A 60,948-nucleotide genomic window follows, 5' to 3' on the forward strand; every position below is an offset into this window, starting at 1 on the left:
ATTCACTTCCAGCATGAATTCAAGAATCCAAACCTTAGAGGTCGGTGCAGCTCCGTCTACCAGCTCATCTCTCCCGGCCGCTGTGTTTACATCCCGGGACGCTTCCTTGACTGTGGGACCATCAACGCAGACCGATGACATCATTCCTATACAAATAACATTTGATTGATGGATTAAAAAAGAAACAAGATCCGACAAGTCTTTTGCATGATCAACTTTAATTTAACTAAACACAAACACACTAATAGTTTCTGTTGTTTACCCTGCTGTCGTTATTTGAAACACCGTCTGTTCTCAGACGCACCATTGGGAGGCAGAAAATAATTGTTGGTGTTCCCTCTCTTAAAGTATTACAATAAAATGTGACTGTTTTCATAATGTTTCAATGTTATAAATATATATTTATTATTTATAAATAAATATATTATATAAACGGTATTTGCAGGAGCACACTTCCCAGATATCCAGACAGTGCTGCATGTGTGACGTCCACGGTTGGCTCCGGTTGTTACTCTTGATTTTCCTGGCTGATGGTCGCTTTCCTTTTCAGACTGTTTGCTTCATCTGAGCGTCGAGTTTGTTTCTGTTTCTTTGGATTTTCACTTCTTTTTGAAGTTGTATCTGTAGTCATCCATCTTTTCTTTGTTTGTTCAGCCATAGTAGATTACTGTTTACTCGCAACACTTGCAGAGAGCGGAAAAGCAGCCGCTTAGCTCCGCCTACCCTCTCTGGCAGACCAACCACTGCTGGCTGATGGAAAACACGTCACTAACTGGGCGCCGCACACTCTGTAATACTACAAATGCAAGTGGGCCTCATTACCTCATGCAGCGATAGATCGTGACTTTCGTGAGGGCTTTTTTGCAAACAATTCTTTTACATAACCAATCAATCGTGTAAAGTAAACTTCTGTTTAGCTGCTTCACTTTCAGGGTCCTGGTATCGATCATGCTGGCTTGCTGTCACACTGTCATGGCTTACGCTTGAATGGAACTAAAGTCAACAACAACAGCGTAGAGATAAAAAAGACGTTTAAGATGTTTAAAGTAGGGATGAGTATTGTAAGATTTTAACGGTATTGCTTCTCTTATCGACACTGCTTAACGAGCCCGTACTTTAACGGTATTCTTATTGGTTCTTCAAAAGAAATTAAGAGCAGATTGCTTTATTTTCTGAAATGTTAAATAAACAATTATTCACAGCAAAAGAAACAACAATGTTTCTGTGCCAACCTCTGGCCCTACAGCTTTATAAAACTTCTACAATCAGAAAAGCATAGTGAACTAGCTCATTCAATAGCTTATAAATTAGCTACGAGTGTGAATTGTTTAGCTTCAGTAAGATAGCATTTATTAACCCTTCGCACCTCCCCCAACTCTCTTCTGGCTCTAGAAATCCAACATGGCGGCTACTAACACGCCAAACTGGAGGCTTCAGAAAGTCAATAAACGAATAGGTAACGTCAGGCTGGCTACGTCGATCATTTATAGAGTCTACACGCCGAAACACAAGCACAGCTTGACACTTTTCAGATGTCTCTCGCTTATATGAAAACTGCACTGATGTAATGTCTTTGTATTTGAGGCCAATCTCAAAATAAAATTCAATGAACCTCTACCACGGGTGCGTGCTCTCCATTGTTGCGGTTGAACTGACCCGGAAGTAAACATTGACCTCAAAGCATACTGCTGTACGAGGTGGAGGGCTCCATCACGCCTGTTTCTGCCATGAGGACGTCCATTTGTAAATACGAGGGCTCGTTCACACCTGCCAGCTGTTGTGGCTGCAGCACACCTGTGTCACACAAACAAACAAGATTATCACTCCGTCTCCGTAAACCTGCATGAAATAATATTTCATACAATACTGAATCATCTTCTTTTTTACACATATGCTTGTAAAATCAATGTTGTTGTTTTTTTAACAGTCTGTGATCTAAGAAAGTCAAACACGATCCAGTGTTCTCACAAGTCATCATATTTTACATTTAAACTTGTGATTCATATAAATATCTCCGTACCTTGGGCCCTAGTTGGACCGCTTCTCCTGTCCCTTTTTCTCAACAACAAACACATTTTTTATTCTGTTAACATGACTGTGTTTCATTAAGAGCTGTTCTAATACTGATATCTACGGTGGACAACATGGACAATGGCGCTTCAATAGCCCAAACGGTTTCTATTACAAGAAATCTGCAAATTCCAAAACACATGCATTAGTCCAAAACAAATGCAACGATGGAAACGCGCTGCAAATGAAAAAAATTGCTGCAAAAAGCTGAAACAAATGCATTAACATCAAACGTGCTGCAAATACAGAAACGATGCAAACTCAAAAACAAACAAGGCGTAAGTTTAGACAGATCCACGGTAAAAGTAACAGTCACAAAACTTAAAAGAAAAACACAGTGGCTCGTGTCTTGTTGTTTTACAGGATAAATTAAAGGGAATTAAAATGAGAAAGAGTCATCTGTGATCGGACAGAAACGCGGCGCTGTCCCCGCCCTGCAGGTGCTGACTGAGCTCAGATTTTGTGCCAGTAGGACCTTTCAGTACAGACAGAGGGAGACATGATAAATGCACATCAGACAACGGGATGCTTGATTATTTGTGTTCCCTCATTTCACATGTATCTTTCTTTACTTGTTTTGTTGTCCATATCTTCTGTCGATCATGAAAGAAGTAAGTGAGTGGAGCATGTGGTGCTTGGTAACAGTCACAGCTTTTCGATGGTTCACGTGGACGCGCATCAAGAGACCGGGCACAGCTACGACCGATGTCAGTTAACTGCACTCGGTATAAATTCCAGTCAAGAAGTGGGTCATAGCTAAGTTGGACGTATAAGATAAGACCTATTCTATACGTCCAGCTGGTGCACTCGGCTCCTGAACTGTAGACGGGAGTCCTTGTTTACAGTGACAGACAGAGTGAACGGCATAACAGGAAACTTAAAATAACCGATCTTCTCGTCACTACGGTCCGCTGTAATCTCTCCAAGGAAAAACCAACAACTCCTGACTCCTATTTACTGTCCAATGATTAAATAAATGTTTGATCAACACTGAACAGTGCTAAAAATATATCAATACAATAACACTAGCATTTAAATCACCGAAAAGCAGGAGCTCAGACTTCTTGCAGGGCCAGAAAGTTCCATAAATCCCACAGAGAGATTATTTGTCCAAACTTTGAATGAAAAAATCCCCAAAAGGCTCCAACAACACAAACAGGTTCAGTGTCTGTGTGTCTGTGTTGACGTCTACCAGACAGCCAGCAGGATCCATCTGTCAATCGAGTGAGCTGGCCACTATGATTTATGATTTAAGGCTTAATATAATTCAGCCCCCGTACAGTTACCTTGAACAGTAAAATCAGCTATTTATTACAAAACCATCTTTTGTACCAGGCTGTAAACTTGTTTATTTCTGTTGTAAAAATGGGCATTTTCCCACCTGCTGTAATGTTATTTCTTGGTTTCTGGAGTCTCAAGTGGCCACTTGAGGAACTGCAGTTTTTTGCACTTCCAGAGGCTGCCGCTTGGCTTAAAGTGACGCATCATTAGGGGCTTTGCGTCTTTGAGTGATTAGGTGTCAACTCTAACAGTCAACAGTTCTTGTGCTCCCTTGTCTTGAAGGTTCCTGAGGATCGTTGCTGCAGACCACCTGCTGCTGTGGACCTGCTCGACTGCAACACCTACTAACATCAGCCTTCCCCATAGTATCATTATTGTTGCTGCTAATGCTAATAGTAGACCTGTTGACTTCAACTGTTACAATTACGATTACCTCAGCCTTTATCATTACTCTGCTTCTCTCGCTAATTTATTTATTTATTTATTTATTTAGCCAATCTTCACCCTAGTCTACCACTATTATTGGCATTGTAACCATAAGTATGTGTCTGTTGTTGTTCATGTAACAAGGACATATGTTGTTGTGGTAACAAGAACATATGTTGTTGTTGCTCTCTTTGCCTGTCTCTATCCTGCATCTCCTTCTATCCCATGTTCGGCCCATCCAGTCGAGGCAGATGGCTGTTCAACATGAGTCTGGTTCTGCTCGAGGTTTCTGCCTGTTAAAAGGAAGTTTTTCTGCCAATGTGCCGAATTGCTAAGTGCTACTCATGGTGGATTGATGTTGGGCCTCTCTTTAAATAACTTAACAAAGAGTCGGTCTAGACCTGCTCTTTCTGTAAAGTGTCTCGAGATAACCCTGGTTATGATTTGGCGCTATACAAATAAAATTTGATTTGATTGATTGATTGAACTCAGCTAATTCAGTCACTGAACTTAACCTCTGGGCCGTGTTTGTGCTGTTGGAGCCTTCTGGAGATTTTTTCATGTAAATATCAGACAAATGAGCTGTGCCCTTTATTGTACTAACAGACCGCCCAACAAGTCTGACACACAGTTTTTTCACTATTTATATGTTAGCACGAAGTAGCAGCTGTCTGTGTCTGTGCTCACCATACCTGGCTTGTTAGCTTGTTCAGTGTTTGTCATACATTGATTTATTTGTGGCGGCCCGCCGTCAGGACTGTTGTTGGCTTTTCCTGGAGTAGACGGTGCGCTGAGGTGATGCGACCCTTTTTTTAAAGCTAACAGGTGAGCAAACTTCAGTCTAATAAATAACCAACTCTGGTCAACTACCACAAAAAAAAACTAATAGTTAACTAGCTCGTTCGATATCAAATAAATTAGCCATGAGTGTGAATTGTTTAGCTTTGGTAACCTAGCATTTGCTAACCCCTCTCTCCTCTCCAACTCCGCCCTCTTGCCCAAATTTGGACACTTCTGGCTCCAGAAAACCAACATGGCGGCTACTAACATGCTAAACTCAAGGCTTAAAAAAATTACTAAACAAATAGTTGATGTCATGGTGACTACATCAATAATTTATTAAGTCCACACACCAAAATATAAGCACAGAAAAATTACCCAAAAAAATGCACACTTCCACATAAATGGGCGTATATTTGCTGTGAAAACTCCCACACTACACACTCACCTTCACCCCCAGGAAGGCATTCACAGCCGTGCTGCCTGCTTGCCAGATATCGGCAGGTACGGTCGGCCTCTGCTCCCTCATGTAGAGCATGAAGGCGTTTGGCGGCTTCTGCAAGTACGGCCTGTCATCATTGTTCGTGCTATGACGTTTTCTCTTTCTATGGGGAATAACAGAGTGAGGGCTCATGTTAGATCTCAGTCAAACTTTGAGGAATAATGTAGTTTTAAAAGAAAAAAATGTGAGTAGAACTTAACTTGACTTGGAGGTCTTGACAGACACAGCAGCAGGGACAGGCTGAACGATATATATCCTTTTGGGTATCTCTTACAAAACTTCTCCATTACTACACAGATAACGAGAGACAGATACAACATGTTAGATAATAGAGTGTGTGTTTGTGTGTGTTTATGTTTGTTACTCACTACACTGCGATAGGTCTCCAGAGAGCCTCAACGGTTCCCCGATATTCTGCAAACACACACAGAAAGGGTGGATAGAGGAGCTGCAATGGCGAAATCTGTTCACCAGATGTCAGCATTTCTACTGAGCTGCTGTCAAACATCTGGAGAATCTGCAGCATATACTGGACCAATATTTAAGCTCTATCTCTTGCATGTTTTGGTTTCTAGTGCTTATGTAGCTGATAAGCATGTTCTCCATGAGCGTGTGCATGACAACACATTTTCACATCACATCACTACAATTTTTTTATTTGTTGTTTTTATTGTAAAGTCAGAATGTGTGTGTTTGTCTTGTTATATTATCGATGTTTAGTTTAATAAATTAATGTTTGTCAGGGTTTGCGGTAAAACCAAAAAAGGTGAGGACCCAGATGCAGACTTAGATACTTAGGTTTAATAAACAAAAGGCAAAAATGCAAAAACAAAATCTAAAATCCAACAAAAGACAAAAAAGGAAAATCAAAAGGCAGAGCAAAAAACTTACAACAAAACCAGGAACAGGTAATCCAAGGGACACGAGGGGTCAGGGGAAGCACAAGGAATATCCAGGGAATAAACACAAGGAACCAAGTGCAGGTCAGGGACATAGCCTAAACTCCAGAGAAGGACGACAATGAACAGGCAACGAGACAGGGGAGCACAAAGACTACATAAACTTAGGAGGTGAGGCTAATCAGACACAGGTGAGACAATCAAGGGGCAGGTGAAAACAATCAGGGCAGGGCACAAAATCAAACAGGCAGGAAAACACACAAAGGCAGGAAGTAAAACAAGACAAAACATACATAGGGCAAGAACTACAAAATAAAACAGGAAACACTAAAAAGGAGGCTGAAAGATGGCTGCTGTAGGCTCACAGACGGCTGCTGTAGGCCACAGACGGCTGCAGGAGGCTGACTGACAGTTGCAGGAGGTTGACAGACAACTGGTGTAGGCTCACAGACGGCTGCTGTAGGCTCACAGACAGCTGCTGTAGGTTCAGAGATGGCTGCTGTAGGCTCACAGACAGCTGCTGTAGGCTCAGAGACGGCTGCTGTAGGTTTAAAGATGGCTGCTGTAGGCTCACAGACGGCTGCAGGAGGCTGACTAACGGCTGCTTCTGCTGCTGTCGGGAAGTTCAGCCACTGAGAGGGGGAAAACTGTGGAGAGAAACATGCTACACACACATAGGCACAAAATACACACATGCACAAACAGGACTCCATGGACATGCACTATTGGAAAGATGTCAGAGTGAGGGGGCTGCACATAGACATGCGCCCTAGCAGTTGGGGTATTCAATGCCTTGCTCAAGGACACCTCTCCAGCTACAAGCCCCAATTCCACGGTCCGTACCGGGACTTGAACCGGCCACCCTCCAGTTCCCAAGCCAAGTCCCTCCAGACTGAACTATACCCATCTGAACAACAATAACATAAGTGAAAAACACCACATAAGTCATCCCGGCTTCTTGCAACTGTTGAATAAAGGAAAAAGCCAGAGGAGGGTTTGAAATGTTCTTCCTGATACTAACAGTAATTTATATCCTAGGCTCTGTTTTCACTTTGTTTTTCATTGTTTCCTCTGTGTGCTCAGATGCTATGATTTAACCCTGAGTCCATTTCTTTTCATTTCTTTAGTCACTGAGTTTCAAAACTGTCTTTGCACAAAAAACACAAAAAAAAGTTTAAAGGTTTCAAATGCAACTTTTATGTTGCACTTGAGCACCAGCATTAAAGCAAAACAAACACTCTGTTTGGCCACGCCTCCCTTAACCTACAACCTGCTGCTTTTTCCACCCGGCCTATTCTGCTGTACCGTTTCAGAGACATTTCTAAGTGTTATGTTCTACTATATAGCAGCAACTGAACATAATTATAACAAACAAGCAAACAGTGGAATTTGGTTTGTAGACCTGTAGCAAGGAGAATGCATGTTACAGCTCAAGCTGCAACAGACTGCAGCCAGCACTGTACTGCTCCAAGCTAACGTTAACACACTTTAGTTTACTATGCATGTTGCCCCCGCTAGCAGGGTTAATTACACAGAATGACCGTTATTTGATAATGCTAACATTAAGCAAGCAAACGTGACATTCAAATAAACAGTGAGTTAGCTGTCGTCCCTAATGTTACTCTAGGATGCATACATGAACTCGCATGAAACGGGAACGCGGGGTCGTCCCATCCATGTAAACATAGAGCTGAGAACAACACACACAGAGGGAGTTTGACTTCACTGTTTTTAGTAGGTTTAGTAGATTGCTTTTGTTGCCACAGCAGTTGCATTAAAAATAGGAAGACTGAAAATAAAATGTGCTTCATCAAACTGTCGTTTACATTTTTATTGAATAATATTTTATTCAATAAAAATGTTCAATTGTTGGAAAAAGTGCAGAGTGACAGCTGGACGCTGTGAGCTGCTTGTGCCACAACAGATATTTATTAAATCTTTCAGCACCACCTGCAGGTGAAACTTTAAAATGCATCAAGCTGATTTTAGTTACTGTGGAATTTAAAGAGTTGTATATTAGTAGTACGGTGTTTTCCTAATGGCCACAAGGCAGGGCTGTTGGCTCCATGCTTGAATATGTCCTGCACATGCTCATGGAGAACACGTTTACCAATTTTCATTTCTTAAACTCAATAGAAAATGTAATGTCATGTTTTGGTGTTACTACAGCGCCCTCTGTAGGTACAAATGTGTGTAATAACTCAATATCACTGGAAAAAAAAGCACTTTGACTTAATAACGCATGCATTCCTGCATTGTTGGCAAATGAAACTTTAAACCTGATATATCACACCAAAAGTCCCTCCTGCAGTTATCCAAAGTACCACTAGTGGTGCTAATGTCTCCATTTTGATGTGGAGTTGATCAGAGCTTCGTTATAATAGGTTTGGCTGAGCCCTGGAGTATTTTTAGATTTCTAATTAGGCTGCAGCATTCCTAGATTTGGGAATCCACCAGTGACAAGTATCTGCATAAATCTAGGTATTGATCTACTTAAAGTTTCTTACCTTTCCCTGTCTGAACTTGTCCGCCTGGTAGTCCAGGTGTTCTGTCTCCTTGAGGTCCTCGACACACACAGTTTCATGCGTATAGGTGGATTAAGGACTCACAGGGATCAGCTCATCAAACAGCTCGATCGCTTCTTCCAGAGGAGAAAACTCATCGCCCGGATTCTGCACCGGCCAAGGCGGGAAGTTAACCACATGCATTTAGGGGTAATCAGGAGGTGGAGGAGGTAAAATGTCAGCAAACAACTCATCCATGGTCTCCTGGAGAGTGAAAACAAGCTCTCCCCAATCCTGCCCCTTAAGGACTTTGTCGTAGTCTGCACTGAGGTCCATGAGGGAGGCAGAGAAGATGTCTGACATCAAGTTTCTGCGTCTGAACCATAGACTGTATAAAAAGATGGACGACATGACAGCTCCCTCAAAGTGAAGCCAAACCCTCTCTATCGCCCCCTGCTGACTTGCTGCAGTATAGGTCATAAAGCCCGCCTCCTCCATGTTAACAGATGGGAAATGAGTCAAACTATAAAATCAAAATACACATCAAATACATTTTTCTCAAACATGGTTTCTGTCATTATCGTTAGTTCTTATCATGCTGATTTATGTCCAAGTGTTCATTTTTCTGACAATTTTATTTTTAATGAGTTATTTGATGCTGTAAAAATGATGATTGACAGCTCTGTTGACAAATACGGCTCCTGCAGCCGATCAGTTCTAGATTAGCAGAGTGGAGGACGAACGGTGAGAGGAAACGTAACAAAAGCAATCAATACAGTCATTGAAGTTTCCATATCTGTGAACGTTAACCTCAGACCAACACAAGAAGCTGTTCTGCTTCTAAACACGCCGGCGAGCGGGATCCTTGCTGTTTTTTCGGTAAGTAAAGTGTGCGTTTTGGTTAGCGGAACTGGCTACGGCGGCTCCACCTACCGATCTCTACTGCGCAGACTCTGGCTCCAAATGACGTCACCATCGCAAGATGGCAGCACCTAACACGGGGGCTATTTTGGCAACACTTTCGTACAATGGGAGCAGATGGAGCCGCGTCATCCATCTTTATATACAGTCATTGGTCTGACCAGAAGAAAGACTGGTTACAGGACTCTTACACAGATATCGATAAAAAGCTGCTTTTGAGACACTTTTAAAGGGAGAAAAAACAATGCAACACTGAGCTAACTAGAACTGCAACTCACTCTTGATTTAGTTTTATATAATCAATATTAAATGAAGCCACAGTTTGGGTAAAGGAAGTTTAAACGTCATTTTTTAAGTGACTGTACCCTGAAGTACCAGTAAATACAAAACGATCATGTTAGACATGATACGAGACACTTTTATTGTCCCTGTGGGTAAATTTAACCTAAAGGAGCTGTTTGCTTTATTTGATGTTTTTAAATTGTTTTATTAACCCTCTGTCTTTAAAGCATCAAAAAGTGAAAATCCTCCAGAATGTGCTCTTAAAACAATAATATATTTAAATTTCAATCATAGAAAACAAAGTAAACTGTAGATTTTAGTTCAGTACAATTTGAAGTCAGGCAATAGATTGACTTGTCTAATGTAGTATTTCTACATTATGGTACAGCTATGTGTACAAACATGTAAGTTAAAGATGTTAATACCTGTGCTGCACATTTATTTAAAGGGTGTACTAAATGTTTGCTACAATTTCTGGGCAACTTCCTTTTTCTGCAATTTTCTGAAAATTTCACAATATTTCAGAGGTAAAATGTGCACTTGTTGTACTTCTCTAAAAGATATTTAACAGCTCTAGATGCATGGTATTTTGCAAACATGACTTTAACTTTAAAACATGAACCTCTCAAAATTGCAAGTAAGCTCCCGCAAACTGTCCAACTTGCAGAAAATCTATTAGTTTGCTTGCAAGGTTTGGGTGCTTAACCTTCATCAGGCAAACAAAGGTCGAGCATCGAAACGTTGCAAGCAAATAAATGGATTTTCTGCAAGTTGGACAGCGTCAAAACTGCAGTTTACTTCCAGATTTTCCCTCTCCTACGCACCTGTCCTATGAAACAGATGTGCAAAGTTTTTCTCTACTTTAAAACATGAATCTGTAAAATATGATGCATCGTTACAGATATAACTTGTATTAGTGTAGTGTGTTTATTCGCTGTACTTTAGCACATTTCAGCTGTTCTTAACCCTCTGTTGCATGAATTAATACTTAAACATGATAAAAATGTTTTAATGTGTTTTTATCACTTAAAATGACTTTAAAAAATAATACTTTTTAAATATTTTTATAGGGAGGTAGTTAGTAAATTGTTGCCATATGGAAACAATGCGCAATCATGGAAAGTACCATAAAATCTTATTTTTCTCTAAAAACATCCCTTTATTGAAAGCAAGACTAAACAAATCCAACTTATACTTAGTGAAATGTATAACTCAATATTCACACACTTAAATTAATATAATTTTAATTGTTATTTGGAATGTATGGTAATAATAACATCGTAATAAGATAGTTACACACACCTGTAATAAGACACGGGGACCTCATTTTTTTGATCAAAAACAAATTGACTTCCTATTGAATTCATTTAATCATTCTCATTCAATATCATTCATTTCATTTAGTCATCATCAACATGTGCAATGAACTGCTCCATTTCTGCAACAGTAACATTGAGGGGTCTAGTGACGTCGCACTGTAACGCACAGAGATTAGTTTGCCTGACGACATCTTCTCTTACTTCTCTGTGGAAAAGGCGGCGAAAGTACTTTACTGGTTCTGATACTCCAGTTGACTCTGGTAGAGATTCTTTCCATTGTGGCACTGGTGGAACTGTTTTCTTTGTTTGCCACTTCAGGTTTTTCACCTTATGGAACTCTGGTACAGCATGCCTCACTGGTCCACCTGGTGAAATTTAACATAAGGACTCTCATTGTAAATAACTATGAAGGTGCTATATATGAAACATATTATTTTTTGTTTAGGTTCATTATTTACTTTAAAAAATCTTACTTTCTACCTACAACATGGAAGGGTAACATATTCATTTTGCAGTAACCTATTCTCCTTCCTAAAGTCAACTCAAAGTCAACTCCTTACGTACAGAAACTCACTCATTTGCATGCACACACACATAGAAGAATCTGGCTTGCATGTTCTATGGATGAAAGCAGCATGTAAACTGGCTGTACAGTCAAAAATAGCACAAAATGCTGCCTACAATTCCAATTACCGTACTGTCTGGACTATATATCAGTTTTTGCCACCTGTAAAGCATCTACAATATATTATCTTCTCGGAAGAAAACGCTGTTAGAAGTTACAGTTACAAAATGTCTGAAATTACAAAATATAAATAAAAAATAAAGTTTTTTCCCTTTTGAATGTAATCAAAAGTTGTAAACATAGTCTCAGAGTGGCCTAGTGCTATGTAAGCCAATTGCAGTACAATAGGTTGAATGCACACAGATCACTTCCATATTCGCATACAGTTGCCATATGGCAACAAATTAATTTTGCCATTTTACAATAAACATATCACATCTAAACTGGATTTAATTATAAAAATGAAAAGTTAACTTACCCCAGATAGTATTTCACTTTTTTTTCTTGAAGGAATTTTGTGAAAATATTGAACAATCAGTCAACTTTGGGAGCCCTCAGATCATGATCTTGTCAGTGCCAAATGTCCATGGTAAAAGGGGCTGCAAACAGGATTTCCTAGTCATGTGACATCATTAAGTATTTGTCCTGCATGTATTATACTTGCTGTGCTTATTAGAATAATTTCTGCATACTTTTACTGTAATGAAGCATCTCCATGATATCTTTTTATCCTTTAACACATCTCAGAGGGAAAATTGTTCTTTGACTCCACTACATTTATCTGACAGCTCAGTTGTTACACAAGATTTTAGATTAAAAAAATATTTTTGGACACACATATTCACCATTAACTAGTCACTAGTTAACATGCATATTAGTTCTTTATTAGTCATTATGAAGCACATATTATTGCCTTATTCTGCATGAATTTTCTACCTTTAAAGGCCATTGCTGCTCATTCAAAGAAAGTCAGGAAGTTGTTGCTCATGAATTAGGATCTTAAAACTATTTTTTCAGTGTGAGACTATAAAATTGTAAGACAGCAGTAGTAAAGCATATTTATGTTGAATTCATGTCAACATTATTATTATAATGAACTATACAGAGCCAATATGATTCTAATGTACAAAAACTATAATACATAATAATACATCTGAATCTAAAGAACTATATACTTATGTACATTTTTGTCTGACCGCCGGGGTCAGCCCTGCACATGGGTCTGTATGTGACTGACTGAGTGACTGACTGACTGAGTGACGGTACTTTCAGAGACGTAGAGAGAGAGAGTTGCGACATCGCAGTGGCGGATCATGGAGCATATTGAACCTCCACAGACGCGACTCTCCGTCTATACGGCTCTGGATACTTTGATCGGGGAGTCCTCCTCTGCTGTCCTCACCTACCTCCGCAGCACACACCTGCTTTCAAACACATTGTCATCAGCCTCATAAGGACAGTCCTTGTAACACATTGCCCACAAAAGCGCACAGTGACCTGATGCGGTCAGCCTTATACTAGGTTATGACCTAGTCTTGTTTACTGAAATACATCAGACTTCGATTTGATAGATGCACAAACTACACGGATGGTTTCAATGCTACACATGATGTGTAGCACAGCCTTTTTACACATTTCCTTTTATTTGTTTGATGGGGAAAACTTGAAGAGGCCAAAGAAACAATATTTCAGTTCCCTTTATTATTGAAGAGGCATTTGTTCGTTATTATTTAAGAGGCATTTGCTCATAGTTTTTTATCAAAAAGGCATTCTTTTTTTGTATTTTTATGTAGTTGTACCTGTCCTCTGGCTTCGTCCTGATGAGCCGAGAACTGGGGATCAGTACCGCCACAATAGTTCTTTATTAATCATAGTAGGAGAATTTTCCCTCCCACTAATATCATACGCTGTAAAAAAAAAATTGGAGTAAAAGTATAAAGTAGCATAAAATATAAAACACTCTGTAGGAGTCAGGAGTCAGGATGTTGCTTATCTATAAAAAATGCATTTATTACTGCAACTCATACTGGCAGGCCTCCCTGCATGCACATTCAAACCTCTGCAGATGATCCAGAACATAGTAGCGCAACTGGTCTTCAGTCAACCCAAAACAGCACGTCACTCCACTGCTCATATCCCTCCACTGGCTCCCAGTCGCCGCTCGCATCTAATTCAAACCCTGTTGCTCGCTTACAAACAGCAACAAAAATGTCTCCTGCCTACCTGAACGCCCTCATCCAGGTCTACACTCCCTCCCGCCCACTACACTCTGCCAATGAAAGGCGCCTGGTACTCCATCACCACAGGGCCCTAAGTCTCTAACTAGACTCTGCTCCTCAGTCGTCCACCGGTGGTTGAACGAGCTACCAAACTCCATTCGGTCCGCAGAGTCCCTTTCACCTTTAAGAAGAAGCCAAAGACCCAGCTCTTTATGAACACCTCTGCACATGATATTGATGCTACTGATGATGATGACATCGAGGATGTAGTTTATGCTGACTAGGATTTTCATGATGATGATGACTAAACTGATCTTGTTGATGTTGCTGATGATGATTATTATTTATTTAAAAAAAGAAAACGCCCTGTGCACTTCCTGTCGGCACCAGTGTCCGATCACACTTGAAGCTGTTTGTTGGCTCTTCCTGACTTCGTCACCTCCTGTCTTGATCGTTGCTTGTGTTGTATTAACTCTCAGATGTACATCACATTGGACAAAAGCGTCGGCTAAGTGAAATTGTAACATTGCAACAAAAAAGACAGCGTGCTGTAGTGATACGTTCGCATCTTTAAAGTTAACCGGCACGAGTCGTTCACCCGCTGCGAGCAATCTTTAGTCTAATAAATAATCAACTCTGGTCAACAACTCCCATAAATAAATGTCAGGCCGGCTACGTCCATCATTTATAGAGTCTACACGCCGAAACACAAGCACAAAAAAAGTAACACAAATCTGTGGTGGAAACACTTTTAACAGTAAATGTACTTTGTTTTTTTACATGGATAAAAATATGCTCAGAAGTTTAAATACTGTGAGTCGCCCTCGTCTGTCAGACATGTCAGGTATTTATCCAGGCATTACATTTTTATTGAATTGAATCCATTTTTACCTTTTGGACATTTTAGAAACCTGATTTTAAAAACTCCCAACCTGCCAACATGGACAATGGCGCTTCAACAGCCCAAACGGTTTCCATTACAAGAAACGGGCTGCAAATTCAAAAACACATGCAGAAGTCCAAAACAAATGCAACGATGGAAACACGCTGCACATGAAAAAAGCTGAAACAAATGCATCAACATTAAACGTGTCGGAAATACAGAAACGATCGAGGTCAAAAACACATAAACCAAGAAAACGTGCAAAAGAAAAACACTGCAAATCCCGTCAACACAGCGGAAGTGCTCCAGGCCTGTAGGGGCGCTCAGTGTAACAGCTCAGAGCAAAAGCTAAGTGTTGCTTCCCTCACACCTCCCCAGCCCACTTCTGGCTCGAGAAAACCAACATATTGAGCCAACAATTATTAAGACATTATAACTTCAGAAGTAATCGTTGTATCGTGATTTTACGAGAAGACCAGTGAATGCAACGGGATCTCTCATCGTTCGTGAACGAGTGAGAGTGAGGAAGGAGGGAGTGAGTTGTTTCTTTGTCGTTACGGGTAAACCGGACGTATCACTGAATGACTCGGTGAACGGGTCTCGTGAACTAATCTTGCAGCTGAACGAGATTTGAATCACATTTTTTTTAGCTGCGTAACAACCGTACAACAATGGCACTACTTCCCTTAGGTTACGTTGATATGGAGTGTAGTGTAACATAAAGGGTATCAGTTATAAACCACAGAGACGGCATCTGTTGGTTCAAGAAAATAAAGAGACAATCTGTTAAAATTCTGAGCTGAACGCTGAAATATAACGCAAATATAAAAAAGGCTTGAACAACAAAACTTGGTGTTTTAGGTTAGTGCTCCACTTCAGCCTTCCACTCATGAAACTTTAATCAGCTCCTGATGCTACTATGACTCAATCTGATAAAAATTGGTATTTTTACAGAACAGTATATAAATAAGAAATGTGTCTGATGCTGCAGCACAAACGCAGACTGAAGACTGAACACATTTTTTGATAACATAATATTGTCTTTATTAGCTACACAGTGAAATGTGTGCAGCCTGTGTGTGACATATTTGCAGCAGCAGCATCACATGCAGGTCCCCTCACAGAGGGAGAGTGATCCGAATCAGTCAGCTGCACCGTGGACCATGTGTGCATGCGTCCTCCTTCCCTCTCATTCAGCTGTTTTTAAAACGACACCTCCCCCCTCCTTCCCAAATCCTGCTCCCGCTCCGAGTGCAGTCATTTCTAGTGCAGAGAAATGTCCCTGGTGACACTGAGGGATGACGCAGGCTCTCTCTTCCTTTCTCTGTTTCACTACCCCCCCACCAACACCATCTTTTCCCTCTTTTGACTCGCTCTCCCCTTCTTCTTCTTCTTCTTCTTCTTCTTTTTTTTTTTTGCTCTGGCGCTCCCCCCTTTCTCCATTTCCTCTCCCTCTCCCCCTCTCCTCTTCTTGCTGTCTCCCCCCTCCTTTTCCTGCTCGCTCTCTTTCTCTCTCCTCTCTCTGCTCCGGCACTGCAGTGCTGATTGTGATTGCACACACACTCACGCACACACACACTCACGCACACACAGGAGCGTAGCTGAGAGGCAAGGACTGCAGCAGCATGCACCAACCGCGGCTGAGCTGTTCGGGGACACGAGGAAGGGGAAGTGAGGGGAGAAAATAGTGCTGCTCTCTCACAGCAGCCTGCGTGTGCATCTTTTTGCAGCGGTGGGAACGATGCATTTCAAGAGCGGATAGCTTATGTTATCCGGCCTCCTCTGCACTGCCTCTGCATCCCATTCACCCTGCTCCTCCCACTCCAACTCTTCCTCCTCCTCCTGTCTACAGCATCATTAGACAGGACTACAGATTGACCGGGACTGGCGAGTGCTGGATGGTCAGGTTTGCCCCGGCTGAAGGATTCTGCTGTGGCTAAAGCTACATCTTCTCCTTCTCTGATGGCTGGATTGTAATCGTCATTCGGAGCTGGAACCTGCGAGGAATCTTGGATGTGTGTGTCATTCTTTAGCACTGTTGTCATTGGCGCATTTCCTCTATTTGGCTGCTTGTTTTTGCCTTCTCTGAGACTGGCTAGCAGGCACTGCAGCATCAGGACCGCAAGACCCATGAAGTGGTAGGGCATGAGGACCCAGGGGCGACCCAAAGGAAGGGCTTGAGTGCTTCCATTGCTACCACTGCTGCTGAGGTGCTTATCTTGATTTTTTTCCTCCAGAAAAGGGTGTCTGGTGGGGGTTGGGGTGGGTGGTGACAGCACAGGTACCCAGGCCCCTGCAGAGCGGAGCGGGCGGCTCTTGCGTCGAGGCAGGCAGGACGTCCTGTGGGGGGAAAGGGGGGGAGAAGAAAGGCCGGCTCCAGCGTCGGAGCTCCTGATGGTGGCTATTTTTGTCTCCCCTAGCTGAGTGATTGGGACAGCGGGTGGAAGAGAAGATGCTGATGGCCCGAGACACGGCGCGGGATGAGGCTCAGAAGCTACACAGGAAGTGGCTGAAGCACCAGGCCTTTATGGCGGAACTGGCCCGCAATAAGGAATGGCTGGCCAAGATAGAGCAGGTGAGTGGAGGTGACCAGGGGCATGATGGTGGAGCGAGAGAGGGTCAGGTGAGCCGTACCATGCCAGGCAGAGCACATGACATGAGAAACAGTGTGGACGGAGGGTGTGGTGGCAGGAAAATAGGATAAGTGAAAGTGTGAGAGGTGTCATCACTCAGCTTCATTTCATCACCTGGCTCGGGGACATCCTGAATTACAGTCTCAAGGTTATAATGCTACACCGGCTGTGTTGTTTCCAGGCTCACAGGTGGTGTGATCCCTGTGGTTCTCTGCTCTTTTTGAGGTTAGAGCTTCTGAATTTCATCGCTCAGATATGGAGGTTACAGTGAATCATATAGAGGACACGCTGCAGCAGAGGAGGCCTTCAGTCAGTGGGTTTAAAATGGTATCTGATAGGAACACACAGCTGATCGCCTCATATCATGAAAACATTCTCAGGTTCGCTTCTCATCCCTGCATTCCCATCATGCTTTGCTTCCCTGACAGAGCAGCATCCCATCCACACCGAATGTTCCCAGTGCCCTCTGCCTCAGTGAAGCTCTTCAGATGTAAATTAGCCTGAGAGACTCCATTTCTGCTAATAGCATATTGCATATGGCCGGTTTAAGCACAAATATGCTGCTGCTATCAGAATAATGTATCAGCTCAGTCACATGACGGGGACATGCAGAGAATATGAGATGTAAGTGCACTTGTGTGAAGTTTGCATAAACAGCTACCTTTGCTTGTCATGTAGAAATGTGCATTGTGTAAAAATGTGTCTCCTTTGTTCGGCATGTTTAACACTGAAAAAGAGAAAATTGTTGGACCATATTTTCAAAAATCACTTTACTTGGTAACATACAAACGATCAATTTCAAAACAAGTGTTTAACAAACTAAATTTGATTTGAAACACTTAATTCATTTTTGTGTTACCAATCTTGGGACCCCGGTACATCCCCCGATTCTTCAGGGCTTCCGATGTAGCTAAATGCAAACGATGGAGGATATCCTGGCCAAGACTTTTCACAATGCACTAATCAATAGCTTACATGGAGCCTAATGTTCCAATTATAATCAGTTTAAAAGCCCAAACCCAATAAAAATGCCCCATATAAACACCTCAGTCTGAATAAAGGGTTGCAAAGGTGTGGTTCAAACCTCATCAATAACCCATCAAATGGAAAATTGTACCATGTAAACGATTTGACCCGATCTCGCCCTGACGCCGTTCTTCTGCGCATGCCCTCCGTCCTGACGTAAATGCCTGGTGATGTACGCTTCACAAGATGGCGGCATCCGAGTTAAACCGACACCCTCGGAGAGAATATTTTTAATTCAAACATTAAGAGACCCTAATATTATTGGACAGCTCGATATAGCTGATACGTTGTGTTGCTTGCTAAACAGCAACATAACAACGATAACTACTGCGCTGAACAGACAAAAGATCTCCATCTATCTGTGGCTCAGTGGTAGAGTCTCTCAATCAAGAGGGTCAGGGGTTCAATCCCTGACTGCTACAGTCGCATGTTGAAGTGTCCTTGGGCAAGACACTGAACCACAAATTGCTCCCGAAGGCAAAGCCATCGGGTATGAATGTTCATAGATCTGATTGGAAAATGGCACTTAGGCCTCTGACATGAGTGTGTGAATGGGTGAATGTGAAAGTGTAAAAGCAGCTTTGAGTGGTCGGAAGACTAGAAATGCGCTATATAAGTGCGGTCCATTTACCATTTTGACCTGATATAAAACACGCCGAACCGAATGCGTAATGTGCGCATGTCACACAGTTATTCCGATTGGATGCGTCGGCGCATGTTAACGCCAGATCGTAATGGATCACACCCCATGTAAACAGTAGACCCGAAATGTTCAACCGGAATGATTTCAATCAGAATTACACTGCAACTTAAGACACAAGAATAAGAGAGACGACATCTACAACCAGTCCGTAAGCTGTAGTTTCATGCAGATGTCTCTTTTTAGACATGAATAAAATGCTACATTTTCTTCAGCTGACGGGATCTGGGATTGCATTACAGTGGATGCGCTAGTGGGCAGTACTAGAACGCTTCCAACACGAACATCTTGCCCCTCTCCTACAGAAACAGGATTTATCTGCAGACACATTGATAGAGATTAGTGTGTTAACGTTGGTGGTGATATTTTTCAGTTGGTCCAACAATTTTCTTTTCTTTCTGATTCTTCTGCTTTAAGACTTTAGGTAAGAACTGTTCATGTGTCATGATGTATAACTATTGATTCAGATTGGGGGGATGGGGAGAGATTTCTGATGTGGTTAAACCAGGAAGTGCTCTTTTACATTCAGCCCCCAAGCATCACATGAACGTTAGCAAAATGTCAGACAGGAGCCATGTTTGCAGCTGGAATCCTGTAATATCTCCATTTTTGTAAGTGTTATAATCATTTTCTTGTTGGGAAAACGAGGCTGGTTAATAGAAGATAAGTACGATTCCTTTCATGCATTTCAGTGGCCAAACGCTGCAGCAGGGTTAAATATATCCATGCACAATGATTTATGGTGCAAAGTGTCTGCTGTCAGCAATGTGTTTATTTGATGCTTATTTCTCTTACTTAAACTTGAACTCTAGAAGCAAAGGAGTTACACAAGCACAGGCTGTGACTAAAACACGGCAGATTTTACATGTGGGTTTTAAAATAAAAAGGCTGTGTAACATGTTGCAGAGTTAGAGGTTGTTTAATGTCTTCACTTCTCAGACAATAATATCCTGAGAGGTTTTGTTGACATTTCCAAGTGTTTTAATTATTAATTTCATATTGAATACATTAAGAAATTCATTAGACTCTATAGATTTTTACACATTATTTTGTGTAGTATATACAGTAGTATTAAATATTCATAAGACAGCATTGTAACCAATTATAACCCTGGCCCATGAAGACAGGCAACTACAACTGTATATTACCTGATGATGAAATCCTCATGTGTTTGCAGGTTTGTCATGATGTAGTCCAGACCCTCATGTTAAACCACCTCAGCTTAGTTCAGTCACAATGTAAAAACCAGCTCAACAGCTGACTTCTGAATACCAGCCAGTGTGTGCAATGATTTTGTGCTTTAAGGTGATGTCTCTTTAACTTCTTTTCCAGGTTAACTTCCTGAATCTTTGCGGCACTTTATGGCTAATTAGGACAGATTATCATGTTGGTTTGAATATTGCCTGTATATTAGTACACAGTCATATTTAATCATGACAGAAACACCTGGGATGTTATTTTGACACGGTAAATGGTAAATGTAGCACTTTTCTAGTCTAGTAATAGTACATGTCACATTCACACACACATTCACACACTGATGGCAAAGGCCTATGTGCCAATCTCCAATCAGGAGATATGCATTCATACCCGATGGCTGTCACTGGGAGCAATTCAGGGTTCAGTGTCTTGCCCAAGGACACTTCAACATGTGACTGTAGCAGTCAGGGATCGAACCTCCAACCTTCCGATTGAGAGATGATCAACTCTACCACTGAAGCCAAAATACTTCCACACAATGTTTCTCACAGTGTGGACCCACTGCATGCGACCAATTTGCCTATACTCGCGTCAGCCCAGCCTCGCTGGTCACTTGTTGGAGTCTTTTAATCAAACCAACACCCTACATGGTTTATTTACTAAAAATATATCACCGTTTTCTTTAAATGGATGATTATGACAAAATGAGGAGGAAAAGCTGATAGGTATCCCAGCATGCTTTGATCAGCAAATCAGCCGCTTGAAATTCACAATGAATGGGAGAGAATTTTCAGCCGCATGAGTTTGCAGTGGTTCCACACCGCCAGACGCTTGGTGTAGCGACTGTTCCCGTTGGGCGGCTCTGCTTCTTAGTTACTTCCATTTTCATTGCAAACAACTCAATTTTAGTTCACTGATGGATCATAAGGCAAAGTACTTCCAAAGGACCTTACATTTTGAATTTAAACAGGTCATACATTTCTAACTTTTCCCCATATATTGGTACGAATGATAGAATTAATAGAAGCTCCACTTTTGCACATTGTATTCAATGTTTATTCCTCATATCTGACATTTTATAGACAAGACAAATTGATTAAGAAGATACTCTTCAGATTAGTTAAAAACTGTTAGTTGTAGCCATAGTATCATTTGTCCTTTATTGTGAATTACTTGGTAGTTCTTTTTGGTGTGGTTCTTAAATCATCTCCAGCAATCAGCTGATGTAATATTGTACAATAAGATTTTGTATGTATTAAAATTAAACTTAGAAGGCCTGCTGGCAACATCAGACTGAACAGAAGACACAACGAGTGAAAAGGATGTTGTAGTTGTAGATACTAGCTATGTATCACTAAGTGTCAGCATCTATAATTGTGTAACCACAGTTAACTGAGGTTGGATGTGACGGGGTATATTTTAAATGTTTTTAAACCCCTTACTATTCCTGTTAATTTTGCCTAAAGCGCCTAGAAAAAGCATTAAAAGAGTAAATAAAGGTCTGTTTTTGCACCATTTGGAGTATATGCATGGTGTAGGACTTATTTGAAAGGTAAGACACTGAATTTATTCCCCAAGCAGTCAGTAACACTGTCAGTGCTACTGGCATTGAGTTATTTAATTTGGAACTCCACAGAAATTTGATATTGTCATTCTCGCCTGAATTTTTCTTCACAAAAAAAGCCTGCAGAGGATTACACTGTGAGGTATGACCTGGAAAACACAATGGGGCCCTATCAGAAGTTATAAACTTGTCTCAGTCCAAAGAAGATAAGAATAAGACAAAAAATGACTTTTTTTACACCTGTTTTTCCGAAGGTATTTCCATGCATTTTCCAGAATGGACCGTTTGGAGACCCCAAAGGACCCATGGTAACCAAGGCCACTTACTGAGGATCAAACGGCTATAACTTTTGAATGCTTAAAGCTACAGACATGGTTTAGTGCTCTAATGAATAGTGACACTTGGCGGTACCCTATTAGATTCACTGTTAGTACTTCACCCTTTTGAAACTAAACGTGTGCATATAAAAGAGTCAAAACCAGTGCTATGGATGTAAAAAAAAAAAAAAAAAAAAAAAAAAGATTATATAAAAAGTAGCAGACAGAAAACTATTTACATATCTACATGCACACACATATTCACATCTATTTACAAAATCAACTTTTTACAGGTTTTTGGTAACATGGCAGTCATTGCAACAGCCCCTCACTGGTGCCTCTGTATGTAATTCACAGGCTGTTAGCAACATGGTAGCCATTAGAACAGTCATGGGCGAGTACAAAGCACAACTGCATGTCACAGGACGAGCACTTTACTGGCGTCTTTGCATGACACTTCCTGCACTTTAGCCGACAATACGCATTCGTAACTCAAACTAAGGCTTATTTATGTCAAAATATACAGTAATATATGTTATATAACACACACAAACACCTACAGGTCAGCAGAAACACAGGGAAACACACAGGAAAGCAAACAACAAAATGAGCATTCATAACTCAAACTAAGGCTTATTTATCTATAAATATATAGTAATATAAATATATATGTGTATGTTATACAATATAATCATTACTTTGAGGGGTCTACAGTCCAAAACGACGGGTCTAAGACGGATTTCCTAGGTTACACAGCTAATGCGCACAGACACAGCCGGCTCAGCCTGACCACTTTTCCCTTTACGCTCCGCCTTCCTTGGTTTGCATCTAGAGTTACCCAGACGCATCATATATTGCTGTCTTCAGAATTTCATTGGCTTTTAGCAAATGTCAATCACACTTTGTTTGGTTGCTATTGGCCGGCTCTGCCTTCAGTCAAAGGGGGACAGGCACCTTCCTTCAACACCGACTCTTGTTGGCTATTGTAGGCTGAGAATCAGTAATGGAAGCTCCCATTGGTTCAAATGAGACCTCTATAGAAAGCTAAGAAGCTCGCCTCCATTTTGATACCGGAACGGGCGTAATTCAAATTCTTCTGAACTTTCCACATACAAAGATTTAGAAACAACCAGATATTAGGGGCACAGCAGGCAAAAGGTCGAATCAAGAAGGCACATTCAGTAGTCATCCATTGTAACTAAAAAATCTGGTTGGCCTATGGTTAAACTTATTTTTCAAGTCTGTTCCTCTAGCGACCATACACTCTGAATGCCATGGGATACCGGCCTTTATTCTTGGACTTAGCAGATCAACTGCCTTCCTTCAATCGGTTCTTCCTTTATATTGACCTTTGTAGAAAACTGGGTTTCTACTGAACAATCTTATAAACATAACAAAGATAAAGCTGAACAAACATCTTGTCTGAGAACCGCCACAGGAAGGGGCAAGCCTGGTGGGGAAACATCACATCTACCGTATTCGCAAGTATCTCCTGCTGAGCCCTGTAGCCCTGTCTTCTTGGTCGACCTAGACCCGATCAAGAGTTTATACTTTCGATGGGTAACATTGAACTGGGCCTGTTCCAAAATTGCAGGGTAATGCTCAACGTCAAAAGTTAGACACGCGATTAAGATTTCTCCGGACCTGGGTGTCAGGTGGGCCACTACATTCAGGGTGTAGGCAAGGGGCTCGAAGAGTGTGACAATTGTCTGAACGAAGACAAATAGCAGGGCATGTTCACAAATTACAGTTGAGCTCCATAGTGTAGGGAAGAATACTGTTCTATAATTCAGTAGCTTCTCAGCTTGGGGTCTTAGGGATTTTTTGGGTTTGCTTTGACGATGACTGCAGTCTGCTTCAAATAATCATGACTGATTATATTCAGGGTGCATCCCTCACAATCCAGTATCAGTCTCTATATTAAAGTCGGTGCCGGTGTAGCACATCGCTGCGGTGGAGCTTGTCTGCGGCTCCATTGCTTTCGACAGGTAGCATCACGACACCAGGTGGATGGAATGGTTCTGCCATGCTGTGTGTCGCATATACCAGTGAATCCTTCAGGACAGTGGTGGCTTGCCACATGAGCCTCTTTATTGGTAAGTCACTTTCTAAAGGTATCTGTTGTCCATGTGTGACAGATCATTGAGCTTTTTTCCTGAATTTCTCTTCGCTAGCATAAACATACATTAGGTGCTATGAATTTTAAGGAATTTTAAATCTGTGCAACTGAACTATATACAAAGACCATACAGTTATTTTAAACAGTGAAATGGTAGATTGAAATTTCTGGATGGGTCGTTTCCATCTCCCTCGTCGTCTGTGTTGCCGCCAGTGGAGCTCCCGTCATCTAGTCTGATACTTGAGTTTCAGTAACAGCAATCATGCCCTGGAGCATTATAGATTCACATAAATCCACAGTGTCCAGCATTATCCTGGAACAAGACTGAGTTCTGTTGGTCGGCGTTGGTTGTTGCTGGCCAGTCATGCTTCCTTTGTCTTCGTTAGCTCCACTTTGTTCGGAGTCTGTTTGCTCAATCAAGGATTTTTCCAGTCACTCGCGTATCTTCTGAACTTCAATTCTAGAAGAGCTTGACATTATAGCATGTTCCAATCTTGCATGATTAAGATCTCTTATACTCCTAGAAATAATGTTCGAAGCAGCAAACGATGACAGTGAGTGTTTGTATCCTTCGGATGCAGCCAAGGAAAGATGTTTTTTGGGTGCAATTCCTCCTGGTGATACATACTTGAGCCTACCTGATTGGGTACCAATTGACTGCTCAAGAGTTCGCACTGTAGACAAAACTGCACTGATCGCCAACATTGTTGCGCTATTTCCCAATGCCATCTCCGATGCAAGGCAAGACAGGGCACTCCTAAGGTTTACCAATGTGCTCTTGGTCGCTGAAATCTCATCTTCCATGGAGACTAACGAATGTTTTATGGAGTGCAGTGCTCCTGATGACGGTTTGGGGTTGCATGGGTGCTTGGGCTTCTGCATCTTCCCGACAAAGTAATCTCATACATCAAATTCTCCTGATGCTGCTCCTCTCTCAGGTTTGGCTGGCTTTCTCTCGTGTCTGAGTGATTCAGAGATTGGTATGGTTTTAGATGGGTATGAGGTGTAGCTGCTGGTTGTGTCGGTTGCCTGGATGGGCGTAAATAATCTTGTATTCAGGTGTTGTCTCATAGTTGAGGAGCCGGTCTTCTGGAAGTAACTACCAAATTGGGCTTTGCCATTATTGATGTGACGGTATGAAGCCCGACATACAGTGAGAGCGGATTTCCCCTACGGATCATAGCTCGTTCCTCATCAACCATGTCTAGCTTATCATAAATATGTCGAGATTGCTCTCCTGCTTGTTTTATGTATGATCCTAATTCTCGCTCCATTTTGCGGGATCTTAGTTGGGAATCGGTGGGGACGGTTTGTTGGCTTGCCGGTGTTCACTTCATTTTCTCATAGCTTGCCATTTTCACTAACTTTGAGTGCTAGGAATATTAAGTTATTACAGTAAATATACGGGGAAATGCAGCATTTCCGACGTTCGATTAGTAACAACAAATGGCGATCCATGGGTAGTTATTGATGGAATAATGCTTAAGGACTTAATACTTTACTGGACTGCATCTTCTGGACCTTAAGCAATGTACCAGGAGTGAATTTATGAAAAAAATATGCATCAGTGGAATACAGTGAGCCTTCATCGGTGAGTTACGTCAATTTTGTAATTGTGGTGATTGTATCTTTCATGGTTTATATCAATAGAGTCTTGAGAATCTTAGCTTTCTAACGATGTGACACGTGAGTGACTACATAAAATTATCATCGTAGCTGCTGGGCAAATGTTGCAGTGATCGCCATGACGTGGTAACGGGTTAAAACATTTATTTATTGAGTAAAAGTAACAACTATCTTGAGGAGTACGGTAATTTCATTTGGCGGCAAACAACTGCAGTTTGAAAGACAGACCTGCCTGGACATGTCCATGGACTTATGATTGTATAACCCATAGTATTTGATTTTTGGCCTCTATGGGATTCAGTACATTTCTTTACAGACAAGAAGCAGGACAAGAGATCGATGGGAAATGACCCCTACTTCTTTGCAACGCATTACATGATAGTGGCATGCAATTTGTTAAAACTAAATGTCTGCACAACAGAAACTGTGCAAAGGGAACGTCACAAGGATCCTTTTTCGTGTAGGACAAACAATTTTCTAGAAACTCTGGTGAGGGAGGACAAATAGTGACCAAGCAACTATACAGTTATAGGCTATTATACGACACATATTTATTAATACTATCACCTTCTAACCAACTTCTAATCAATAATCAGTTATTTTTTGATCCACTAACTTAACTAGTCCCATAACTGGACTTTTGTTGCCAGGCAAACCAAACATTCTCCTGCACTCTAATTGCACTTTAATTGATCATCAACCAGTGACATAAGATTCTGCTGTGTGATTCAGAGGTACCAGCTTGATCAATGCAGACATACACCGTCTGCTGTGATGTTAATTACCAGTATTCAGAAAACCTGGCTGAGGCGGAGTGATACACAGAGTGAAAAGTCCCATCACTCACTGAATGCCTCTTATCCAATCAGATTACTTTAAACGCACTATTAAATAGGCAGGGATAAAAGAACTTTGCATAGAAACATGCTACACACAGCTGTGCATCCACCAGTCATGATACGGCACATTAACCTGGATCTTCTTAGCTCATACAGACTTGGCATTGGTGTTTTTGAGACATTATTGGTTGCATAGTATCTCAAAACAGTTTCCAAAGACCATTAACGACACTAGCTACCGTTACTAAGCCTAACACTAATAGTCTTAGAAAGTCATGGGCCTGTGTTAAGAATACCGGTAGTAACAAAAATATATAGGAACTTTCACCCTTCTAACACAATGACATGAATGATTGCTCAGGAAGAGTAAATGTGATACTGAAATACTCCAAATATTTAAAAAATGCCAACCTGTCCAAGAGCAGTTAGGCGACATCCGTTTCCACCCTAAGTCTCTTCCCTTTGAGTTCTCCTGTGTGGAAAAGCTACTCCAATCATTATCCATGTTCAGCAATCCCTTCTGTTATACCTCAAAGGGCCAGTTCACCGATTTTCAACCTCAGTCCTATCATGCTATTATGAAGAGCTAATGCCGTTATGGTAGAAAAAAAATGCAAGGAAGCTATCCGCTTCTCCAATGGGCCCTGGAAAACCTCCGCCAGACTACGCTAAACTACACTTCCTCAATCTAGGACACCCGCCTCCGATGTCATGTCTCGCTTTAAATCGTCAGGTCTGAAATGTAGACTGCAGACCTGAAGACATTTTAGACGATCCACCAGTATATGTTGTCGTATTTCAGATTCTGTCCCGCTCTGAGCCGTTGCCTGCAGCAAAAACAGTACTTCACTCCAGTGTCTCTCACTGGGCCGTTCCTTTCAGAGAGAGGGGCGCAATGCAGGCTGGGTGTTGTAGGAATGTAGAATAGAATCTTTCATCTGAAATTTATTTTTTAGCAGGAGCATCTGGAAGTTGTCTTGGACGCCACAGGCTTTACTCCATTATTTATAACTAGTTCCATTCCTTTGCCATGATTACGTTGGTCCAATTTCTAATCTGTTGAAAAGGTTGCTAACTCCTCCAAATCGCGTACAAAAATCATTGCTAATTGATGTTGCTAAGTCTTGGTAAGCCAGAGCTGAAATGTTACCGCGGACAGCAAATTTAAAGACTTGGGATTAATGAAAAAACAGAGCGATTTACGCAGCAGTGACAGGCTTAATCAGCATTGTGTGAACTTGTCTGACGAGGCCTGAACGATACAGACATTTTTTTTAATTTAAAAGTTAAAAGTCGCACATTACAACCTAACCTTGTTCATCTAAAGAATAAAGAATATATGTAATGCTGTGTCCATCACATGCCTTGACATGGAGATTTCAACATCTTAGCTTGAAATCAAAACAGGATACTGCTTTACATCTAAGTGATCAGCTTATTTGTTAATATTTCATGCAGATAAATTAGATGTACGGGTTGTGATTGAGTGCAGAAGAAGGCTGCTCCATAGAAGTCGTCTCTTCTGTCCTGACTGGCGTTATTTCCTACAGTTCTGGTTTACATAGTCCTGTACAGACAGTTACAGAGACCCTGGTGTCTCCATGGCTCTGCTAACATCACATAATCTACCCCCGCCGCTCTCTCTGTCGTTACCTGAGAGAGACACAGAGAAGAGATGACGCCGCGTCCTGCCGCGATCGGAGAACTCAGCGTCCTTTTGGAAGGGTTCCCGCCTCAGCCCCTCACCTCTGTCCTCTCTCAGTACTTACTCAGCACATGAAGCCGCCACAGCTCCAGCCGGCTCTGTACGTGGAGGATCTGTGGGAGCTTCTCTGTTACAGCCAGAGGACTCGCAGTTGACCTTGTGCCGAGCCTTAGCATGGGCTCGGGGGTCAAAGCTTTGTAAACACATAGAATACAGGCCTGTGTCGCTGGAGCACATACGTAGATCAGTGGGAAACTAATGAACACAAATCACATTCAGTACATTTTAACAGTAATTTGTGTCAAAAATGAAACTAAGAAGATGTTATTAATTTATATTTTATATCCACATATGCTAGATATCTAAAATATCAGGGGCATCTTCATACTTAATTTTTGCCCTTTTTTTCACAGTCCAAATTTAAAAAGTGAAACCCCATTTTAATCTTCTCCTGCTAAGTGAAGTTAATTGATTGTAAGATCTTTATTAAGGGAATTTAAAAAAGGGAACAACATTTGTGTTACAAATGAATGATTTGATTGTTTCATAGCTTAGGAAATGAGCAGCCGTAGCGTTAATTTCGTTAACAAAAATTATGACGATAAATGTTCGTTAACGACCTGTTTTCCATGACAAAGACGAGATTGGCATCTAAAAATAGATTGTGGATAATAAAAACTCTGACGACACGTATTTTATGTTTTTCCGTAACAAGACGAGATGGGACTAAAATGTTAGTGGTAGGCTGTCAGACATTAAAAATCCATGATATTTTCCCCCACTGAGCGTCTTATCTGTCTGTCTAAATACAAGCAATGCATTCCTGTAACTGGTTTAGGGACATGTGCAGATCCCCCTTAATCCGACCCAGCCATACAGGGGATGATGTCTTAAAGGTATCATGAAGGTGGTTATGAACTTTCTGTGTTAACTCAGACTTTCTGCTTCAGGCTCTGTGCACGCTCACAGAAAAAGGGGCGTTTTACGCGTCATTTGGTGCAGTCACCGACTGCCTGCTTCAGTCAGACTGTTTAAATGAGAAGCGATGATGAATATATTAAAAGTGTTTATGGTAAAAATCAACACTGCTGCTGCAAATAAGGCAAGAGAGGAATGTGCAGTGTGTGCTACTGTAACTGGAGGATCTATAGTACCATGCACAACATCGACTGGAGATAATTAATGAAAGGACGGTGCTTTACAGCAGTTTGAACCTGTATTAGGCTAATTGAATTATGACTAAAATGTGACTAAAACTAATGAGCATTTTCGTCTTAAGACTGAATCTAAAACAGCTGCCAAAATTAATATCGCTATAGATATATACGTATAAAATACAGTTTTAAGTGGGTAAAGTCAGCTAAGTTACAAAACAACAGGGCTGAATTTGCCGGTAAATTGCTAGCTTGTGGTTAGCAAACATAATTTATCAGCTAACGTTATGACACAAGCAATACCAGATCTATGCAGCTGCGTGAGGTAGGATTTGCTCAGTGACATTGATTACAGGGCGTTAACTTTACTTAAATTTCGCGTCATCTGTTTCAGCATTTGCCAACCTAATCCTACAGTATTATGTTTAATGACCACGACCTCTGAACACTGCGTTAGGAGGTGGTAGCCACAGAAAAGACACCGATGAAGAGTGCACATAATAAGTAAGAAAGCCTTGTCTCTGCGGGATTAACGTTGTGAAACAGTTACCATTTGGTAAAGTTTAGGCACTAAAACAGATCTTTGTTTAGGTTCAGGGTTATTGGTAAGAGAAGGCACAAGTAACAGGTTCTCATGTCAGCTCAGTTATGTAGGTACATTCATGACAAAAATTTACTTGGATGTGTTCAGGGACTAAAACTACTCTTTCAGGAAAAAAAAGGTATGGCCCTCTGTATCAGACCAATCGCAGAGGCAGAGGGTGCGGCCGCCCCAGGGTTCATGCCCAGTGGGGGCCCCCCGAACATTCTACGTTTCAGCCATAGACTGTATATCGGGGAGTTTTAAAGAATATGGAGGGAACACATGATTGTTTTTAACATGCTTCCAAACAAAGAACATGAATGTATTTATTTACTGAACTCAAAAATGATCCAAACTTTGTTGTGAATTATCGGCTTCAACACTCCTACTAAACACTAACTCATTTTAAAGGAGAGAAAAGGAGAGAGGAGACATTGGTCTCTTTATTTATCATTATTTGCCATCTGTATTTCCTGAATCTGATTACAAAATATAATACGAGGAGGTCATCTCATGCAGGCTTAATACATGGCATGTAATGCTCTGTCCGAAAGTCGTCGTCATTTCACATATTTCTGTGGGACCACACTGTGCCAGGTGCCATGCTGTATGAAAAGTAGAATGCGTTTAAGTGTAGAGTACCTCAATTTATTAAAGATAAAACATACAGCAGTACATCATATGCTGTCACAATAACATGTTGCTATGCATGCAGGTTGAGCTGATGTAAAACGGCTGGATACACAGAGCTTGCGCTATCTTTTTTTCTTGAAACTATGGCTCTATTTACTACTACACTACAGCCTACATTACAGCAGTACGCGTTACAACAAAGAAATACTTTTTAACAGTTATGATCAAACTCAGATAACACGGTTAAAATACACACATATGACCCTGTCATTACCTCCGATGGGGACGTTCATCAAGGTTGATGAAGACAGACATGAGAGGACACTCGTGTGCACCTGTAACTCTGATTATTGTAACGTCACGATGCCGATCGTTCATCGTTACAGTCATAATTTATCCGTTTGCCTGACTGGCCATTCAATTTTGGCTCTTCATAGCGTAATGGGCGGGGCTGTGACTGCTCTCATCCTATACCTAGCATGCTGCATCCTGTTTACATTTCTCATGCTCATTTGTGCCAAACAGCCAACAATGACATCAAACTAGCACGATTAATTTAGAGTAATTTCTGATGTTCTAAGTATCTTAGCACTCTTAGCTCTAATATGTCTCAACCTTGCTAGTAACTCTTTATCGTGGATTTAGCTGTTGTGTGCATATTTTTAATGTCCTGGATGGTGAAATTAAACGATCTTCAAGAAGTACAGTGTCTAAATTTGCTGCACATTAGTTAACTCAATCACTTGGTGTCTTGATGTTACAAACCTGTTGAATTTAAATGATGTGCAAAAGACAATAAATCAGAGGTTTCTTTTTCCTCAGGTTTAACTGTGCTTCTCTTTCAATCCTGTCGTCTTCATTTGGTTTCTATTTTTACTCGACCAGTTATAAGCACAGTCATATTATACTCCTGCTAGGAAACAGCATGGTGCAAACACTGCAGATCATAATGTACTGTAGAAGGCTTATATATGAGTTGGTGACTTGCTGTTTCATTACAATTTTAAACATTATCATATACATAACTTTGTATTATTTTAGCATCTCTAAAAACCCTCCTATGAAATGATTAAAACATGTCGGTTAACATTTACATTTTTAACACACAGAAGTGAGTCTCAGTGGTGGTTTCATTAACTTGCAGTAACCAGTGTTTCTTTCCATCTACGTATAAAACATAAGTCACTACAGCACAGTTACTTTACTCATCCAGCCAAAAGAAATGAGCAGAAGTAAAGGTCATTTTGCTAAAGAAAACATCCCTTATGTAATTATAGACAGGCAACAAAACTAAATGTTTGTGCATTAAAACAACCGATGACACATCTCTGTTTGGATTTTCTCGGAAAGAAATGTTTTTAGCATTGCATGTCATGAATGTACGCTGGTCAGTATTTTGATAAAATACATAAAAAAAATAAAAGGAGAGACAGACTCAACTCCGGACTGTTACACCCCAGGCAGCTGTTTGTTAGCTTAGCCCAGTGTTAGCATCCCAGCCTGGCCCAAACATCGATGCAGCGGTTGTTGAGTGTTGTCACACGTGTCTGCTTTCAGCTGTGAGTTTAGTTCTGGACATAATGATCTGTTTTCCTTGGAGTGTGTTTAGCAACTCCGGGGGAAGTTTAACTGGTATAATGTGACACTAGCTAAAGCTATATAGTCGTCATTTAGAACTGCATTCATAGCTTTAAGAACAAATAATGCTAACCGCAAACCGCTAACTCTGATATGGATAGCAAAAAATAGCGAGATAAGGGCTTTTGCTTCCTTCTCTGATTCTGACTCAGAAGAATCAAACATGTACAGCTGCTCTGCGCTGGCTGTCACATTCACCATTGCTGTGCAGATCATTCGAGCAGATGTCAATCAAAACGTGTTTGGCCACGCCTCAACTGGGGAAATGGTCTAAACAGCAAAATAAGCTTTTCTTAGGCTAGGTTTTCTAAAAGTAATGAAGGTTTACTTTCAGTCAGATTTCAGGGGATGCTACATGAGACTTCCTACTTTGATATCATGTATGAATTTTTACTATTTCAAGCCTAATTCTCAGAGGCTTTCATGATATTTGCCGCACTTCTTGATTAGCTATTTTTGAATCGGGATGTGAGCTCTGTGTTTTCTGGTTCTCCATTGGTCTCATTTTTCTGCAGATAAAAGCAGCATAGTGTTACTTGTATGCATAGAGTAGGTGTGAGTACATTGTTGTTTGTGCTGGTAGTATCACACCAGCCTTTTAGTCCCACCCACTATTTCTTTATGCTGCATCAGCATTACAAGAAAGCCTGCAGAATTTGGCAACACCACCCTGCCATGATAGCATGATTCATACGTGGTAGCCATTAAAATATCGCACCACATTGGCCATGACCGCCTCGAAAATTCACTTCACAGATGCCCTCTGGATCCAACTGTGCCCGGGCTTTAGCATCACACCCGCAGCCTCCTTCCTGTTCCATAAACCTTTGATTCTTCCTCCTTTTTGCCTCCCTTCTTCCTTTCTCCTCTCCTCTCTCCACCCCCTCTCTGATTTCTTCTCCCTCTGCTTCACTCTGTGTGTCAGTAAAGCCAAGAGAGGAGAGAGAGAGAGAGACCTGCTTTCTGCTGGCTCTGCATTATGAGAGGGAGAGCAAGGCTGAGGGAAGGTAGGAGCGAGAGAGAGAGAGAGGGATGTGAGAGAGTGAGCGCTAGCAGCAGTTAAGCAGAGAGCCTGTGCCAAGAGGAGGAATGCAGCACTGCATTATGAAAGCCATAGGATATAGGTCCAGCTCTCTGTGAACGATAAAGCAGAATTTAGAGGATAAAACACATCATATGCACGCTTTTTATTACAATCTGACCTACGTAAATAAAGAATACATCATCAGGTATCATATTTTACACAAGAATGTGGTGCATCAATTTCTTTAAAAATACAGAAAAATCTGCAACATTATCAGGCGGATTCAAATCATGAACGTCTTTGCCTGGTGCAAAAATATCCAAAATCATGTCGTAGATGGAAAACACCTCCTTCTCCCCGAAGTCCTGGTACAAGAGGAGACTAGTAATAATCCAAGAGCTTCATGGACACAAAGAAAAAATGCCACGAGCTTCGATCAGTCCGCATCTCCTCATCCTCATCACGTCACGAACAAAGCCTGAGATTTAGGGGAGTGAAGAGGAGCAGAGGAGGAACAGGCAAAGGACAGAACAGGGGTTTTATTAGACCTGCCATGCATGATTTTTAGGTCAGCCCCAGGCCAAACTTTGCTCCACACACCTGCCTCTCTGCAAGCAGGGGGCTCCAGTCTTGGCGTGGAGCTGTGTTTTCCCGAGCTATTCCGGGGACAAAACTGAATTAAGATGCTCGCTTACAGCACAAATGTTATCTCACTGTAGCTGCCTGAAATAATGTGGTGCATGTCATATAACATCCAGAGGTTTGTGGTTTCGTAGCAGGAAGGATCTGTGGAGATCTGTTCTGTAATCTTTTCTTCTTCTGTAAAGACAATTTATAAAAGTTTACCGAAAAATCAGTGTCCTGCAAACGACATTAGGAAGATTACATTTGAATTTAGTAATAGATTTTCTTTGTGCTTGATATATAAAATGGTGGACACTTCTCTGCAGTAATTGTGCAGTTGAAAGATTTAACTGTTAACCAAGCGAAGCAACAATCATCTCAGCCCGTAAGGACCGTTCCTTGAAGCAAATGTTGACATTAAAGGAGCGAGAAGCAAAAAGTCACTGAGCCAAGAAATGACATAATGTAGATTTTAAAGGGAAATTCCAGTATTTTTTTTTAAACCTGGGCCCAATGTTTCAGATTCTTTGGGGTCTAAATGACTAAAAGTTTTATATTGCTAGAGTTCATTCCTCCAGCCGGCAGCTGTGAAACAGGCTGTAAAGATTGCAGCGTAATCTCTGCAGGAACATGTGTCTCTGTAAAGTCCCTCCAATAAAAGTTTTTTTTTCTGAACTTTTTTGGCCTTTATTGAAGGAGAGAGGACAGTTGCCAGTGCCGGAAGAGAGAATGAGGGATGACACGCAGCAAAGGGGCCGAGGGTGGGAGTCAAAAACCGAGGCCGCTGCATCGAGGACTGTAGCCTCTGTATATGGGAGCTAAACTGAGCTAAACCGGCGCCCCTAAAACTTCTTGTTTAAACCGCTGACAGGCTCAGATTGTTATTCTAAGTGTCTGACAACATTACAGAAAGGATCCCTACAGAGGTAGACCTTTTGTTAAACAGTAATACTTTTGTTTTTTACTAAAAAAGCAGATCTCTTCAAAGCCACCAGACTCCATTAACAAAAACAGTAATTTTACCTCACAGAGTTGCTGGTGTACCACTGCCTAGATTTAGTACTTTTTTGTGTTATTTTGTATTTGTGTTGGATTCAAAATATCCATTTAAAACACCAGAGTCACGCTAACATGAAACAAACTCATTGACTGAGGCTGAGGTAGACAAGCAACTCAAAGGTTCTGCTGGGTAAAGTTAATGCTTTTGTCAAAGGAGTCTGGTGGTTATGAAGGGAACAGTGTATCGGCTGTTTGTGCCTTAAATAAAGAATCCTACTTTAACAAAAGGGTCTATTAAAGTTGGCCTTCTTTTCTGTATTGCTGTCAGGCAGTTTTCATGAACAATTGCAGTATGTCAGCGACAAAAACAAACACTTTGGGTAGACGCACTTTGATCGGCAGCATTTGCCCTAACATATTACATTGTAGCCACAACGCAGAAATCTACCTGACTAAATCCATACCTTATGACCTATTGGTCATTTAGACCCCAAAGATATGTCAAAGAAAAACAGAATATCCCTTTACTCTTTAAGTAAGATGTTATGATCAATCTGAGATGTGTTATTTTGCGTTAGCAGTCAGCTAAACCTTTGATCCCTGTCTGTCTCCAGGAGGGTCAGGAGCTGATCCAGGAGAAGCCGGAGCTGCGTTCAGTGGTTCAGCAGAAGCTGGAGGAGATCAGAGAGTGCTGGTCCGACCTGGAGATTACCACCAAGGCTAAAGCCCGGCAGCTCTTTGAGAACAACAAGCCCGAGCCGGCGGTGAAGAGCTACTCCGACCTGGACAACCAGCTCTCCCACCTGGAGCAGCAGCCCCCGCAGCTGGAGCAGGCCCACCATCTGCCCACCTTCAATGAGCAGCTCCAGAAGTTCCAGGTTAGTCTCAAGACTCTCCAGGTTTCTGTGATCAGGACAGAAACATGTGGAGTTATCCCCGACACAATCCTTTGTATTGCCCTTTGCATTGCTATATCTGTAGTGTACAGATACAGACTTTTATTCCTTAGGTTTAATCAGTGACATATGTTTATTTGATACTTTTAGATCGTAAGAAAACTGCATAGCCCATCTACGCACCACTTTAGCATTGTAATACTTATATAACACTTTTTTTATTCTCCTTTTTGTTTTAACTGTTACTAACTCTTACTCTTGATTGCACTTTATTCTTTGCAGGCCTCATGAGTTTGCAACCTTGCATCTTACTGCACATATTGCTCACATAATTATTTAGCCACTTCCAGATTGAGCAACAAAAAGCCCAATTGTATAGAAAAAAAGAAAATCCTCATATCTGAAAGGTTTTGGGAGGTTTGCATTCTTTAAAGGTAAAGAACAGGTCCATATTTTGTAGCTATAAAGAACAACTGAAAATTTGTTTCCATGTTTGATCTCTGTGAATAGGGAAGCAAGCAACCGTATGTCACTGTAATACATTTAATCGTTTTTTCACTGGGCTTTGGCAGTAGTGAAAGTATATCAAATATTAATATATATTTGAAAAATGTTTGTAGAATTAGCTGCAAAATGTATTTAAAGCCAGCGTAGGCAGCTTTAAAGAAACCAGGATGCAGGATCCATGAGAGAGCATTGGAAAGAAATAAAATCAAATGATGTAAAATGGCTGCACTCAGAGTGTTTTATTCCTCATATTGAAAGTGAAAGTGTTGTAGTCAAGCTACAGAACATTTTCGACCCTTTGTTTTATTTAGTGCAATTGAAATTATAATTCAGTATAGTGACTCCAGCTGAGTTAAAGGTACAAGCTTTTGCAGCATGAAGGGTGAAGTGGTACTGCACCGAACACAGCAAAAAGATCCTGAAATAGACAAGACAACAAAATCATCTACAGCAGCCATCATGAATATAATCTTCATAAATATCATCATGACACATTTAAGCTGTGAGTCAAACTCTGTACACCAACAATAATGATGATTCTTCATGATTCTTAAAGGGGAGGTATTATGCTGATTTCACTCTGTGATACCTGTGGAGTAGCGTAGCATAATTTACAGTTAAATAACTCCTAATTGTTCTCATGCTGGTGCTCTTTAACACAAAATAACAAACTTGGTTCTTAGACTCCGACCTTTGACATTTAACTAAAAAAAGAGTATTTCTTCCTCTACACATAGAAAACAATGATGAATGTTTGTATGACTGTAACTCTGTAACCGCCCTGATGTTTCCATGTTTCTGACAGACTGCCTCCATCAGCTCATTGCTGTTTATATAATTTCCTTCAGCTCTGACATGTGTCCACAGAGGCCGCTGTTGTGGCAACCCGAGGTTCAGTGGCATTAAAAAATGCACCATATGCTTTTTCTCCTTTAAAGTGAGGCAGCCCGTTACATAACCCTGAAATGTTCTGGTAGGAAACAGCTGATGGTGTTTGTCTGTGCCTCATATGGCTGTAACATGACCTTCCTCTCCCTCGGCTGCAGGCGATGGAGTCTCAGATCGGGGACTTTTACAAGGATGTGGGGGAGCTGGGGAGCTTGCAGGGGGTGTGCGTCCCCCAGCGAGGGCTGATGGCAGGTGACAAGGAGGGTGGCGAGCAGTCGGGCGTGGTGGAGACCCGCATCGTCCGCCTCATCGAGCCCCTGAAGGAGAGACGCCGCATCCTGCTGGCCTCCAAAGAGATGCATCAAGTCGCACAGGACCTGGAGGACGAGATAGTGAGTCTCTCATCCTTTCATTCCATGTTTTAATTCCCTCTTTTACATCTGTGACAGTTAGCTTATATATTATTTTATTGTATATTTAGTAGGGATGTAACGATTCTCCCAATATACAGTTGAACCGTTTTTAAGCAGTGACAGATATGACAGGTGAATACCTTCAATGGTACACTTATTTTCCACTGATATTCACCATGAATAAGACACTTTACTGCAACTTCAACTTACTCTATGAGGGGGAATTTGTTTTACAACCAGGTCAAAGCATAAAACACCTAAAGACATAGGCACATGGACTCTGATACACAAAACATGGTAAAATACAAGAATACATGAATACGCTGAATGACAACAGGACACGTGCGTATACAAACCATCATTATAATCAGTCATCAGGAGAAGAAAGGAAACGTACATCAGCAGGATCATCATGAGAATTTAACAGTTTGATGGCCTGCTATTAGGAATTAGATTCAAGTCTTTATTTCCTTTTATTTTCCAGGGTCAGTAAATTATAAACATCACTGTTGATATGCCAAAATAAGCTACAGGCTAGTTTACAGGTCACAGTATGTCACTGGCAGCAATAAAGCAGCGCATGTCAACAGCATGTTCCTTTTGGATATCCTGCAAAAGTGCAGCTGCAGGCTAACGGTTAGCTAGGCAGTATCATCTATGAATATTTTTCTTTCTTTCAGATGCAAATAGACCAGTTGATAAAAAAAATAGCCTACAAGAGAATCGCTGATCCTGCGTTTGATTTAGATTGAAAGTTTATTTAGATGAATTTGTGATTGAAAAGTGATAATGTGACACCCTAAGGGCTCCATCAGATGGAAGGCGTTTTAGCAGCTGGGGGCTTTTTGGTCATTGTTTTCAATGAGACGCTTTTTGCGCGCTGCTTTTGCGTCGCAGAGCGCCTCGCATTTTTCTGCTCTGTGCGGCATGCGTTTTTGAAACGCTCTGAGCGCCTCAAGTTGAAAAAACTTCAACTCAAAGCAGAAAAGCGCCCGACATCATGGGCGTTTTTTCTCACTGTCCAATCGGATGAAAGGAGAGGCGGGCCTTCTGTCAGTTCACGATATAACGGTTAGGTTAATGACAGCTATGATTCGCGCAAAAAGGGAGCTGCTCTTTTTTTAACTGTAGGCTTCAACAAAAAAGGCAGTGCGGTGCGCCTCACGTTTTACAGCCTGCAAAATGCCTTCTGTCTGATCGGGCCCTAAGGCCTGTGTCCACTAACAGGCAGCGCCTATTTCTATACAAAACAGACGCAGTTCAGCGTTTTCAGCGCAAAAACACCCTCGATTGAGCTGGTTTTTATCACTTCAAAATAGTTCAATTTTAAGAAGACTGCTGCGCTCGACAATGTCACTGCTCCCTCACCAACCAATCAAAATCAAGAAGGGGTGGGACTTCTCATATCTACTTTGTCAACAACAATGGTGGAGGAGAGGGTTGCTGCTAATGCCAGGACACGCTTCCTATACATTGTTTTTATTTTTTCTTTGTAACATTTCCTCGAATAAAAGCAAATAAGCATACAGAGCAGTTTAAAACAGACTTAACGGTCACCACCAAGGGAAGCAGAAGTTCCGTGATACAACTTTTGTAACCTAGCAACAGTAAGTGCCGGTGAGAAGCTCTGGAATTGAGGTGGTGGACGCTGCCAGCGTAAAAAGCGCCGTTCGTGGACACAGGACCCTTTTATGTAGGATAACAGAATTAACAAGACTTAATGCATCATTCAAAATGCATATGCTACATATATTTGCTACTGTTCGTAGATCCTCATATCTGATCAAAGTAATGACCTGATTGTGTTTCCTTTACAGATGTGGATTCAGGAGAGGCTGCCTCTGGCCTCCTGTAAGGATTATGGGAACAACCTGCAGAGTGTGCAGCAGCATGTGAAGAAGAACCAGGTAAGTGTCACAGAGGATGTTGGCCGGACCACTGTCTGTGAACTTAGAAAGCCAGACTGAATTGGGGTCTCTGGGACCGATACACTGATACTGACTTAATAAGAGGGAAGAAATTACAGACACAGAAGCTAATGTTGTGACATTTTGAGCTGGTATGAAAATAGCCCTTTAAGACAGGATTTTGCACCAATTTCACTGCAAAGGCTTCAGAGAGCTGCTTTCTTGAATACCAAATCTCTTTGCTGGATAAACTACATTATAACACTTTTTCTAAATCATTCCATGCATTGTTTTCTGCATAATATGTTGGAAAAAAAGTGCTCACATCCGCACATAGAAGAAGACATATAAGCTAATACCGAAATATCTGTGATAGGCTCATATCAGCCCGATAACATCAGCAAAACCATATATCGGTATAACTTTCCTCTGCTTGTTCTCAGACGCTGCAGAGGGAGCTGACGGGGCGACGGGCTCGTGTTGAGGAGGTTCTGGACCGGGCGGGGATCATCGCCTCGCTGAGGACTCCTGAGGTAGAGTTTGTGCGTGAGGGGGCAGGGCATGTGCGCCAGCTGTGGGAGGTTCTGCAGCTGGAGACGGAGAGGAGGTCTGTGATGCTGGATGCCGCGCTGCAGTCTCATCAGTACTACAGCGAGGCGGCCAAAGTGGAGTCCTGGCTGTCAGGACAGAAGCTGCACCTGGTCAATGAGGAGAAAGGAACGGTACGGACGGACCTGACAGGTACATAGTTATAAGTGATAATGTGAAACCTATATACTGAAATTGTTCTGATACATTTCAGGACGAGGCGAGCACCCTGCAGCTGCTGAAGGCTCACCTGAATCTGGAGCAAACAGTGGAAACATATGCAGAGACTGTGGGCATGCTCTCCCAGCAGTGTCAGCATTTACTGGAGCTGGGACACCCAGATAGGTGTGAAATGACCCCCCAGAACACTCACAAAGCAAACGTATACTACTAGCAAAGGGGAATGACTTTGGCACATTTTCTGTGGTAACATTTCGTTTTCTCTCCATTTCCACCAGCGAGCAGATCACCAAGCAGCAGTCGCACATCGATCGGCTGTACGTGTCTCTGAAGGACATGGTGGAGCACAGGAAGACCAAGCTGGAGCAGCAGTACTGGCTCTATCAGCTCAACAAGGACGTGGAGGAGCTGGAGAAGTGGATCACTGAGCGAGAGGCGGTGGCCAGTTCCACTGAGCTGGGCCACGACCTCGAGGACGTCACGGTCAGTCCAGCAGCACGGCTTCAGATGATACATTAATATAACCACAAGATATCTGACACATTTACAGTCTGACAAACGTGTGAGTTTTTACCATCAACCATATGTCGTATTTTACATCAGAACAAGGAAATATAATTACATGTTTATTGTAATAAGTGATCCACTCTACTGTCGCACTTAATCACAGGTGTGAAACGTGTCAAAGCAGGAATAGAAACCACATTAATAATACACATATCATGTTTTACAAACCTGAGATGTTAATTTTAGACCTCTTGTGTTTCATGGTTACACAAAATAATGGTAGAGTAAGAATGGGAGAAGCACAGACTCTCAAAAAGACAGTATTTATTGCATAAATTAATGCATTGTGTAACTGCGTTATATAAGAATGAATCAGGTTTTGTTACTGTGTGCAGGCCCTGTAATGTTGTGTGTGTTTGTGTACCAGGTGCTTCAGGAGAGGTTCACCAAGTTCGCCTCAGAGACAAACAGCATGGGGCAGCAGCGCATGGAGCAGGTGAACAAAATGGTGAACGAGATGATCGACTGCGGACACTCGGACGCGGCCACCATCGCCGAGTGGAAGGACGGGCTGAACGAGTCGTGGGCCGACCTGCTGGAGCTGATGGAGACCCGCAGACAGATGCTGGCAGCGTCGCACCAGCTGCACAAGTTCTTCACCGACTGCAAAGAGGTACAGTCAAAACAAAATATCCGCCTGTGACTCAGGTGTATCGTGTTCTTCATCAAAGGTAGACAGTCTGGCCATGACATGCGGCTGCTATTTTTAAAGCGCTCGTGACGCTGCCGTCCTGCGTTGTAGGTCTTGGCTCAGATCGCGGGGAAGATGAAGCAGCTGCCAGAGGTGAGGGCGTGCCAAGCCAACATCACCAACCCGGCCACCCTGCAGAGACTGATGCACTCCTTCGAACATGCCCTTCAACTGCTCGTCGCACAGGCGAGTGATATGCTTTCTCTCTGAGCCCATCAGTCACAGTGTACCTGCTCTCACCAGCTCAAGGATGAGAGGATAAACATTCACCAAACTTATTTTTGATGAGATTAATCGCTGGTCACAGACACTGTGCTCATATCTGCATGTGGCTCATTTTGTTTAACCAACAGTCAGAAGCTCAGAGTTTTTTCACTCTCATCATATTGTTTAATCTCTTCAAAAGTCTAACACAATTCTTATAACATTGACTATGTTTTGTTTTGTTTTTTTAAATTATATTCAGTCAATTAACTTTCTAAAATGTTTACATTTTCTTACATACAAGAAAACCCAGTATTAAATTATGTTTCTGACTTTCCAAATGCTTACACACACCTCAGGTTCAAACCTCGACTATAGTATTAAATGTTGTACTTCTGCAACAGCAGCTTAAAAATGTGAAATTGAAACAGCTTATAAGAACTTTTGGATCATTCAAACGTCGAGAAGCTGGGGTGAGCTGATTTAACGTTTACTGAAACAGCTAGCATCCGTTTGTCTGATCTGTAGTCACATTTTAACACAATTAACACAACATATGTTTGATTTGGACAGTACTAATACCACAAGTTTGTTGAATTGTAAACCCTAAATTCAATTAGTTGAATTAGTACAAAGCACCGACTCCTGACTCTCTGTCTATACAGCTCTGGATACTTTGTTCGGGGAGTAGGCGGGGCTGCTCGTCCACTGCTCGTCCGCTGTCCTCACCTACGTCCGCAGCGCGCACCTGCTTTCAAACACGTTGTCATCGGCCTCATAAGGACAGTCCTTATAACATGGCCCACAAAAGCACACAGTGACCTGATGCGGTCAGCCATATACAAGGTTTTGACCTAGTCTTGAGCATGTACTGTAAAAAGAAGGCTTTCATATTGGATTTGTTCAATGTGGATTCAGAACGACACAAGCAGAGCGAAAAAATAACATGTGAAGGGTAACGCAGAGGACCAGACAGCAATTGTGTTGCTCAGCTTTCTACTGTACTTCTGTACAGTTTTTAACATAGCTAGCATAGTATTGGCTAATCTGTTGTCACATTTTCAAAACACCTGACTCATGTGGACCCTAACATAAACGGCCTAATAACACCTACCACCTCTACAAGTCATTGTAATATGATTGGCTATATGTTCCTCTCTTCTAGAGGACACAGGCTGGTGTTTTGTAAGAATGATTTGATACTGATTGTTTTTTTTGCTTTTTAAAATGTAGCATTTCAGTTCAGTTCAACAACTCTTCTACACTATAATTTTCTGTGATGATGACACTGAATCCCTCCGTCCTTTCTCTGTGTAGGTGAGGCAGCTGCAGGAGAACGCGGCCCAGCTGAGAACCATCTATGCCGGGGAGAAGGCGGAGGCCATCATGGTGAAAGAGCAGGAGGTGATGGAGGCCTGGAAGGAGCTGCTGAGCTCCTGTGAGGCCAGTCGAGTGCAGGTCACCTCCGTTACTGACAAGGTGCAGTTCTTCTCTGTGGTGCGTGAAAACCTGATGTGGATGGAGGGCATCATGGGCCAGATCGGATGGGATGAGCCCAGGTAAGACACCTGCGATGCCTTCATTCAGCTGTAAACCTTCTTTATAATTCTGTGTGTTTACTGTATACAGTACATGGTGAGGGTTTATAAGCTGCAGTTTGTGCTTCAGTTAAACTGAGTCTCTGTGGTCTGGTACAGTCCCTGTAGACAGAACGTCATTACTGTAAAGTATAAAATAGGCTGCTGTGTCACCTTGACCTAATTTCATTTGACATCTGTTATTCAATTTAGCATATGACATAATACAGGGGGCTTTAAATTCCACACTGTAATCACTGCCATTATTGTTATTTTACACAGTAAGCTTGCAGCACTGTTCATATTAATGAACATGCAGCACTGTAGGACTGATAATGGTGTCAAGACATTTGTACATGTCCTGTTTAGGGCTTATTTTGATAACTGGTTGTATAAGTTTTGTTATTTATTTAACATTAATGGCAGATTTTTTTGCTGTTCTTTGTCTTGTGTCATTGTGAAATTAATGTCTTTGGGTTTTGGTTGAGTAAAACAAAACATTTAAAATGCCACATGTATATGATTTTCCAGTAATTATGCACTTTTATTGACTAAACTATTAATTAAAACAACAGTTTACATATGATACTAATTAATTGCTGCTCTACTTGCATTAATTGTTTGTCAGTGGCTTATTTATGAACTCTTAATTAGTTTAGCCTATACGTCAGATAAATGAAAGATGACCGGCCAAAGATGATGTCTTTAATTTGCTGTTTTTTTACCCTCATTTTTTACTGTTACAGGCAAATGTTGATTCCTTTGTTCAGACTGCATGAAAGATGTGCTGTTATATGTGTGAATAGTAACACTAAGAAAGGTTTACTCACATACTATGCTGTTGGTCTGTGTTTATACTAACATAATTTTCCCAAAATTAGATGTAAAAAATTGCAGTATATCGGCTTTCTAACACTGTTGCAAGATACATTGCATATTGTATCTCCAGACTCTTGTCCATACACGGTCCTACTGCTTTTTTAAATTGACTGGAATTGAAAATGTTAACGTTTGAGAAGCTGGAACGAGTAAATGTTCTTTATAAGGCAATCACCAAGGCTTAAGACGGACAAAAACACATACCAATTTACTATTTTGTCCCTGATTCAAATCCAGCCTTAGTTGCATATCATCTGTACATCGTAGGAGATAAAGACTAAGAATAAATAATGTTAGTTGTAAAGGTGTTGTAAAGAGTTTGATCTTAAGCAGTGATAGTGAAGTAGATTGTACAGCCGGTGTTTTCAGCTCATGTATCAATGGCGACCTATATCAGAAGAGTTTATCACGTTGTGTACATGACGCATCGCAGCAGAGCAGACGGTTGTTGGGATTAGAATTGGTTGACATTGTTCTTAATAAAGTGTTTTTGTATTGTCATATTGGGGCAAAATCGGGGCACTATGCACATAGAAAAGGTTTATTTTTATTCCAACTATAGCGACATCAGCTGCCATATCAGTAATCAATGAATCTTTGCCCTACTAAAATCAGTATCAGTCTCACATTTACCATATCAATGCTATTGGTCCAGCCCTAATGGCAATCCATCCTGTAGTTTGGACCAACCCAGCTAGCCGGGAACGTTCCCATAACACTGGCTAACATTACCTACAAGTTCTAGTTACGTTTGAAAGAAAATGTTTTAATCTAATACTCAAAGAATGTTTTAAAGATGTTTATCATTTCAAATAAAGTTCTCGTTGCGTTAAAAAATAAACTAAGACAAAACGTTTTAACTGCAAAATTCTGGAGATATTTCCAGGATATTATTGAGGCCTGGGATGTCAGAACGCCTTTTATAAAACATTTGCTCGATGTTACATAAAAACAAAGGTAGAACATGCTGAGGATCTTTTCAGGATGTTAGTACGGCCTGAACTATCAGAACGTGATTTATAAAACGTTCCTGAAATGTGATTTGAACATTCTTACTGCAGCTTTCTGAAAATGTTTTCTGAGAACGTTCTCCTGCTATTAAAAGGAACATTTTGGGAACCAAATCAAAACTTCCCGCTCAAAACATTCCCAGAACATCGCACGTAACATTCTCAGAACGTTCTTAGAACAAAAAAATTCTAGCTGGGTAAGTTCAGGACTGGTCGACTGAATCACATCGCCATCATTAGAGCCACGCCCAAATTCTACGCATCTACTAGTGAATTTATTGATCATTTAATCATGTAAATCGGTATACCTTTGAAGCATAGAGCCAACATCTTTCCTTCTGCAGTTATAAGGAATCCCACAAGTATTTGTTACTTCATCTAATCTGAATAATCTGATCAATCCCCCCTCAGGGATTTGACGGCTCTGGAGGGGATGATGAAACAACACCAGGAGCTGAAAGCCAAAATTGACGGCCGCAGCAAGACCATCCAGCAGTGTGCCGACCTCGGCAAGATCCTGATTGCTGCAGGAAACCCTGCATCAGAGGAGGTCAGGCTAACAAAGAGCATGTGGATGACCATCGCACAAACCACAATGAATAAATAAAACCCTCACAATAGCTTATTTAAGATGTAGCAGTATGTTGTTGTGGTCATGGCTGCAATCTGTCTGTCACCACAGATACAAGAGAAGTTGGACAGCCTTCTGGCCAAGCAGAAGGATCTTGTAGAAAAATGGGACAAACACCAGGAAAGGTTACTGCGCAGTGAGTAACTCAAACTACATGGTCGTATGAATCTTATTGTTCTTTTTTACTCTGAACATGACTGTAATGAAAAGAAATACATCGATTATGCTAAGATCCAATGGATAAATATTATTCAAAAGCTTAATACTGGAGTATTCATTAAAATGTGTTCTGATGGTTAATGCGTTTCTGGTCTGCTGTCACCAACAGAGCAGGAACACTTCCAGTTCGCACAGGAGACAGTGAAGGCGGAGGCCTGGCTGAAGGCCAAGGAGCCGCTGATCACCTCCAGGGAGCCGGCGGGAGGCGAGGCCCGAGCCCAAACAGACGAGGTTGAGCAGCTCATCCTTCGCCACGAGGCCTTCCGCAAGGCTGCTGTAACCTGGAAAGAACGCTTCAGCTCTCTCCGCCAGCTTTCCGCAGTAAGCTTGACTGTAGATAAATGTTTAATCAGTTTGGTGGAGTCACAATTTAATGCTGCTTCAGGAAAAAAAAATAGTGACCTTGAGAGGTTGTGTTTGCTTAGCAGGCATGTGCGCGTGCCATAAGTTTGCATCATTATGGGATAAAATCTGTCTCATGACAGTTTTTGCATGTGGTGTTCCCTCACTCACTGCACCCCATATGCCTTCATGCTACATTCTTCAGAAGTCAATGTTTTGAGCAGATACTTCCTGATAACTTGATGATTTCATTAGACTACCCTGCCTTTGATTTTGGTTTAAACCCTTTCATGCTTGGCGTCCACAGTGGACAGGTATTTGGAAGCCATTTTGAACTATTAAAGTTTAAGTATGATCTCTCAAAAACCAAGTAACTGACTCACTAAACATTGTCTACATTTCCATTTGATTATGTGTATATCTTTGTTGACTTAAGAAATATCATCTGAAATTAGAAATGGTGTAAGGAAAAGTAAACACACCTTCATACATAACTAAAGGTGCGTCTCAAAATATAAGAAGGTTTATTCTTATAAAATGAGGAGGGAAAATAACAGTTAATCAAGTAAGATGTTGAACGCTGATTTATTTGACTGAATATCATTCAGTCTACTCCAGTGGACTTTTTGCAACATTGGGTGAATTCTACCTTTAAAGCCTATATTTCAATTCCCCCTTTATTCAATATTTTAATTTACATTTTAATAGTTTTATTTATATAGCTATATTTAATAGTTTCGGATTTCAAATTGTATTTCAATGCACAAAGTCTATATTTATTAGGTTCCCCTTTGGCAGATACCAAACTTTTGGGCATACATTTTTACCTGTTTCAAAGTAATAAAACAAAACTCAACCTAAAGAACCTTTTTGATTTAATAATGCATGCATGAAAGGGTTAATTGGGTCACTGTGGAGCTATTAGTTATATAGATACCTCTCTATTTAGGCTGAGAAGAAAAAAGAGGAGGAGAAAAAGTCAACGCCACTCTCCAGTCGGAGGATGTTCCCCTTATCTTGTCTGACTCCCTGCGTTCCCTCAACCAGCGCTACCTCATCTTTCTTGAGGCACACGGTACAGGGGCATTTAGAGTCCAAACCCTTACAGACCAGTCTGAATCTGGGTGCCACCCCTGCAACCCAGAGATTGTCCTTGGCCGGCTATAACCCAGTCCTAAATGGATCAGGCTACCACGGGCTGGAACAGCAGAGCACTGGGAAGTTGGTCGGCTCTTCGTACCTTGGAATGAACCATCCCTCAGCCGGAGCTGGAAGTGACTCGGGTTTCTCAGCACTGACCTCCCACAGTGCTGGAGGAGACACATCTACTTACCTTGGGATAAACCATCAAACTGCTGGCAGTGCAGAGAGTTCTGGGTACTTTGGACTGAATACTGGGTCTGTGGGTGGTTTGCAAAACCATCTAAGCAGTGGCAGGTTAGGTAGTTCAGGTAACCTAGCTCAGCAGCCAGGCAGTGGAGGAATGGGAAGCCCTGGCTATCTGCCTCAACAGAATATGGGCAGTTCTGGATATTTGGCCCAAACACAAAATATGGGAAGTTCTGGATATTTGGCCCAAACACAAAATATGGGAAGTTCTGGATATTTGGCCCAAACACAAAATGTGGGAAGTTCTGGGTATTTAGGACAGCAACCTAATTTAGGGAGCACAGGATATTTGGCACAACAGCCTAATATGGGTAGCTCTGGGTATTTGGCACAGCAACCCAATATGGGAAGCTCTGGGTATTTGGCACAACAGCCTAATCTCGGAAGTTCTGGGTATTTGGCACAGCAACCCAATATGGGGAGTTCTGGGTATTTGGCACAACAGCCTAACATGGTGAGTTCTGGATACTTGGCACAGAATTATCAGAGCAGTGGGGGAATGGGTAGCTCAGGCTTCCTGGCACAAAATCATTACAGCAGTGGAAGTCTGGGCAGTTCTGGATTCCTGGCGCAGAGTGGCGGTATCATGGACCCTAAGATGGCGTATGCATGGCAGCACCTGAAGGCTGACTTCATGCAGCCCAGGATCAACCATATCCACAAGGCTGTAAACCCTCTCCTAGAAGCCAGCAGAGTACAGCGAGAACAGTTTGGGGACATCCCGATGGCAGACATGGGGCCAGAATCAGGGCTTGAGCTCCTCCACGGCCGACTTCAGAGGGATCCTCGCGGCAGTCGCTCCGATCCTCAGATGGACCATCTGAGGAGAGAGAGGGAGTATAAGCTGGGTAGACAGACCTCCAGCGAGCAGGAGATCCAGGCCAGGCTGAACGAGCTGCCGCTGATTGTGCGTCAGGAGCGCTACCGGAGGCGCCTGGAGAGGCAGTCATCCAGCGAACAGGAGGGTAGCAGCAAGCAGAGGCTGCAGAGGCAGGACTCAAGTGACCTGGAGGGCTCTGTTAAGGAGGGCTCCGACAAACGCTCAGGGTATGTGAATGAGTCATGCTGTGACAGTTCTACGAAATTTGGCTTACAATTTGCCTAGTCTGCAGTGTCCAGTGTGATCCTAATGATTTTTAAGGTTGAATAATGACTGTGTTGACTGTTTGGGTGACTCATATCTGTTGCAGGGAGAAGAGATCTACTATGGCAGAGATTGTAGAACAGGTCCAGGAGAGAGAAGCAGCAAATGTGAGTTTGCTAACACTTAATATAACACAATTTTGTGTATGTTTTATTTTTGTGTCCTGGTAAGATTCTCTTTTTTTCTGTTTTCTCAGGCACGAGGAGAGCCTTATCGGCCTCCTAGCAGCCTCTCAGCACCCGTGACTCGTTTTGATGGACGTCCTCGTGCCAGAGACCGACCCAAACCGAGAAGGAGGCCCCGTCCAAAAGAGCCAGAGGAGACGAGACGTTCTCGCTCAGCTCCAGCTACTGGTGCCCCAACAACACCACAGCCACCCTCACACACTGCCCAAAATGAAGGTTTCCTGTACCGCAAAAAGGCCACCACCTCTGACCTTGAAGCTCAGCAGAGAAGCCCAAACAGGTAGAGCATTCCTAATAGATCATAAAACAGACATAGCTTACAACTGATCATTTGCTAACCCTCTTACCCAAGCAGCAACTAGTGTTTTTATCTGCTCTGACATACATTGCAAATGTTAGCATGCTCAGCTAGCTTACAGTAGTAATACATCTTTACTTCCAACAAGGAAAGCATCATGAACTACCTTATTAGTTATTAGTAAAGTCACCTTAAATGTAAAAGAAATAGCGAGAAAGGGTCACAAATAGCATATCTGCTGTGTTGTATTTCCACTCTGTGACGGTTGGTCCTGGAAGTTGTAAGAGTTTAGGCCAACGTTAGCCTCCTGGTCCTGTTTTTTTATTTTATTAGGTGAACTCAAGCAACTTCAGCCAACAAGATGGCGTCACATTTGCCACTTAGTCAGCTGAAAATGTTTAAGACATCTGGAGACAGTACTTTTAACAATTCCTGGAACTTATTTATGCTAATCTGCGAACAACACCATTTTAGCAGGCAAAGCCATCTGTTGCTGTCCAGTGTAACTGTGTAAAACTTTCCTGTACTTGGCTTGTTCAAGCAACCGCTGGACTGTGCATTGTCTGGAGAATGATGAACCGGAACATAATACATACTTGTGAGTCATAAAGTTGGCTCACTATAGGCAGCAATACAGAGCACACTACAAAAGGACAGTTAGCTATTTTAGCCCAGAGGCTAGCTAGGTAGCTTAGAGGATGCATTTTGACGTTATTTGAACAATTTAGCATTTAAAAAGAACAAAAATTCACTCTTAACATGTCGTTAACAACAAGTTACACAAGTTGCAGAGTCCATTCAACCTAGATACGTAGATAAATAGATATAGATACATTCATACACAATATCTACACACAGTGCTGTGCTCTGCGACTCACCTTGACTTGACCTTGACCTTGACTCACCAAAGCTGCCCTATGAGTAATGGAGAATATCTTCTAGCATGACAAAAATTAATTCACAGAAATACATGGGTATGAATTTATTGCAAGTGTAATCACACACTATAGAAACACTGACACAGTTGACATGACAAGTTTACTTTTCGAAGAACAGTAACTGAGGAGCAATGGGCTTCACAAATGATCGATTCAATTAAATTAGCTTTATCTGTAGTTTATTTTAGGTAATTACTGTGTCATTAAATGTGTCTTATAGAACAGACTTGTTATAGTCTTGTGTTGATCTTTAATTTATTGATCTATTTCCAACTGGCCCAAGTTATGTCCAGAAATTAGTTTAATATGAATCTATAAAGATTCACTAAACATGTGTCGTTTTGATTTTACAGCAAGTCCTGGGTGAACGTTTACTGTGTGCTGAAAGAGGGAAAGCTGACCTTCTACAAGGATGGTAGGAACCAAACCACAACGTACAACGAGGAGCCTCCGGTCGACCTCAGTATCTGCTCATTCGATCCTTCAATGGGATACAAGAAGAAGAAAAATGTCTTCATTCTCAAGTAAGAGCTATCATATTGTTCGTTTGTTTGTTTGTTTGTTTAAATGGTAGAACATGTCAATTTATATTGTGATTTTACATATTTAGAGACAACATTATAATTATAATATTAAAGATATTGAATTCTGTGCGAAACTTACAATCCCTGTATTTTTCTGGAACAGATTAAACGATGGAAACAACTTTGCATTCCATGCAAAAGATGAGGTAAGAACATTTATATTTAAGGCTTTTTTAAGTGGAACCAACTCGATAATTCTACACATTATTGAATATACCAAAATATAGACCTGCTGCGGGTACATCTATTCAATCATTTTAAAGCATAAGCCCGGTGATCTTCCATATTTTCTTTATTATCATCAGATCCAAATGCACGATATCCTCCAGTTTGAACCTTTACAAATACTTTAGTTGCCATCTGCTTGATACACTTCAAAGCATTTTTAAATTGAAGAACAAATTGTATTTGTGTGCCATTTTAAATACGTCCCCAGTGGGAACCAATGGGCTTGGGGTTAAGAAAGCATTGACTGGTTTTGGTCTTAATAGAATATGAGTTTGTCTATTTTTAATGTCCTTATTTGTATTTCTCTATTAGTTTACTGAAATAACACAAGATATGAGCAAAATATAAAGTATACTGTTAGTATTTTCAGAAAACAGGAGATCTACAGGTTAAATATGTATATTTCCTTTGATGCTGTTGGGGTTATCTTTATTCAGTTTCTGTATGGAGACTGAAAAACGCTGTAAAAAGAAACATTTGATTGGAAATTATAGTCCGTATTAAGTTGTACCAAATAACTTCGAATATTGTAAGAACCGCGTTGCAGTTGGAGATAACTAAAGAGATTATTAAATCTGATATAAATATAAAAATCTGTTCTGCTACAGCGAATATTTCTGCAATTGAAATCTCTTGTCCTGTTCTCCTTTGAGACAATATGAAAAACCAAAATGGAGGATTGTTTATTTTTTTAAGATGGTGCTCCCCATAAAGCTTCTGTACTACTACTTAAGTTAGATTTCTATGCAAACGTGATTGTAATGAAGTCCTTATACATAGTTGGACTTTATAATTCAGCACATTTACGTGTTTCTTTTAAAGAGGAAGCTCGGGAGGGATCTAGCACAGATATTAATTGGTCTTCACAGTAGCCAATAGCACTGGATCTGAGAAGATTCTAACATAGTTATGACCCATAACTGATAGCTTGTAGGTCCTGTGCGTTGTGGAGGAGGGAAAGAAAAATTCAAGAAAGCTTTTCATATGCAAAATTAGTGTACGTCCCCAAGGATGACTCATCATTATTTTTTGTGTCCAACAGGAAATGAAAACCTCTAAAATGTCATAAAAAGTACCTAAAAAGAATTATTGTTGTTTATTGCTGCAACAGATATTTAAACATAGTTGACAATCAGCATATGACATGTATGATAACATAACTTTAACTTGTATTTTTTATTTCATGGGTACTATAAGTAAAAAAAAAAAAGGTATCACACTTGTTGCTGCATTTCAATCATCTATCCAAGCAGACTTAATTCTACCATCTTACTGTGAAACAATTTGTTCGATAACCTGAATTTGTACGGCTTAAATTTGATTCTCTTCTCTGTTAAAGGCTAAATCTGATCTGTAATGATGAACCACAAAATGAAAAACATGCATAAGACAGTCCCTCTAGGATTTCACTGGCTTTTTCTGTGATTGTTGCAGCCTAAAATGTCTGATTTCATGGCAGATTTTCGAAAAAGTTGCCATGTTTTTTCAGGCTTTTTTTGTGCGTACTGTGAACTGTGAGCTACAAACGGCACAATAAAGCCACCACTTCAGTCAGTTTCCGTGTTAAGATGCCAAATAAATGTCTAAAAATTGAATGGAACTAAAGGAAATTACCATGGAATAGTAATTTTGCACTGCTTGTGCCTATATCACTGCTCACCAAAGAAGAATCTACATCTACATTTACATTTAAGCTGTTCTTAAAATTGTTATTTCAGGTGCTACGCTTGTATAAAACCACTTAAAAAAAGAGACAGTGATTTCTACCTGACCGTAAAAACACTGACTCACATTTGTAACAGAGCCTCTGGTTGGGGGAAAGTTAATGGCACCAGGAAGTTACTAAGTGGACGGCTAACAGTTTTCAATGTGGATAAATAATCACAAGCAGACATCAAGTATTGGATCTGTCATTATGGATTCACTGTAGGGGAGGGCAGGACACAGTTTTCAGGTGTCACCTCTGCCACGACATAGATTTTGCAATACCATCAATACCATGATTCACCGTGATAGTGCATCTCTTCCACAGAGCACACAGAGACCTGCACACAGAGACCTGACGCTCTGCATGCAGAGTGTGTGTGTGTCACGTGCCTGTAAACATGTGCGCCATGCTGCAGCGTCATATATGATGTCGCCGGGATGATTGAATCAGACGCACAGTTACGCCAGTCGGCTTTTCAGTGAATGTGTCCCCGTTATTAGCGGAACCTTGTCCCGGTGTTGTGGCTGCATGAATCAATCAATCAATCAATCAATCAATCAATCAAATTTTATTTGTATAGCGCCAAATCATAACCAGGGTTATCTCGAGACACTTTACAGAAAGAGCAGGTCTAGACCGACTCTTTGTTAAGTTATTCAAAGAGAGGCCCAACATCAATCCACCATGAGTAGCACTTAGCAATTCGGCACATTGGCAAGGAAAAACTTCCTTTTAACAGGCAGAAACCTCGAGCAGAACCAGACTCATGTTGAACAGCCATCTGCCTCGACTGGATGGGCCGAAAATGGGATAGAAGGAGATGCAGGATAGAGACAGGCAAAGAGAGCAACAACAACATATGTTCTTGTTACAACAACAACATATGTCCTTGTTACATGAACAACAACAGACACATACTTATGGTTACAATGCCAATAATAGTGGTAGACTAGGGTGAAGATTGGCTAAATAAATAAATAAATAAATAAATTAGCGAGAGAAGCAGAGTAATGATAAAGAACGGACCGTTCACGGAGCAGAGGTGCCGCGGAGTGTTTTAGCGGCTCCACCTGCTGCGCACACACGGCATGAGGTTGTGTTTGGCGACAGGAAGTAGGATGCTTGAGTTTCATTTCCAAAAGTTACCATCACAGGGCTGGTCATGCTGATTAAACCTATATTTGAGCACCGTTAGAAACGAAATGTTATGACTATAACTTCTGTTCTCTGAAGGAGAGGAACGAGGTACAACACATATACTGTATATGTGTTGTACCGAGTGAATCGACTGAAAGGGAACAGTAGATGACAAGTAACTCAATTGCAGCCCACAAGTCTATTTGTAGTTGCTGAACCAAGTGTGGTGAAAGTAGGAGGAAAATAGACTTTAAAGTCCTTCATAATATGAAGTATAATTAACTGTTTATATGTACATAAAAACACATTGATGTGTTCCCTTTGACATTAGAGCAAAAAGAGCTAGAATCATGTTTTAAGTACCTTTTCATTTTGTAATACCGCAATATAATACCAACACCACCAAAAGGAAAAGAAATATTGATGGATACAAATTTGAGGTCAGATATATAAAACGTGAAATGTGATATATCATTAAACCACCAGAATATAAAAACATACGCAATACAGATTTTTAGTCATCCCGCCCAGCACTAATTCACTCTATAGAGTCTCATTAAATAATGTGTAGTTTGAGGGCGGATCAGGAAGCTCATGAAAAAGAGACAATCACAGCTGTCTGCTTCACAGCATTACAAAAGTATGTCTCTAGTATGCAGCGTTCGGAAGATATTAAAGGCACAGTAAACGATACTCTCCAATGTTTATACATTGCAGGCATATGAAGATCAATATTTGGTGATATACACGTTGACACCCGAGGGGGAAATAGGTTGATTAGTCAAATTTGCAAGTTTGCGTAAAAGTTGCGGGGATTGGCTGAATTGCATGAGTTCGCATCTTCCTGGAGGGACTGAAGAGAGAAAGATACCACACGAGAAAGAGGCTCCTTGTAAGACATGTGTTTCTCTGGTCTCTGCAGGAGGACCTGAAGGCCTGGACTTCAAACGTCACCACCTGTATAGATGAGTATGAAGCCATGGCCAAGTGGGACAAGCCGGGCACCTCGGGCATGGACCCCGACCACTCGGAGAGGAAGGAGAAGTCGGAGGGGGACGCGGATGCCAGGTCAGAGCGGTCCGAGCTGGCGGAGGGGGAGGAGAGGTCTGAGAAGGAGAGGTCAGAGAAAGGGGACGGCTCGGAGAAGTTAGACACGTCAGAAATCGCCGACAAGATGGAGGGCGGGGCGGGGGGCTCCAGCACGTCTGGAAAGAGCAAATGAGGAGCCCCCCCACCCCTTTGTGTTTTAACATTACTCACTGACTAAAGGCGTAGGAGGCGGTGGGAGGGAGGGAGGGAGGGAGGGGGGAGGGAGGGATAGAGAGCATGTGCAGCTAGGTTTGCAGACCCTCAGTCACAGAGCTGAACACACTGATGGTCCTTGGACTGACTATTGTGACTGTGACGGACTAACCTCTCAGCCCCTCCCCTTCACCCAGGCAATACATCAGTGCTCGCATTGTGCCACCTGCTGGTAGAGAGGAGGCTGGCTCAGACAGACAGACACACAGACAGACAGACAGACTCCAACAAGCGGTCCCAGGAATTAGCCACCGTCACGTCCCATCGTCGATCGTTTAATCTCTTGGATTCACAGCATCTTTCTGTATGTATCTTTGACTGATAATGTAATGCTCTGTCTAGCTAGACAAAAACCAGAGAAGTGGTGAATGAAAATGTTTCACAATATTACAAAAAAAAAAAAGGAAAAAATGTTTTTTGAAGCAATATACTTTTTTATTTCTTCTCTTTGTTAAAGAGAGAAAAAAGGGAAACGGAAATAATTGCAAATGTGAACTCTATGATTTGTCACATCCACGTGAGCTTACTCCAGGCAGTTGTGCACCTTAGACACTTGACACATCTGTATACTAATCATAAAGACATTTAATCCCATCACACGGCTAGCTTTGAGTCATCTTAATATAAAGGAATGCTGGTGTTACCCACCTGACTTCATTGGTGTCAATGAAAACACATTTCTACTGTTTATTTTTCTGTTTTTAATATCATGATTTGTCCACGACGATTCATGTCGAGAAAAGAGCTGTCGTTCAAACTCTAACCCGAGGTGTGTTCAAAGTGACACTAAGCCTATGTGACACAATGCCTTTGTATACATGACAAAAATCAGAACATTGCATGAAATAGTCGAATAGTGCACCTGTTAAACTTGCCTTTATTTTTATGTTCTGGAAATAATTTGGGCAGTTTTTGGAATTGCAATAATTTAATGTGAGTCGGGAGGTAAGTGTGCCGGAGTGAGGTTGTCTTATATCAAGGTAAGCATGAGAAGAAAGGGTGTTTTTTTTTTCGAGGGGGGGGGGGGGTGACTACTCTTTGATCTGTAACATGAATTAAGAAGCCAAATGGCCCCTCTGCTGTTTGTACTGTATTACTGCAGTTTCTTTTCCACAGAATGTACTGATTCCAGCTGTGAAATGTTCGATCACCGCAGAGCTTGTGGTGCCCAAAATTGTAAAAACCCTGAAGCGTATCGCTGAGAGTGAAACCTCTCTGTACCCTGTGTGTCTTTAAGTTCAAACTGATCCGAAATCTCTCCATCAAAGGCAAGTTAAATGTAAAAGTGTCATGATTCAAGTCATGAATTGTATATACCTATCTTTGTATGTATACCAATAAATCCTGTGCTCTAATAAAAACAATACTCTGAACTGAAATGGGTAAAATTAAAACATTTGTATTAATCCACAAATAAAAACAATCATCACTCAAATATATTAATGTTTATTACATTTAAACGAAAAATATGCAAATTAGGAGTCACTATTAAATATCATAGTGTATATACGTACACCAGTATCTAGTTGTATGAAACACCTTTTACCAGGGAAGAGCAGCAGGACATACTGTAGGTATGCTTGTTGTATTTTTATATGCCTATATTTATTCATATCAGAGTCAGGAGTTGCCCCGCAGCCCCAATAAGAAACTTGTAATAATAATAGCTGATTGAGTAGTCCGTGTGTCTGTGAGAGGTGTGCTAAATTTATATATTACAGACAAGAAAACATCTACTATAGCGCGGGCAGGTCAGTACATGCTGCTCTGGATAATCTAACTATTGGTAACTAAAGTACAGTTTGCTGAGATTACAGGGATGAACAGGCATTAGTCCACTTATTGTTTGACGTGAACGTCAGATATTTTTACATACAAGTACAATTAATGTCAGTAAAATGAAGCCATTTTTACAGAAGCCCAGAGAGACAAGAGAAAAATTCTGATGATCCATTTTTTTTATTTTATCAAAATTAATTTCCCTCCTGTGTTTAAGACTGAAGACGGTAAAATAAGTCTCCTTCATATTTCCCCCCATGTGAAAAAATGTGGGGAAAAGGCCTCGGTTGTAATACTCCTTTCTGCCACAAGAGGCTAGATTGCAGCATCTTTAAAAGGGGGTATTATGCTGTTTCACATTTTAAGACATATATATATATATATGTTGGTTGTCCAGACTAAACGTGGGTGAAGTTTCAGATCTGTAGGTGAAAGTATGTTGGAGTAGGCTTCTCAGCTCAGTCTACAGGCTGCTGTGAACGCCAGGTTTTGTGACGTCACAAAGTGCAGCCTCAGCAGGCGTCGGAGAGCCTGGCCAATCAGAAGAAAGTGGACTTGTAGGGAGGGGGTTTCTTAAAGGGACAGAGCTGACTAAGTGGTTTCAGGCAGAGGCTGTATGAGGGCCTGCACAGAGCACCAGTGTGAGAACAATGAGATCGTTTTTTTAATTGTAAATTATGCTAAGCTACTCCACAGGTATCACAGAAAGAAATATAAAGCTTGAAATTAGCATTATACCCTCCCTTTAAGGCCTGTTTTAGACTATGTGATTACATACAGAGTCAACAGTGTTCAGTTCAAACAAATAATAACAGGTGAGATTTTTCTACAAACGTTTTCTCCTGAAAAACACAGTTTTTTTTTTCAATAAGAAAAAAGTTCCTCAGAGGAAACTAAGAAAAACTTGAATTAAATTAGAAAAATGATGCTGTCAAAACTCCTTACCTGTCATTAGAAAATGGATCATCATTTTTTCTCACTTGCCACTCAAAGCTTCCGTAGTTTTGACACATTGTACTCACATGAAAGGCGCAGATACACGAGCACAGTCAGACAGCAGCTGAGACTTCTTCAAATGTACTTCCTGTGTTTTTTCCCCTCTCCATCCTGTCATGTATGTAAAAAAATGACTAATTAAGAGTCTTCCTTTCTATAAAAACACCAAAAGTATCTCTCAGATGCAGCAGTATTTGAATTCACTGACTTGAGGATTGTAGTGACAGTGTTTCTGTATCTGTCTGTTTGACTGCAGCCTTCAAATGAGTCGAATGAGAATCAATGAGCTATGTTCTGATGTGAATGTTTCTCTCATTTTGTCAGTCACTGTTTGTTTTTACATAAGTGCCATGTCATGCAGAGTGCTGAAACAGAAGAGAGAACTAACATGAATAACGTCTGACAGTGAGCCTGTCATTGCAATACACATTTTTATCACTGAAATAGGAGCTGTAGTATTTTCATGTGGCTGTAATTGTTCTGATTCATCGCTCATGGCAGATATTTAGCCCGCAACACCATGTGCGTTTTAACTGTTTGCTTACCATCACTTTTATGAAACACAAAGGGGGAATTTTTTTCCACTATGTTATACCAGTAACAGATGAAACTCAATAGGCAGCATAAACCGTGACTGAAGAAAAAAATATTGTGCAAACTTTGTTTCCTTCATTGATGGTCTTACAAGTGTGTATGTCTTTGTTACTTTACATTACAACTGCTGCTATGACATTAAATAAACCTCCAAACCTGCTGATGCAAACTTGACGTGAAATTGATGTGGACGCCGGTCACACACACACCACACACACACACACACACACTTTTTTATCATATGTTCTTTACTTCTCTGAAACTAATAATCTTTTACTGCAGCGCTTTCAGTATCCCTGAATTTGAATTTGACTCCAGCTGTAAAGACACTTAACAGAGGTATTAGCTGCATCGATTAGCATTGACTGGACATGATTAGCACCGTACACTCTACAGCAAACATAGACTCTTTATAAAAAGTGGACATAGCCCGTTAGTTTCAAAAGAGAAGCCAATGTGCGAGTGTCTTCAATCTACATCCTCTCTCATGACCAGCAGGGGGCGACTGCACTGGTTGAAAATGACGTCTTTGTCTGTCTGAAAATGAGATTACTTCCCAGTTAAATTTTCACCTCAGTAAATATTTTGCCTGATGAGTTTTTGATCTCAATCGCTTGTTTCAAGTCTTCTTCAACGCAGCAGGATACTAAGTTTGTAAATTATGGTCCCATTTACAGTAAAGTAGATAAAGCATGGTATGCTTGAAGGCTGGGCAACCGCTGATGAAAAATGCCTTATTAAGCTTTTTGTTGTACTAAAGGGTGCTCTAAAGAGTTTATTTTTACAGCATGTAGGCTACATTTCATTTAAAGAGGGGGTATTATGCTGTTTCACATTTTAAGACATATATATACAATGTTGCAATGTTGGATGTCCAGACTAAACGTGGGTGAAGTTTTAAATCTGTAGGTAAAAGTATGTTGGAGTAATCCCCAGGCTTCTCAGCTCAGTCTGCAGACTGCTGTGAATGGCAGGTTTCACCATAGGGTTTCACACAGTTTTTTCTACACGTGACAAAGTGCAGCCTCAGCAGGCTTCGGAGAGCTGGCCAATCAGAAGAAAGTGGGCTTGTAGGGGCCGGGTTTCTTAAAGGGATAGAGCTGACTGAGTCGTTTCAGGCAGAGGCTGTATGAGGGCCTGCACTGAGTGCCAGTGTGAGAAAAATGTATGTAAATTATGCTAAGCTACTCCACAGGTATCAAAGAGTGAAATATGAGGTTTGAAATTAGCATTACCTGGGCCTTGCATATATACTAAAAAGTGGAGATTTTAGATATATATTTTAAATATGGTGCTGAATTACCATTCCAATTAATATTGCAGCTCCCTGAATACCTTATATAGCTGCCTGTGGTGTGAGCTGGTAGGTTAGCGTTTACCCCTCAGCCTTCGCCAGCCCCATCCTCTTGTCCAAACATTGTCACTTCTGGCTCCACAATGCCAAGACGACGGCATGTGATATGATTAAAAAAAAGATATATTTAAGCATGCACATTGGCTAACACCGATTAATCTGAGATACGTTGGCTGCTAGTCAAGGCTCAGACTGCTCACATGGTCACATGCAGAGTGTGAATGCGTCATAAAATGTTTCTTTTTTGCATTAAGGCAGTCTTTGGCAATGTGTTTCTTGCAAATTGCACACAATGCTTCAAGACATTGTGTGTGATATCATGTTGGCTATGTCCACTTATTTTATACAGTCTATGGGTCATGCGTGAGATAAATAAGGAACATACAGTACAGTGTGTGGGTATGCACCCCCAGGAGTTAAGAGCTGAACGTTCCTTCACACTGACACCTCTGCAGGACTGAATCATTGGTGGAAATCAACTGAAGGGCTGTTTTATTAACTGTGTCCATGTCAAAAAGGTTATCCATCTCTGCTTCACATCCATCGCTTGCTTCTGTGATAACACTAACCGCTATAACACAGACATTTTTACACTGTATTAAAAGCTTTCTTATAGCAACCAGTGAAACGGACATTTAAATATTTATGTGAGTTCCAATAAAGGTTGATGCAACTTTTGTTTCTCTAAGTACAGTACAGCTCCGTGCACGGTGTAAGATAGTGGTGATGAAAGGGACTACTGTGTAATAACACACAACAACATACACACATGTATACA

At 41.2% G+C, this 60,948-nt stretch overlaps 1 protein-coding gene across 1 annotated transcript; it reads left to right on the plus strand.

Moving 5' to 3' along the window:
* Window positions 1-16,993: 16,993 nt before the first annotated feature.
* Window positions 16,994-58,985, plus strand: sptbn4a (spectrin, beta, non-erythrocytic 4a). Its single transcript, XM_069673864.1, has 19 exons — window positions 16,994-17,226; window positions 35,650-35,913; window positions 37,485-37,718; window positions 39,557-39,646; window positions 40,090-40,368; window positions 40,449-40,579; window positions 40,693-40,897; window positions 41,349-41,594; window positions 41,724-41,858; window positions 43,194-43,435; window positions 45,754-45,892; window positions 46,025-46,109; window positions 46,302-46,513; window positions 47,484-48,970; window positions 49,114-49,174; window positions 49,264-49,532; window positions 50,842-51,012; window positions 51,176-51,218; window positions 55,068-58,985. The coding sequence occupies exons 1-19, from the start codon at window positions 17,104-17,106 to the stop codon at window positions 55,365-55,367; spliced, it is 4,716 nt and encodes a 1,571-aa protein (XP_069529965.1). The 5' UTR covers window positions 16,994-17,103; the 3' UTR covers window positions 55,368-58,985.
* Window positions 58,986-60,948: the final 1,963 nt, after the last annotated feature.

The sequence above is a fragment of the Semicossyphus pulcher genome, unplaced genomic scaffold (assembly GCF_022749685.1).
Source record: "Semicossyphus pulcher isolate SPU_LCO1_2020_fin unplaced genomic scaffold, fSemPul1.0.p SCAF_10, whole genome shotgun sequence".
Lineage (NCBI taxonomy): Eukaryota > Metazoa > Chordata > Actinopteri > Labriformes > Labridae > Semicossyphus > Semicossyphus pulcher.

What these genes read in the sequence shown, in the direction of transcription:
- sptbn4a (XM_069673864.1), top strand. Translation starts at nt 17,104, where the DNA reads ATGCTGATGGCCCGAGACACGGCGCGGGATGAGGCTCAGAAGCTACAC. An exon ending in CCAGGAAAGGTTACTGCGCA is followed by an intron (nt 46,110 to 46,301) that starts GTGAGTAACTCA and finishes TGTCACCAACAG; the next exon opens with AGCAGGAACACTTCCAGTTC. An exon ending in AAAAATGTCTTCATTCTCAA is followed by an intron (nt 51,013 to 51,175) that starts GTAAGAGCTATC and finishes TTTCTGGAACAG; the next exon opens with ATTAAACGATGGAAACAACT.